This window comes from Symphalangus syndactylus, chromosome 5 (assembly GCF_028878055.3).
Source record: "Symphalangus syndactylus isolate Jambi chromosome 5, NHGRI_mSymSyn1-v2.1_pri, whole genome shotgun sequence".
Taxonomy (NCBI): domain Eukaryota; kingdom Metazoa; phylum Chordata; class Mammalia; order Primates; family Hylobatidae; genus Symphalangus; species Symphalangus syndactylus.
In genome coordinates, this window is record NC_072427.2 from 71,851,900 (window position 1) to 71,923,988 (window position 72,089).

General features: G+C 39.6%; 1 long non-coding RNA gene across 1 annotated transcript; it reads right to left on the minus strand.

Annotated features, from left to right (window-relative positions):
- Positions 1–13,530: 13,530 nt before the first annotated feature.
- On the minus strand, positions 13,531–42,931 carry LOC134736710 (uncharacterized). Its single transcript, XR_010120969.1, has 3 exons — positions 42,833–42,931; positions 41,626–41,730; positions 13,531–13,649 (listed from the first exon to the last, which is right to left on the minus strand). It is a non-coding gene; the product is annotated as an uncharacterized lncRNA (long non-coding RNA).
- Between the last annotated feature and the right edge of the window lie 29,158 nt (positions 42,932–72,089).

The window sequence follows — 72,089 nt, forward strand, 5'->3', positions numbered from 1 at the left end:
TTCATGAAATAAAGACTGTGCTGGTGCCTGGAGGATGAACACACAGCCCTGTGATTTTTCAATCTGCACATCAGTCTTCTCGGGGAGGCTGATTGCTCCTTGATTCTCTTCCCATCTCCATGGTCCAAGCAGCAGTCAGAGTGCCATGGGCATCCCGTCCACTGCAGGGCTCGGTGAGTAAGGAGAAAGCAGGGAGGTTGGCTGTGCTCTCACCTGTCACCCACCTCAAGGATGAAAGTGCCTCCCAACCTGGTGGCTGCCTGGCACTCAGTGCTCAGTTGAGTCCAGAACGTGAACACCCATCATCGTGAGGAAAATACTTTAGTCAGGCAAGAAGGTGTGATGCTGAGGATGTGAAGAGAAGCCTCTTTCGGATCCCCAGTGTGGGCTGTTCTCTAATAACCTTCATGAGGGGCAGTTGTGTAAAATGTGGCTGTTTAAAATGCTATCCAGGAACACGGATAATGACCTGACCAGAGTCATGTTTATAGTTGCACTCTTAATTCTTAGGGTGAATTATTAATAGTAGGGTATATTACATTTGCTTTAGAAATCTCTTTGGGAAGACACATGAATGCTTTTGTAAAAATTTCAGCTTTTGAAGAATCAAAAGAAGTAATTTCAAAAAATTAAAGTGCACCTATAAGAAAGGAACATCAATGTACTATTCCATAATAGGCCCAGAGTTAATGCAGAACATTCCACAAAACACTCGTTCTTGGGGATTTATTTTCAACATTAGAAAGAAATACTCACTCTTGACATGACAGGATTCTTGTGAAGAGGTTTACTCTTTTTTAAAAATATGTACTTGACGTTCTCGTACCAATATGTACTTTGTAAACTCAAAGTATAATCTAAATTACAAAGATAGCTTGCAGCTTTTAAATAAAATAAATTTGCTCCTTTTTTTACCTTGCTTTTCAATGTTAATGAGTCATAGAAATACAATGTCCTATTGCATCCATTTGAGTTGAAGTCTTGTAATACAAGCTATATCTTTTTTCTTTTTCTTCCTTCTAATTCTAAAGGGTTTGGTTTTTTAGGTTTAAAAATGAGTTTATTACTTACAGAACCATAAATTACTTAAGGGAAGGCAACCAAATCATATGGAATCACTCTCAGAAATTTTATTACTCCATATGTTGTAGTCAGTAAAACAAAGTTCTTAAATAAAATCCAGTGACAAATATCTTAAGATGTTTAAAATCTTTTACTTTGTACATTTAAAGTATTTGTAGTTTGTATTAAGGAGTCTTATTTATATTTTTGAAATTCTTTTGCTATTCTTTGTAACTATTAATCATAATAGGCTGTTTGAAATGTTCACAAGAAACATTTAAAATTGTAATAGGAAAATTCTACACGGCTTTCTTGTTAAACTTTTTAAAAAGAAAAAACAATACTACACAATATATTAAAGTCAATTTTAAATAGGCCTCCCTTTAAATGCATATCTATTGTACACACAGGGAAACACAATGTTTTACAGTGTCCATTACAACTGTCCATTACAACTTACCAATAATAAACAAAATTTTTTTCTGTTAATTAGAAGTAGCACAAAGCTTTTTACAAATTAATATATATAATATCAGAGGAGTTCTTTTTCAATTTAATGAATTACTGCAATAATTTTTTTATTCCAAAAAAAGTGCTAGAATAAATGCTTACTGGCTTACTTTGATAGGTGCCAAGAAATTCTCCAGCTCAAATGATCTCCTTCATTCATGCCCCCAATTTTTTTTTTTTTTTTTTTTTTTGAGACGGAGTCTCGCTCTGTCGCCCAGGCTGGAGTGCAGTGGCGCAATCTCGGCTCACTGCAAGCTCCGCCTCCCGGGTTCACGCCATTCTCCCGCCTCAGCCTCTCCGAGTAGCTGGGACTACAGGTGCCCGCCACCACGCCCGGCTAATTTTTTTGTATTTTTAGTAGAGACGGGGTTTCACCGTGGTCTCGATCTCCTGACCTTGTGATCCGCCCGCCTCGGCCTCCCAAAGTGCTGGGATTACAAGCGTGCGCCACCGCGCCCGGCCTCATGCCCCCAATTTTACCATGAGCACTAATTTCCTTTATGCTAAGATTTGTTTCTCCTGATGGGCTTTGTTTTGTTGTTGTTATTGTTTAAATGCCTTGTATTTCTGGGGACATAATTATTAATTCTCCATGTGCTTTAGTGTACTTGATATTATCCAGTTGCTTTGCTCCCTGGAAAAGAAGTGTTTAGGGGGACAGAGATTCTGAAAGGGGTCAGATCCAAGAAGCATGCTTGCTATAGAGCCAGCCCAGAACAACGAGTAACCGTCACTGACCATATTGTGCCAACATCCTGTGTTTCTGGGTGGCAAATGTGTGTCAGGGGTATGTGTGAGTGTTTTGACACGCCAGCCATTTTAACCTGCAGGCTAAAAATAGGGCAGTAATTCAAAGTGTTCTATTTGTGCCTTAAAATGCCATTCTTATGCGGTCTTGTGAGGGGGACATAGATCTTTTTAAAGTAGGTAGGTCAGGCATCAACGGTTTGAGTAAGCTTTTCTTTGGGAGTACTCAGGATTAACACTGGATTGAACTAAGCCTTCAGTTAATGTATGTGACTGGTATAATTACTTCAAGAAGTATATTCATCCTTAATTTAGCAGATACTTTTAGAGCCCATGTGACATAGCAGGCATGTTTGTCTAGACTCCCAGGCTACAAAAATAAACAGCACACAGTGCCTGCCCTCAAGAAATTCAGGGTCTCCTGACTATCAGAGGGTTAACTTTCCCTCAGAACATCTGACACATTATAAAGTACTTTAAAATATTATTACATTCATTATTTTATCATTAAAAGTAATATCAAATTTACTGAGCCCTTAACTATATGCCAGACATATGCCAAGCAACTTATATTCATTATCTCAGTTGACACATACAATGTGTGACGGTTTAGAGCATGGCTCCTGTAGTTAGATGAACTGGATTTGAATTTAAATCTACCTCAGTCACTAGCTGTGACGACTTCAACATCTCAGTTAATACATCTGTAAAAAATGCAGTTGATACTAACACCAACCCCACTGGAAAGCTGTAAAGTTTAAATGAGTAATTGTATAAAGTACTTAACATAGTTTTTGGTGGAGTAAGTGTTTAATAAATTTCTTTTGCTGTGCAGAAGCTCTTTAGTTTAATGAGATCCCATTTGTCGATTTTGGCTTTTGTTGCCATTGCTTTTGGTGTTTTAGACATGAAGTCCTTGCCCACGCCTATGTCCTGAATGGTATTGCCTAGGTTTTCTTGTAGGATTTTAATGGTTTTAGGTCTAACATATAAGTCTTTAATCCATCTTGAATTAATTTTTGTATAAGGTGTAAGGAAGGGATCCAGTTGCAGCTTTCTACATATGGCTAGCCAGTTTTCCCAGCACCATTTATTAAATAGGGAATCCTTTCCCCATTTCTTGTTTTTGTCAGGTTTGTCAAAGATCAGATAGTTGTAGCTATGCGGCATCATTTCTGAGGGCTCTGTTCTGTTCCATTGATCTATGTCTCTGTTGTGGTAGCAGTACCATGCTGTTTTGGCTACTGTAGCCTTGTAGTATAGTTTAAAGTCAGGTAGCGTCATGCCTCCAGCTTTATTCTTTTGGCTTAGGATTGACTTGGCGATGCGGGCTCTTTTTTGGTTCCATATGAACTTTAAAGTAGTTTTTTCCAATTCTGTGAAGAGCTTCTGCACAGCAAAAGAAACTATCATCAGAGTGCACAGACAACCTACAGAATGGGAGAAAATTTTTGCAACCTACTCATCTGACAAAGGGCTAATATCCAGAATCTACAATGAACTCAAACAAATTTACAAGAGAAAAACAAACAACCCCATCAAAAAGTGGGCAGAGGACATGAACAGACACTTCTCAAAAGAAGACATTTATGCAGCCAAAAAACACATGAAGAAATGCTCATCATCACTGGCCATCAGAGAAATGCAAATCAAAACCACAGTGAGATACCATCTCACACCAGTTAGAATGGCCATCATTAAAAAATCAGGAAACAACAGGTGCTGGAGAGGATGTGGAGAAATAGGAACACTTTTACACTGTTGGTGGGACTGTAAACTAGTTCAACCATTGTGGAAGTCAGTGTGGCGATTCCTCAGGGATCTCGAACTAGAAATACCATTTGACCCAGCCATCCTATTACTGGGTATATACCCAAAGGACTATAAATCATGCTGCTATAAAGACACATGCACACGTATGTTTATTGCGGCACTATTCACAATAGCAAAGAGTTGGAACCAACCCAAATGTCCAACAACGATAGACTGGATTAAGAAAATGTGGCACATATACACCATGGAATACTATGCAGCCATAAAAAATGATGAGTTCGCGTCCTTTGTAGGGACATGGATGAAACTGGAAAACATCATTCTCAGTAAACTATCGCAAGGACAAAAAACCAAACACCACATGTTCTCACTCATAGGTGGGAATTGAACAATGAGAACTCATGGACACAGGAAGGGGAACATCACACTCCGGGGACTGTTGTGGGATGGGGGGAGGGGGGAGGGACAGCATTAGGAGATACACCTAATGCTAAATGACGAGTTAATGGGTGCAGGAAATCAACATGGCACATGGATACATATGTAACAAACCTGCACAATGTGCACATGTACCCTAAAACCCTAAAGTATGATAAAAAAATAAAAAAATAAAATAAAATAAAATAAAATATGAAAAAAAAAATAAAATAAAAATAAATTTCAGTTATTCTAACTATATCAGCACTCTGAGAAGGGACATTCCTGCATATAGGACTTTCTGTCTTTTGATACAAATCTTGTGCTTTCCCAAAGATAGAAGAAAACAATAGGAGACGGGAGTAAAAAGTCCAGTTGGTAACTCTTCTGTAGGAGGAATTTGGTCTTCTTTATCACTAAAAGTTTGTTTCAAGTTAGTATGAAGGCAAATCCTGTCCTTAAATGCGCATCTATGAACACATAGAAGTTTGATTTACCCTCACTGGAGGCTGGGTTAGTCCCCATTAATCTTAAGGGGCTGATTTGGTCTGTTTTATAAGAACAGCCCAGAATAAGTCAAAACAAATGGCTATTTCTACTCCTCTATTAATACCTGTTATGGGCTGAACAGTGTCCCTCCATAATCCATACGTTGAAGCCCTAGCCCCAGTAACTTCAGAAGGTGGCTGTATTTGGAGACAGGGTCTTTAAAGAGGTAATTACATTAAAATGAGACCATTAGGGTGGGCCCTAATCCACTGTGACTGGTGTCCTTATAAGAAGAGATTAGAACTGGGCGCGGTGGCTCACACCTGTAATCCCAGCACTTTGGGAGGCCAAGGCGGGTGGATCACCTGAGGTCAGGAGTTCAAGACCAGCCGGACCAACATGGTGAAACCCCATCTCTACTAAAAATAAAAAAAACTAGCTGGGCATGGTGGCAGTCACCTGTAATCCCAGTTAGTTGGGAGGCTGAGGCAGGAGAATTGCTTGAACCCGGGAGGCGGATGTGCAGTGAGCTGAGATCATGCCATTGCACTCCAGCCTAGGCAACAAGAGTGAAACTCCATCTCAAAAAAAAAAAGAGACTAGGACACTCAGAGAGGCACCAGCGATGTGTGTGCACAGAGAAAAGACCATGTGAAGAGACAGCAAGAGGGTGGCCATCTGCAAGCCAAGGGGAGAGAGCTCAGAGTAAACCAACCCTACCGGTATCTTGGTTTTGAACTTACAGCCTCTAGAATTGGGAGAAAATAAGTTTGTGTTGTTTAAGCCACCCAGTCTGTGGTATTTTGTTATGGCAGCTCTGCGTGGCAACCTGATACAATGTCTTACACCGAATAAGCCACTTATGGTCTATTCTCCCTCCATCCTAACCTCAAAAGCACCTGAAACACCACCTTCCTTTCAATTGCAAATTGGTATCTGGATAAAGGGAACAGGAATGGTTATATATGATCAGCCTCCAGCTTAGCACGGTGTAATTTTAGGGTCATAATTTCATCAGCAAAATATGTGGGAATAATCTTTTATTCTGGTAAGAATTGTCAGTTTTTTGAGTGTCGTTTTTGACTAAGCAGGTATGTTTGTGGCTTAAATCGATTTATTACACATTTTTTGCCCTTAGTTTTATACTGCAGGAGACATAAATTCATGGGTCCTTTTTTCATGTTTTAGCCATATTTCAAATGGCTGAAATTTCTTCCAATTAAGAAGTTGAAATAGTGAATGAGAGATGTCAGCATAAGTAATAGATTCTGATCAGTCACTCACATGCCAGAATAAAATAATTTGCTCACTTTAGTACTAAAGAGAAAATCCTAAGCTAATAAGAAAACCTGAATGGACTGGAACAGGGCACGGGGGGTGGCAGATGGAGACAGAATTAGCAAAGAGGGGAATTATATATAGGAAAGAACTTAGAATAACTGAGAGAATACAGACAGAAATTGGATAAATATTTGAGGAAAGAGAGGAAACACTAAAAATGGTTGTGAATTTAAGAAGACGCTCTTTATAGTATTCAGTCTCTAAGCTTATAGATACTCGAGACATGGGGAATTTGAAAAAGAGTGTGGCCCTCTCTTATTTTCCATTATGAGTAAAAATTTCAAATCGTATCGGTCAGTATAAAATGAAAAATTTTAATTGACTAGAAGCCACAATAAAAACAAGGTTCCACTATTTATTTCTTGAGATATGACGTGAGGAGTGTTATGTAAAATATGGGAGGTGGGGCCCATTCAGAGGTGCTGTCTGTCCTTGCTTGCAACCTCTGATGCTTCAGAGTCACTGGAGAGGAGAGACGGTTAATTGAGACCTGACCTAGTTTTTGCCGGTGTTATCATCAACAAGGAAGACATTTTCTGTTATCAGAAAATTAATTTGGCAAATGTAGTCCAAAAAACACTGAACTAGCTACTCACCTTGGAAAATCATTAAAGTTTGCCACATTACCAGTTTCTGATCTGTGAAATGAAAAGTTTGGCTTTCCTCTTTAAATGCTGATAGAAGAAACATTGTGGACTGTTGGTTTATGACAATTTTTACTGATCTGTGGCCAAATTAAATTTAAAAGAATATAATGTAATGCATTTTTGATAAACCTAAATTTATACAATTTTTAACTTCTAAGATTATGCCTGTTCTGTTTTATTGCTATGAGAATGTCCTTTCTCTTATGAAATGATAATAAAGGCAGATGGTTTATTTATTAATATCCTTATTTGAAATTAATTATCCTTAATTTCCTTATTTATTAATGTCCTTATTTATTTATTAATATCCTTATTTTAAAAATTAAGTGCATTGGTTAATAATTAGTAGTTATTAATATATTTATTTGACAACCTTCTGACAGTCCCCTCATGGTTTTTAAAAATCTAAAATTCTGATGCCTCTCAGTTACATAATTTCTAATATTTCATCTACTTCTAAAGTTTAACTGTTTTGTGATTTAGAGTAGTGTTATAGAGAAGATGTTGGGGAGTTCCCTCTAAACCATTTAGTCGAAGGTTTTTATGTCTTGGGACATGACTTTCCACGTCTGCTCAGTTTCAGCAGGACAGACCCAGACGGGGAAGGCATGGATCTTGAACATGATGCAGCCCCTGGGGTGAGGCAGGAAAGGGAGGAAGTCCTTCTATCATGGGACCAGCTCTGTGGACAGTCTGGCAGTGGCCCTAGGAAGTGGTCAGAAAGCATTGGCGTGGGAGGTAAGTCCTCATAAGCATCAGGAATAGGCGATGCTTAGAAGTTCACATGGGTAATCAGCAACAAAAAATATGCATCAGGAGGAAATGGGGTCTTGTCCACTGAGAAGGGTGACATGAGCAATGCCAGACTTCCCTCTTCAATGGGTGTAGTACAGGTGGCTTACCAACAGAGGCTGCAGTCCAGGAGAGCAGGTTAAACGTTTGTCTGTCCACATGAAGTCATGAGGTGAGACTCAGGAACTGAGTAGAAGCTTCAGATCAAAACTGGAGTTCAAGGCTAGTCTCAGACTTCCAGCAAAGGTGACTAATACTGATTCTAGATTGTTGAGTTAGGCTACTTAAACATCTCTATTCACAGATCTAGGCAAATGATCGTTTTATTTAATATCCTTATTTGATAAAATTTAGAGTATGAATTTTAATTATTAGTATTCATACTTGACAACCCTCTGAGAATCTCCTTAATGTTTTTTAGATATCTAAAATTCTGAAGTAGCCCATGTCCGTTGACGAATGAATAAACAAAATGTGGGGTGTACATACAATGCAATATTATTCACCCTTAAAAAAGAAGGAAATTCTGACATGTTCTCCATGGATAAACCTTGAGAACGTTATGCTAAATAAAAGAAGCAATCACCAAAAAGGACAACTACTGTATAGTTTCACTTACATGGGGTACCTAGAGTAGTCGAACTCATAGAAACAGGAAGTAGAATGGTGATTGTCAGGGGTTTGGGGGAGGGAAAACTAGGAAGTTATTATTTAGTGGGTAGAGAGTTTTAATTTTGCAAGATGAAAAAGAGTTGTGGAGATTGATTGCACAACAGCGTGACTGTACTTAACACTACTGAACTATACAGTTAAAAATGGTTACAACGGTAAATTTTATGGTTAACACAATTCTTTGAAAGTATATACAAAAGTATATCAGCAAAAGCAGCCAGATACAAAAGCCAGTTACAAAAAAGCAACCAGATATTATATGAGTCCAGAAAAACAAATCCGCAAAGTCAGAAATTCAATTAGGGGTTGCCGGAACTAGAGAATGGGAATGTGGAGTGTCTGCTAATTGGCATGAGGGATTTGGTGGGGGAGAAGGAGAAATATTCCAAAGCAGGACTGTGGTGATGGTTACACAAGTCCATGATTTTACTGAGAGTCATTAAATCGTATACTAAAAACAGATGAATTTCATAGCATTTAAATTAAACCTAAGTAACTGCTGAAAAATAGTTATTTGGAAGGAAAAAATTCTTAAAATTCTAATGCCACAATGTAATATAATTTCTAAGTTTCACCTACCACTGAAATTCAATTGTTTTGTGATTTGAAGTAGTATTATACAGACTATGTTGAACTGGACAAGGTTGAGCCATCTAATTGGATGTAGGTAGCTTCAGATTTTGAGAGTCTAGATAACAGAAATCACGGCGTGTCCAGGAATCAAGCACAGGCATGTTGGTTTAACATTCTCATAGAATAATACACTAGAGAAGCAGGAAACACAAGTTGGGCTTCTCGAAGAACCATTCTAAAAACACTAGTACATAAGTAAACGTACAATTTTCACAGTTCTAAGATCAAGTGCACCTGAATATATATGTGATAGGTCCTCATCCTGAATGTATCTGTCATGCATTGCTGTCATGACCATCTTAGGCACAAAAAAAAGTCTCTAGCTTCATAACAAGAATTATTTTATAAGAATGGCAAGATGGAAAGAAAAACAATTTTATATCAAGTATAGAATGTTGCTGCCAGTTAAGACATAGAGGGTCATAAAAGATTGCCAAACATACTCTAATAAAAACAAAGACAAAAAACCTAGACCAGATAAGCTACAACATCACAATTTTTTCAAATCAATCAGCTAAGGAAGCAAGGAAACTTGTGTGGCCTAAACTATAGAAAGTGAAAAGCTCTTCATAAACAAGAAAAGGCTAATGGGTATTCTTGTCCTTAGTGCAATGGAGGAAGGAGAAAGAATATGACATAGATGAAGGCGGAGAAATCAGCTAAAATTTTAATAAATATTTAGCAGCTAATTCTGAACTGAAATTAACAGATTATAATTCCAAGGAGCCCAAGCCACAGAATAAATCTATATTCGCTCCCCATTTCTTTATTATGCATCTTTACCTGATACTTGGGACAGAACAGACAGCCGAGAAAAATCAATCCAAGATATTCTATGTGGGACAAGAGAGTTGCATAAGGCCCCTCTGACAAGCATTTACAGCAGGATGAGATCTCCCAAGATACAAAAGCCTGGGCAAGTATGAATATCAGAGCAAACTTTCCAACTGTGTAGAGAGCTGGCATCCAGGTTCTAAGCTAGACAGAGACCTCCTACAGTTTGGAAAGCTGGTTGTTTGGATGTAAAGCATGAGGATAATTCTGGGACTTCATGAGAGCTCACATCCACAGTTTACAGGGATAAAGTCTTGATCCTACTCTAAAAGCATTTGAAATCAGTGATGAACTGACCCAAACCAAAACTGCAAGAAAATTTAGGCTCAGATTAGCAGTATATCAGATTGACTGAACTCCTCAATTAGCAGCCTGATTCAAGAAGGATAATGATTTCTATGGAGGTAAATATTATTTACTACAGTCGCTACCATTCTTCTATACAAAATGTCTAACATAAAAAATTATGGGACACACAAAGAAGCAAGAAATATGGCCTGCGGGCAAAAGAGTGAATAAATGCAGAATATTAGGTGATAATATTGTCAGATCAGGATTTTTAAAAGACTATCATAGAAATATCAAAGAATATAGTAAAAAGGGACTAAGATAAATGGGAAGAGATGGGTAATTTCAGCAGACACGGAAACTATAAAAAATAATTAAGTAGAAATAAAAATACAATATCAAAAGAAGAATTCATCAGGTAGACTTTACAACAGACTGTACTCAGTAGAGAGAATAATGAATAAATCTAAAAACAAATCTATAGAAAGTATCTGAACTGAAACAAAAAGTGAAAAAACTAGTGGAGAAAAAACAGAACACCTGAGATCTTTGGGACAACATCAAACAACCTAACATATGTATAATTGGAGTTTGAAAAAGGGATGACAGAGAGAAAGGAGAAGAAGTATTGGAAAGGTAATGACTGAGAATTTTCCAAAATGTATTAAAGATATCCCAAATAGCCAAGAAGTTCAGTGAACTACAAATGGTCCTATAACAGCTAGATATCCCTATAGAACAAAATGAACTTTGACCCTTTTCTCACTCTTTCTGCAAAACTAATTCAAGATATGTCATAGAACTAAATGTAAAATCCAGAACCATAAAGTTCTTTAAAAATATAGTGATATATCTCCTCTGCCATGAGGTAGACAAATGTTTATTGGACAAGATAAAAAATGTGCTAGCCATTAAAAAAGAAAATTTAAATTGGAACTCATCAACATTAAATTTTTTTCATCAAAAGACATCAGGAAAAATGGAAATAGGTGCACCACAAACTGGAAAAACATATTTAAGTGTATTTCTGACAAAGAACTTTTATCTAGTGTATGTGATAACCTATAGGTCACATTTGACAAGCTTCCAAATTCATCCAGCTGGGGGAGGGCTTGTGATTCATGGCAGCATCCTGTCCCTAAGTAAGGAATCTTATCATGAGTTGCTGACATACTGATTTATGTATAAACTACTGGCATTGAAAAGGATGTTGGCTAGTTCCTGAATCATGAAATTTTACTGGTTTGTTTCTGAATCATGGCGTTTTACCAGTTGTCTTGCAGGCAGACATTTTAGCCTGTATGTTGCAATCTGTAGCCAATGACTGTAACCTCTATATTGTACCCTTCAGTGAAAAAGAACAACTCAGGTATGAGGAGTCCCCCCTCCTTTCTCCTAAACTTTCTTATGAAAGTCATCCAACTTGTACCAGACCCTAGAACACTCCCAACTTCGGTGTGTCTTCCTGGGTCGAGCCTTACATTTGGTTTCCAATAAACCTTTATCAAATTATTTCTGCCTCAACAACCTTGATTTCAGTGGACATACACAACTACAAACCAACAACAACCATAAGAAAAATGAACAGTTTTAACAAATGAAAGATTTAAGTGGACAGTTCACAATAGAAATTATATGAATGCCCTATGGTTAAATGAAAAGTTTTCTATTAACAGAGAAATGACAATTAAAACAAAGCCATTTCGTAACCACTAGAATGGCTAAAAGAAAAGCTGACATCACCAAATATAGACAAGGATGTGGAGCAAGAAGAAGAGAAGAAGAAACATTAAGTGAAAATAATAACCTCACCTCAGTGTCTTCACCAGTAAAAAATATTTACATGCAAGGTGAAGAATGAGATGAGAAAATACATAGAAAGTGTTTTGGCACCTAGTGCATGCCCAGGACAGGTTTGCTTTTAGTAGCACCACCTTATGCATAAGTGGGAAGGGAAGAACTGGCATTGATGCCAAATGAGTATGCACAACTTGCTCCTCTCCTATTGCAGAGCTTGCTCAAATGTCACCTTTTCCATGATGCCTTCTCTGATCATCCTACTTAAAACTGCAATGTCTGGCCAGGTGCGATGGCTCACGCCTGTAATCCTAGCACTTTGGGAGGCCAAGGCGGGTGGATCACCTGAGGTCAGGAGTTCGAGACCAGCCTGGCCAACATGGCGAAACCCCATCTCTACTAAAAATACAAAAATTAGCCGGGTGTGGTGGCACATGCCTGTAATCCCAGTTATTCAGGAGGCTGAGGCAGGAGAATCACTTGTACCTGGAAGGTGGAGGTTTCGGTGAGCTGAGACCATACCACTGCACTCCAACCTGGGTGACAGACCTAGACTCTGTCTCAAAACAAACAAACAAAAAAACTGCAATGTCCTCCCCATCTCAACATTCTCCTAGTTCCATCCTTGCTTTATTTTTCTGCAGAGCATTTTATCATCTGTGCTACACAGTATTTCCCTTATTGTTCATTTATGGCATCTTCTCTTCCAAATATTTTTATAATATAAGTTCTATCAGTGTAGAGAGTGGGTTAAATGGTGCCCTCCCAAAAAAAGATATGTTCACCGAGAACCTGAGAATGTGAACTGATTTGGAAAAGGGGTCTTTGCAGATATAATTATCTTAAGAAGAAGTCATCCTGGATTACAGTGAGCCCTAAACCCAATGACAAATGTTCTTAGAAGAGAAGAGAGGAGAAGACACGCAGAGGAGAGGGGTGATGTAAAGATGGAGGTGGAGATTGGAGTCACACATCTACAAGCTGAGGAGCACCAAAGGTTGCTGGCAGCCTCCAGAAACCAGGAGAGAGAGAGGCACAGAATGAATTGTCCCTCAGCCTCCAGAGGAACCACCCTTGCTGACACCTTAATTTTGGACTTTTTGCCCTCTGAAACTGTGAGGGAATAAATTTCTGTTGTTTTAAGCCACCTAGTTTTTATCAATTTGTTGTGAAGAATGTAACTGGAAACTATTATGGAGAGTAAGAATTTTTGTGTATTTTTGTTCTTTCATGTAACCTCAGTGCCTAGACAGGAGCTGGGTTTGTGACAGGTTTTCAGTAACTATTTGTTGAATGAAAACCTGGCACCCAAAATGTCCCAGTATGGCCACGGAAGCACCTTGTCCACCCTAGCAGGTGTCAGCAAAATTTTTCTATTGAGGGCCAGATAGTAACTGTGTTCAACTTTGTGGGCCATATGGCTTCTGTCTCAACCATTCAACTCTGCCATTGTAGTGCCAAAGCAGCCATAAACAACACGTAAATGAATGAGCATTACCATGTTCCATAAAATTTATTCCAAAAACCAGTGGTGTGCCAGGTCTACTGACTTCTGGACACTGGCGGGCAACCTCTCAATCTCAAGAGCAGTTTCTTTCCTGCCAAGAACTGTCCGGCAGCCATCTCAGCTGGGCACATTAGCATGATCTGTTGGACAAAAGCAAGCTGCTTTTAGAAAATCCTGATGCATTTAAGGTGGAACATGGGAATTTATTGAAGGAGAAAGGGTTTCTCAATTTTTAATTTTATGTTAGATACGTTTTGCTCTGGTGTGTGCAAGACTTACGCAAGGTATTTTTGACATTAATGGATGGTACAGGGTGGGGTGCGGGCAAACTCCTTGGTCAAGCTATTATCACCCAGTGATAGGAGGGTAGTGACTGCCTCTGACTTCAGGGTGATGGACCAACTGGCTTATGGGACTCGATGCTTGGGATTGGAGGCTCTAACTCAGATTGACTTATTGGTTCCCCTAAAGCCAGAAACCTCAAATGCTTTTTTCTTTCCTTTCTACCTTGATATGAAAGCTCAGACAATTCAACAGATGAATAGAAGGAAAGTGGAAAGATGCATTTTTAAAGGATGCAGGTTTAGGAATGAGAATATTTACATGTTCTGTTTATCCACACCACTCTAGCTCAGTAGACTAGAGTTCTTTGAGAGAAGGGTGCTTTGGTTTATTCACATTGCAGGTTTCGTATATTAATGGACACATAATAAACAATGAATGACTGAATGAATAAATAATTGAATAAGTTATTTAGATAAATGCATATTTACATACACACCCATTATTTAGATAGATAGATGCGTATTTTCATATACACACACACGTTCCCAAATATACAGAAAATATTTTTTATACAATATAGAATTTCTTTACCATAGCATGTCTCATCCTCAAAATATTCTATAATTATTTATAGTTTTCATCTTTGCAAAGAATCAGATTGTTGCTAAATTGTACACGGTAATATGTACAAAAATCACACTCATGTTCTTCTGAGCCAGGAAGCATCTCTATGGGTGCATACATAATATGAGGGTCTACATTCCATCCGCCAAGCCAAAGGCTTTTAGAGACATGATATTGATACACCAAAGTCCCCCTCAGATAACGTGTGAACTCTTTGGGCCCGTCGCAAAAGCTGGGTCAGAATCAGCAAGAGAATCTAAGCAATAATGCTTGTCTGTATGAGCTCCAAGCTGTGCAGCTCAGGAGTAAGCCTGTGGGTGGATTTTCCTTCAATATAAAGGTTTTGGCTGGCCATAGAGGGGATATCTTGGGAGCCAGAGACCAGTGTCCCTTGGTGACCAGAATCTCTCCCAGCACCAGCAAGGGAGCTCTCAGGGATGGTCTCCCCCAAAGCTGTAATGTGACCTGCTGCAGCATAGAGTCCAAATTTGGACACGTGATGCCAGTAGTGTTACACAAGGCCAGAGGCACACAGGAGCAAGAGTGAGAGGGTCCAGTAGAATCTGCGAACATACTGGTGGGGCTTGTTATAATGCCTGAGCTATTGAAATTCAGGGCAGTTAGAGGGCTGGAGACGAACCTTTTATGCTGCTCTGTGATCTTGAAGAACTAGCATACACGCTAGTGTAGCCCTTTAGGGAACTAACATGTAAATATTTCTCAAGAGAAGAAAGAGCACTTTTTCAAAGTTAGTTATATGGGATAGAATGCTCAGGCAGATTTCCTTGCATGCCTAAAGTAATCCCGTTCCTTCCACCCTGTTTCCCAGCATGGGCTACAGCATCCTTTTTGTGCACGGACTGAGCAAGCTCTGCACTTGGCTGAATCAAAGTGGGGCCCCACCCTGATTGTGTCCACTGTGTTGCTGCTGCTGCTTTTCTCTTGGAAAACTGAAACAGAATGAAATTTGGCTGTCCAGAGAGTCCCTATACAGATATGATTAGACTTACAAAAGTAAATCTTTTTTTTTTTTTAGACAGAGTCTTGCACTGGAGTGCAGTGGCATGATCTCAGCTCACTGCAACCCCTGCCTCCTGGGTTCAAGAGATTCTCCTGCCTCAGCCTCCCGAGCAGCTGGGATTACAGGCGCCTGCCGTCACGCCCAGCTAATTTTTCGTATTTTTAGTACACACGGGGTTTCACCTTGTTGGCCAGGCTGGTCTCGAACTCCTGACCGTGTGATTCACCTGCCTCGGCCTCCCAAACTGCTGGGATTACAGGCGTAAGCCACAGTGCCCAGCCAAAAGTAAATCTCTTAATGTTCTCACCACAAAAAATACAAGTATGTGAGGTAATGGATATGTTAATTAGCTTGGTTTAATCATTTTACTATATATATATATACCAAAACATTACATGGTATCCCATAAATATATACAATTATTATTTGTCAGTTAAAATTAATTATATAAATAAATAATAGTAAATAATAATACATTTTAAACATAATGAATTAATAAATCTTAATCCAAGAACTTAAAAATAAATCCCCATTTATTTCTTTGCTTACATGTCTCTACAAACTAGGTAATATGGAACTGGTAATATTTATTAATCAAGAAAATGTAGTTTAGTAGTGCTCTGAATGGAAGATATAATTTATTTAAGATCTTTAATTTTTTCAGATGATTTGATATGAAATCCAACAACCTGCTTCTAAAGTGAATTTATGAAGAAAAGGCCGGTGGGAAGGTTTTTGAGTCTGTGAATTCAAATGGAAACGGTATTAATGATGAGTGGGGCTATAAAATCATCTATAAACAAAACAAACCTATAAACCTAATTTCATTGTTCAGTCAAGCAATAGGCACAGGTGTTCCCACAGAAGGAAGAGAAAGAAATACAGTACATTTTCTTTAGACTATTTCAAGATGTTAAGTTGGGCTCTGTTGCCTAGGTGCTAAATGAGGAAAGACTTTTTCACATCCTGATGTTTTTTTATGTGGTAGAAGCTGTTTCTAAAATATAACAATGTTGATCTTTAACCACTTCGTTTAGATATGACTGACATATAAAAACCTGTACATATTCACTGTATGCATCTCAGTGAGTTTGGGGGTACATGTACACCTGTGAAACCATCGCCACTATCAAGGCCGTAATCATATCCACCACTTCCCAAAGTCTCCTCCTGCCCCTTTTCTTGTTGGGTTTTGTGTGTGTGCATACAGTAAGAACTCTTAACATAAGATCTACCAGCTTAGCAAATTTTAAGGATACAGTACAGTATTACTAGTTTTAGGCACTATGCATTAGAGTAGATCTCTCTCTCTCTCTCTCTCTCTCTCTCCTTCCTTTGAGATGGAGTCCCACTCTGTCACTCAGGCTGGAGTACAGCGGTGCAATCTCAGCTCACTGCAACCTCCGCCTCCTGGGTTCAAACGATTCTCCCGCCTCAGCCACCCAAAGTGCTGGGATTAGAGGTGTGAGCCACCACGCCCGGCCCTTTGCCCCTTTATTGAAAAATAGTTAACTGTTTATGCCTGGATTTATTTTTGGGTCGTCTAGTCTGACCCATTGGTCTATGTGTTGGCTTTTATGCCGGTACAATACTGTCTTGATTACTGTAGGTTTATAGTATAATTTAAAGTCAGGAAATATGACACCCACAGATGATTCAGCTGTGCACATCCCTCAGTGTTCTGGGTGGGGTGAGACAGAAGTGGACCTCCTGGGCAGAATCCCACAAGTTTGGGGAAGTCGAGTACTCACTTTCCCACTTGAGAGAAATCACAAGCTGAGGGGGTCTCTCAGCACCAAGCCGTGCCACCCTGAGGGAGGGTGACACAAGTGAAGTGAAACTGCTCTTCTTTTAAATACATCCACTCTTGGATTTTTTTGCTCCACTGGGGAGTCTCAGCTGGACTCCAGGGCTCCTACAGCAGTATTCTCGTCTATGGGTGGTTGCCAAAATTGGTATTTCTATTGGGAGGATGAGGGCGGGAGCCTCTTATTCTGCCATCTTGCTGACGTCCCTCCCAGCCCTGTATGTGTAGTGGAGTATAAACATTCTCTGGGGCGCTCTACCATCACACTGTGTCTAGAGTTTCTGCCTCACCACTTCTCCAGCTCCAGGGACCTTCACCTGACTCCTGCTTGTATCTCAACACCATTTTTAACTGCCTCAACTCCAATGAATTGCCAGCCTGTATCCTACTCCAGTATTTATTCCTACTAAATCAGCTGTCTGTCCCCATTAAGACTGAGGTGGCCAATTATATCAGCCCAGTTTCTCTTGCTTCCCTTCTGAGCGGATACCCAGTGGTTGGTCATTTTAGAAGTGTACCTATTATCTCACCCACTATCCCCTACCTCCCTCTCTTGATTTTCTTTGTTAATTTGCTAATCCCCAACCCTGAACACACTCTTCTAATCTTTGTTCTTTTTCCTATTAAAAGGCCACAAGTTTTGCTGGCTAATGTCTTAAAAATAGACTACTCCTCAACAAATTTGTTCTCCTTATCCTCAGCTGTGTTGTAAAACTTGTTCCTCTCTAGCTGATGACTCATGTGTCCCTGTCTTCTGGTGTTCATTTTATAGCTTTTCCTGATCCCCATGGCCTTACTCCATGGAAAACTTTGACGACCCCTAGAGTTTATTTGTAAGCATCAAACAAAATAAAGCATCCGAGGTGCCTAAAGTCGTGATGAGAGTTCATAGGTGCCATGTCTACTCTGCTAAGATAGAGGCCATGTGGAATGAATGCCCTCAACTCGCTCTCTCTTTTGCAAGTTCTATTTTCATCTGCATCCTCCTTCTTCCCTATGTCACAGAGAAAAAGTTGTGTCTATTGTGAACTATCTAAAATGATATTTGATAATGTTTGAAAAGGCAGCTTTTATCATTTATACAAATAAATGAAAAAATTAAATCACAAGTGAATATTTTGGGTAATAGAACTTTATCAGTAATTCCAGTCATAAGTGTCCCATTAGCTCATCCCAATCATTTCAATCTCTCAGTATCTCTCTCACCAGCTGCCACTGAATGGAGATTTTGATTCAAAAACTTTAGGCAAGAAAAAGTTCTTAAAAACTGAACTTTTTAAAAATAATTTCAGCTTTTATTTTTGATTCAGGGGGTACATGTGCAGGTTTGTTTGGTATATTGTGTGATGCTGAGGTTTGGGGTAAGAACGATCCCATCACCCAAGTAGTGAGCATAGAACCCATAGTCCCCAGTGTCTACTCTTCCCATCTTTGTGTCCATGTGTTCCCAGTGTTTAGCTCCCACTTGCAAGTGAGAACATGCAGCATTTGCGTTTCTGTTCCTGCATTAATTCACTGAGGATAATGGCCTCAAGCTGCACCCATGTTGCTGCAAAAGACATTATTTTGTTCTTCTTCGTGACTCTGTAGTATTCCACGGTTATATGTACCACATTTTATTTAATCCATCTCGATGGCAATTTAAGTTGATTCCCTGTCTTTGCTATTGCAGTGAACATATGAGTGCATGTAAGACTGAACATTTCTATGCCAAACTGTTGTAGCCTGTCAGGGTTTACAGAATCTCACAGGAACTTTTGTCTGTCTATACTACACTGGGTGTATATTAGTGGCAAGTAACAGAAACTGATTCGTGATAACTTCAAAGAGAAGAGGAATATATTGCAAAGGTGAGAGAGGCTCACAAAACTGAAGGGAACATTGAGGAAGCTGGCTTGTGGCAAATAAGAACTGGGTGATGTTATGGGCTGACTAATGTCCCCCAATATCTGTAGGTTGAAGCCCTAATCCCCAATACCTCAGAATGTAACTATATTTGGAGATAGTCCTTTAAAGATGTTTTAAGTTAAAACAAGGCTGCTAGGACCAAATCCAATCTGGCCGCTATCCTTATAAGGAAAGGAAATTTGCACACACAAAGAGACAACACTTGCAGGTGAGTAGGTGGGCTCAGGGGAAACACCATGTGAGGACATAGTAAGAAGACAGCCACCTGATAGCCAAGCAGGGAGGCCTCAGAGGAAACCAGCCCTGCCCACACCTTGATCTGGACTTCTAGTCTCCAGAACTGTGAAAAAAAATCCATTTCTGTTGTTTAAGCCACCAGCCTAGGGTGTTATGTTATAGTTCTGTTATGGCAGCCTTAGCAATCTACAGGATGAGCTGACTACTACAGGAGGCTGGACAGTAAGCTCTAAACCACCGCTAAAACAAATTGGTCAACTCCCATTGCTTCTGTCTGTCCTCGCCATGGAAGTCCTGGAAGAGAGAATTCCATTAACTGAGCTTGAATTTGGGTCGCCTACCCTTGTCCCCACCAGGTTAGAGTCCATGATGAAGGAGCAGAGAAGCTTGAGGGACTCCCCAGGGAAAATCAGGTATGGCTAAGAAGGAAAAACCTATTCCAGTACCGCAAAAACAATGGGATATTCTCTATATTCTGCTTCTGATAAACTATTTTAAAGTAAATGTACCTGCTTTTAAAACTTGACAATTTTACTTTTTCAGAAAATAAAAATTCACTTTGGCATTCATGCCTTCCATTTCTTAATATGCTACATAGTACTAGGTAGGGAGCTTTGAAATTAACCTTTGCTTCTGAGTTTCATTCAGTTTCCATCATACCAGTCTACCTTAGCATCGTGACCACAGACCACTGTGGACATGTTCTCTCACCATGCAGGGCCAGTCTTTCTGTAAAACAAATTTTAGCATCCAGAAATGTAACTTCCTTTTAGTCTTTTTTTTTTTTTTTCTTAAATGTTCTTTTCACTATTCAGCTATGAGAGCTTTTATAGAGAACTTTAAGAGAGCTCTGCCCTATGTTAAGCTTTTGCCTGAAAAGCAACCATATCTTAATCTAAGCAAGCCTGGGGACTGGGCCTTTGGAAATAAAGCAGCAGCTATGTCAAGGATAATGGGTTGAGGTTCAAATCCTACACCTGATGCCAAGAATTCAAATAAATCTCCTTGGTTTTGACCATGCATCTAGAAGGGTGTTGTTCTTTTTGAGAGTTTGTAGTAAGTCAAGATTTTATTATTAAAAGAAGATCCTTACACCTGTGTGATAAAAGAGATTTGTAGTCTTAAAGGCCAGTGGAGAGCACTTGAAAGAATTTTGTTAATATGCAAATAAAAAGTAATACTATTTTAAAAAATGAATGTCATCTTTAAAAAAAGTTGGTGCCCTAGAATAATATTTAAGAATCTAAGACTTTAAATATACACTTACTCCTTCAAAGCCAGATGTCTTTATAAATTTGACTATGCTGAGTAATGTTTGGATGAGTTTAATAAACATGCATTGCTATGTATAGTGAAATAAAAATGCTTTGGTTTTTGTGGACTCTGAAGTCAAACCTCTTGAGCTCTTCTCCTAGGCTTACCACTTACTAGGTATGTGACTTTAAGCAAGTTACTTAAACATTCTGGGTTTCATTTCTTCATCTGTAAGTCGGATGGTGTAAAGGTCAAATGAAACAAACATGTAAACTTCAGGAATGCGGTAAAGCAGTGTCAGCTATTAGTGTCATTACTATGACCTAAGTACCAAGATACAGAGGCCGTGAGACCTGAGCCCTGCACTAGCGGGACTGGCAGCACAAGACAGTCTTGGGCACCCTGCAGTCAACACGGGCTATGCAGGCAGGGCACTAAGCTGGGCATTCAGACATGCTTCTTTTTGGGTCCTGCACTAAGCCTCAAAGGATGAATAAATCCCAAATTAGCCATAATGGTCACAACCCAAGAGCTGGCTATACTGAGATATGTCAGTGATTTCTTTCACTTGCGTGTTGAAGGCTTAATTGCCAATTGAATACAATCTGCTTCAGAAAAGTAGCAGAAATGTCAACCGTTTGAGTGAAGATGAAGTTTTGGCAGTGGCCCTGCTTCAGTCCCTCCTCTGTTCCAAACTATAAACCCACTCAACCATTCCTAGGATACATGGCTCTACCAAGGCCTCTCTAATTATGTGGAGTGGTTTTGCTTGGCAATACTAGAAGAATTCTTACAGAATACCTTAGCATAATCCTTTGTCTTGGAGAAAATCCAAATTTTGGTTAAGTTCCAGCCTTTTCAAATGAGCTTCTTTGCACAAACAAGATCCCACTGTCTGATGTATTGTCAAGAGAAAGATGACTGGGTCCCCAACAGGTTCCACTGGCAAGAGCTTTATTCACAAGAAGCACAAGCCCACTGTGTCCCATCAGGTTTCATAACACTGCTAATTAGGGCTTCCATTCATGGGGATGCTGTGCTCAATGGTTTCCACATTTTAACTCCATCTTTATAATCCCATTTTACACATGAGGAATCAGAGGCTCAGCAAGAGTAAGCCATTTGCACAAGCTGGCATAACCAGTAAGAGAAGCCAGAATTTAAGCTCACATTTGATTTAAAAGTGAAAGAATACATAAACTTCTGTTCTTATATTTTCCAACCTAAATTAGACCAAGAATAAGCAAGGATAACTATTCATAATTATGACCACACTGCAAAAAATGTTAATTCCTAATAACAAGAAACCATATGATGTACTAACTCAGGCATGGTGATGGCTACGCATCTTCAGCTGGTGTCACAGCCCACACTACCTGGCACTTGTTTGGATTAAAACCATTACTGAAGTGACATAATTTGATTGATTTTTCCTGCAGAGTTTTAAGCATACCTAGAAAGACAACATAAAATATATTTTCTTTTATATCTAGTCCATGGGCTCTCTAAGAGTTGTTTAGGAGTGTCCCTGGACTACAGGTTAAGAATCCATGGCCTCCATCAGAGGTAGAGACTAGCAGTAAGGACGATATTCCCTGACACCTGGGATGCCCAGTTATCCATTCACTGGGAAAAAGTTGATGAGTTCCTGAGGGTGTTGACCACACTGCAATTTAAGGACAAAAAAAAATTACACTTCAGACTAGGGGGTGACAAACTATAGCCTTTGGGTCAAATCTAGTCCTCTACCTATTTTTGTAAGTGAAGTTTTGTGGGAACACAGACATGCCTATTTGTTTGTGTATTTTCCATGGCTGCTTTCATGCTACAATGACAGAGTTAAGCAACAGAGATGGCGTGGCCTGCAGAGCCAGATATCTTCACTATCTGGCCCTTTAAGTGTGCCTACCGCTGGCCTAGGTTATCTACTACCTCTGCAGGAAGTACGTTCCTCTTTGCTATTCTCTGCATTCCTGATCCAGAGAAAGTAGCAGACCTCCTGCTGCACTGAATATAAACTTTGTGAGAGTAAAATCTTAGTGCTGCTGGTGTCCTGTGGTGCCTTTTGGATTCACATCACACAATGGCTCATCTTCAGGACTGACCTTGATGATGTGTAGGAGGTAGTTAAACATAATGGCTGAGACTTGAAGGTTTCTTCAATTTCTTACTTGGCTGCTTTCCAGCTTTGTGACCTTTGAAAACATACTTAACCTTTCTGTGCTTCTGTTTCTTCATCTTTAAAATGGGGATGAGAACAAGACTACCCACCTGATAGAGTCATTGATAGAATTAAATGAGTGAATTCATCGAAATGTTTAGTCCAGAGCTTGATTCATAACAAGCATTCCCTAAGAACTAGCTTTTAAAAGTGTAGTCACAGTCAAACTAGGGGCCAAGTCAAAAGAGGTTTCAAAATTTAAAGAGAAATGAATTTTCCGTTTCCACTCCTCTCAGCTTCTGGCTGAACAGTACTTTTTTAAAAAATTATGTTTGTTTCCTCATCTGAAATTTGAAGATGTCCTCTTGATCTTCTGCACAGTAATGTCAAAAGAATAATTTAATATTTTTTAAATATGAAGGTACAATTGCCAGAACTTGTTTTTCTATCATTTTTCAAGTTCTATGACTATGTGATGTAAGAAATGGGAATTAAGATTCTAACTTGAGGCCGGGCACAGTAGCTCACGCCTGTAATCCCAGCACTTTGGGAGGCCGAGGCGGGTGGATCACAAGGTCAGGAGATGGAGACCATCCTGGCTAACACAGTGAAACCCCGTCTCTACTAAAAATACAAAAAAATTAGCCGGGTGTGGTGGAGGGCGCCTGTAGTCCCAGCTACTCCGGAGGCTGAGGCAGTAAAATGGCGTGAACCCAGGAGGCAGAGCTTGCAGTGAGCTGAGATGGCGCCACTGCCCTCCAGCCTGGACGACAGAGTCAGACTGTGTCTCATTAAAAAAAAAAAAAAAAAATCTTTTTTAACTTGAAAGAAAGGTTTTTGTTAGAATCTTGACTTGCTGTGATTATAATGGTTTTGGATCTACCAAAATAATTTATGACTGGGATGGTTAAATTTAGGTGTCAATTTCACTGAATTAAAGGCTTTACCAGGTAGTGGGGTATGTCTGTGAAGGCGTTTCAGAAGACACTGGCATTTGAATCGGTGAACTGAGGAAGGAAGATCTGCCTTCACTATGGATGGATACCATTTAGTCAACTGAGGACCAGGATAGAACAAAAAGGCAGAGGAAAGGCCAATTTGTTCACTTTCTCTTCTAGAGCCAGGACAGCCTTTTTCTCCTGTCTGTGGACATCAGATCTCCAGGCCTTTGACTTCTGGGACTTGCCCCAACAGTCCAGTGGGTTTCCAGGCTTTCAACTTTGAACCGAGAGTTACACCATGGGCTTCCCTGTGTGTAACACCATGGGGTTCTAAGGCCTGTGGACTTTGACTGAGACGTGCTATGGGCCTTCCTGGGTCTCCAGCTTGCAGCAGCCTATCATGGACTTGACCGCCTCCATAATCACATAAGCCAATTCCCCTAATAAATCCTCTCTCATCTATCTATCTATCTATCATCTAATCTATCTATCTATCTATCTATCTATCATCTATCTATGTATCTATCTACAGGCGTAATTCAGAGGTATTGGTGGTTCAGTTCCAGGCTACTGCAATAAAACAAGTATCATCATAAAACAAGCCACATGATTTTTTTGGTTTGTCAGTGCATATAAAAGTTATGTTTACACTATACTGTAGTCTATTAATTGTGCAATGGCACTATGTCTAAAAAATAATTTACAGACCTTTTAAATTAAAATGAAAAAAATTAACAATACTTTATTGCTGAAAAATGCTAATGATCATCTGAGCCTTCAGCAAGTTGTAATCTTTTTGCTGGTAGAGAGGGTCTTGCCTCGCTGTTGATGGCTGCAGACTAATCAGAGACGGTTGCTGAAAGTTGAGGCAGCTGTGGCAATTTCTTAAAATAAGACAAAAGTTTGCTGCATTGATGGATTCTCCCATTCATAAAATATTTTTCTGTAGCATGTGATGCAGTTTGATAGCATTTTACCCACAGTAGAACTTCTTTCAAAATTGAAGTCAATCCTCGCAAACCCCACCACTACTAAGTTTATGGAATTTCTACATCCTTTGTTGGCATTTTAACAATGTTCACAGCATCTTCACCAGAAGTAGATTTCATCTCAAGAAACCACTCTCTTTGCTCATCCATAATAAGCAAGTCCTCATCCATTCAAGTTTAAGTTTTATCATGAGATTGCAGCAATTCAGTAACATCTTCAGGCTCCACTTCTAATTCTAGTTCTCTTTCTATTTCCACCACATCTCAGTTGATACTTTCTCCACTGAAGTCTTGAACCCCTCAAAGTCATCCAGGAGGATTAGAATCAACTTCTTCCAAACTGCTGTTCATGTTGGTATTTGGACCTCCTCCCATGAACCATGAATGTTCTTAATGGTATCTAGAATGGTGAATCCTTTCTAGAAGGTTTTCAATTTACTTTTCCAGATCTGTCAGAATAACCACTATCTAGAGCAGCTATAGCCTTACAAAATTTCTTTCTTTTTTTTTTTTTTTTGAGACAGAGTCTCGCTGTCACCCAGGCTGGAGTGCAGTGGCGCAATCTCGGCTCACTGCAGGCTCCGCCCCCCAGGGTTCACGCCATTCTCCTCCCTCAGCCTCCCGAGTAGCTGGGACTACAGGCGCCCGCCACCTCGCCTGGCTAATTTTTTGTATTTTTAGTAGAGACGGGGTTTCACTGTGTTAGCCAGGATGGTCTCGATCTCCTGACCTCGTGATCCGCCCGCCTCGGCCTCCCAAAGTGCTGGGATTACAGGTGTGAGCCACTGCGCCCAGCCCAAAATTTATTTCTTAAATAAGACTTGAAAGTCTAAATGACTCCTTGATCCATGGGCTACAGAATGGATGCTGTGTTTGCAGGGATGAAAATAATAATCTTATTGTACATTTCCATCAGAGCTGTTGGATGACCAGGTACATTGTCAATGGGCAGTAAAATATATATATATATATATATATATATATATATTTTTTTTTTTTTTTTTTTTTTTTTTTTTTTTTTGAGACAGAGTCTGGCTCTGTCACCCAGGCTGAAGTGCAGTGGCGCAATCTCGGCTCACTGCAAGCTCCGCCTCCCGGGTTCATGCCATTCTCCTGCCTCAGCCTCTCCGAGTAGCTGGGACTACAGGCGCCCGCCACCACGCCCAGCTAATTTTTTGTATTTTTAGTAGAGACGGGGTTTCACCGTGGTCTCGATCTCCTGACCTCGTGATCCGCCCGCCTCGGCCTCCCAAAGTGCTGGGATTACAAGCGTGAGCCACCGCGCCCAGCACAATTATGATTTTTAAAATACAATTGAAATAAACAGGAATAAATACAACTGACTACTGGCAATTAAACAACTCAATCAGTGGAAACAGAGGTGCACAGGCTTACAAAAGAGCAGTGCAGTCCTGAAGTGTGGATGCGGGCATAACTCAGTGAATTTCACAGAAGGATTGGAGACTCTCTAGTAATCTGATGACTTTTTAATAGGACATTATTTAAAAGAGAAAATACATCAACTCTAGGTAAATTAGTAAAAACTATGGCTTCTACTATTCAGACTCATTAGATGACAATTTTTGGTTATTTTCTGCTGGGCATCAAGAATCCCGCATCTGGGAATACAGAATAAGGCTGCCCAATGTGTCAGGCTGGTCTTTCCAGTATCACCAGAATATGACCCTATGTTCCACTGAACATTCGTTCACCTAGATGTCCTTCCTACCACTTCATCTCATAACCCCTGCTGTACCCAGTACTCCAAGATTCACTGATGTGCCTCAGGTGTTTGGATATCAGCCACGTGCAGGATTTAATCCTGATAAAAGGGCTGAGATCCTCAGTCACCCAGACAGCTATTTTCCTCTTCACACATACGGTTTCAGCACGAAATATACAGTAAATCAACTAAAGTTGATTTTCTCCCCCAATATTGCAATCAAATGGAAGATGTATTACACTGCTCCTTGGAAGACTCAAGTGTGCCTAAGCATTCGTGAGACCTTTAGAATGGCCTTATATGTTCCTAATATGTCTGTTACTGATGTTTTAAACAGAAAATATGAAGGAAAAGAAAACTGCTGAAACAGGATTGAAGTTCCTGATCTTGTTGTTTTCTGTTGGTATAACTAAAATGTAAGGAGTATACGTTTCATGATTCTGTATAAATGAAACCCTATCCCACTCTTTAATTTGCTAAAACATGGTAAAGGAAGGGGCTGACATTGTTTTGTTGAAACTTATTTAATTCATAAAGTAGAGACTTCTTATGATAATAATGCTTGTTGGTACAGTACTTAATCATCCTTCTTGTGTGGACAACCAGGATTTATCAAGAAAATTCTATAAGACTTGGATATATATTTTTTCAATAAGAAAAAAATATTTATTTTAGAAAGAAATAAATGGGTGAACATTAATGAAATATCATATATTAGATCTATAATGATACATGACAGAAGCTCACCGCAGCTGCAAATTAATCTACTTTTTAATGATATCCTAAGTTCCTTCAATACAATTATTGTATCAAATTTCCTATGAATGCTCAACAAAACGTGCAGTTTGAACATTGTAAAAACTACAAACCGTTGAATCAGGAAAAAACACACTTATTTATGCAGCTTATTTTGGACAAACTTTTAAAATAACTTTCATAACTACAGATGGCCTTAGACGCCAGCTGCCATGTGTTTCTGGAAGGAATTAAAATTCCAACACCACTTGTTGCCCGGGTGTGACACATGGTGATGGTTCCTCAGCTGGAGTGGTGTTATCACTGTATTGGACCTCACATTTAGAGCTCTGGACATCCTTTATGATATCTCACGTGAAATTTTGGCATTATTTTTGTGTCTTCTGTTGATGAAATTACATTCTCACTATACATGTTGTGTTAAGTCTGGCAGTTTTGTTCACCAAATCCAAGAAGCAGTGTTTTACATAAAATATAAACTAGAATCTTTTTAGTCTCATGGGGGTCACGTGTAGGTATTCTTTAAAATCAAAGCACTATAATTTTTATTCGAAGACTTTTTTCCTTCATACCATTCTTGCACACCAAAAACTAGCTTAACCGGCGATCTATTCTGAGTCAATGAGGCAATTTTGACAGGATATTGTTTACATTCTCCATTTAAATCGAATCGGTAGTGGTAGCTACCTCACAGAGTTCTTGTGAGAATTCCTGTGAAGTGCTTAGCACGGTGCCCTGGCCGGCAGCTGAGCACTGCGTCAGCCGTTACTGCACTCAGAGTCTGACCGCTGCCTTCACTGCTTCACTCCACCTTCTCCCCAGGAGCTGCCATTTTCCGCGCCCTGCCACAGGCGCAACTTCTGCTGCTCTTCCTGCCTCCACCACCAGGGCACCCTGGGGCATTCATGGATCCCTGGTTCAAATTACTCTTCCATTCATAGAGCCCTGCACCGGCTCCACCTCATCCGGAGTGGAAGCCCTGACTGTCTGCCTTGCCATGGCCATTCCCTCTCTGTCCCCATTTCCTGCTGCTCCCTCTGTGGTTCCTGAGCTCCAGCCACACTGGGCGACTTGAGGCCCCTGGGACACACACCACAGGCACGAACCTGCATCTGGGCTTCTACACTCGCTGTTCCCACTGCCCAGGGTGCTTCTCCCCTAGTATCTGCATGCCTTACCTCCACACCTCCTCCAAGACATCTGTCACCTTCTCCCTGAGGCCTTCTCTGACCACCCCACATGAAATCGCAACAGTCCTGCTGCCCCAGCACTTTCTGTCCCTTTGCGCTGATCTATATTCTACACAACTTTCATCATCCTCTAATATACTTAGTGTTGTGTAAACTGTGTGTCTCACTCTTCTAGAAGGTAGTCTCCACAAGAGCTGATATCTTTATGTCCCCAGCACATAGGACAGTATGAAGCACATGGTAGGCCTACAATAAATATTTGCTGAGTAAATTAAAACTGCATGTACACGCACACTACTAATGCTGCTTTTTAGCATGTGAGCTGTCTGAGTAACAAATTTTATTATCAATCTCTTTTACTCAGGAACCCAAGAACACTTGTCATCCAGGAACACATGTCGTGGAAGAAACAGATGAATGCAAGATGCCTTGAGTGTTCACTGTTAGTTATGAAGAAGTAATAATAGATGATGTTTTGACTGATGGGAGTAAGTTGAAGGCTGTTGACAGCAATGAAGAAATTATTTTTTTGGAAATTGAGAAAGCCATGGGAGATGGGAAGACATGGGTTCATTAGGCCTGGGGTGACAACTGAGTCACTACTCAAGAGGTCCTACAGCTCCACAAGCTCCTCTTTGTCTCTACAAGTAAGATCCAAGAATCCTAAAACACACTAGTTATTTTAAGGAATGGGCTCAGAGAAGAGATAACCATATTTGTTAGTCAGAATGTAGTGGGTGTGGCCATGGGTACTTGTACAAAAATCATCTCAGTGGTTCACTGGCAGCCTAGCGAGATGTGCTACTGGGTCCACTTTTACAGAGAAATAAACTTGGGCACAGACATAAATCCAAGCCACGCAGCTGGAAAGTGTCATAGTCATAATGGGCTCCAATCCCATTCTGTTTCCACTTCTTCAAAGCAGCTTTCCATCCATCCTACCCTCAAAACAAGAATAGCGTAAGTTACATCCACAATATTCCGTTTACAAGGCAGAGAAGTATGAGACTGTCTTTTAAAAAAATTTCATTCGATAAATTTCCTACCTTCTGGTACTTACAGGGTTGATTCTCAACTCTGAGAAGAGTCAACTATTTAGAGGATTCATTTCCTGCCTCTTCAGCTTTGGTTTTATTTTAAAACTTGTTGGCAAATTAATAGGAAGGAGGTTTTTGGGATCACCTATGTGATCCAGAGCTGAACAGGAGGGGAGTTCAGCTTAGGTTGATTGATCATTACTTCCTGGGGATAAGGGAGGAGCAGGGGAAAGGCTAACATGGTGAAAATATGGTACTGCATCCTGAAATTGAGTTTACCTGGGCTATATTTTAGTCATGAAAAATTGAGGTTTTATGAATGATTTTTTTAAACAGTCATGTTTTTCTCTTTCATTTTTTTCTCAACGAAAAATAGAAAATAAATATCTGACCTCAAGTATAGATAACCTCCAACAAATAAAAATTGAGAATGAAAATCAGACAAGCAAATCAGGGTGTGCACACTCAAAGGGAATTGCAAACTAGAGTACATGATGCAATTTTACCTAAACACTGGAATTTCTTACAAATCACTTGAACAATGACAAACTGATGGCATCCACGACTTTTGAACAGATTGTGCAAACTCTGAAGGAAATGCTTGAAATAAAAAATAAATCTAAATTTTAGTTGCATAACTTCCATCAATTGCTATTGCTTTATGGTCTTGTATATGATACTTTTTTTGAGATTCAAGCCTATAGTTCTTTGGTCAAAGATAGAGCTTTAAAATAGTAGAGCCAAAAGCACTACTACATAATTTTTATATTAACACGTGGTAAGCCAAGTTTATTTACTGAGTGTTATTGATTCTAAATAGGCTTTCTATTATGTAACAGTTTTCACAGACATAATTTTCACTTTTTGTGATAGGCAGCAAACTTTTCCAGTTAAATAATAAATCTAATTAGTTCAGTTTGTTTGTTTGTTTGTTTGTTTGAGACAGAGTCTTGCTCTGCTGCCCAGGCTGGAGTGCAGTGGCACAATCTCGACTCACTGCAACTTCCACCTCCCAAGTTCAAGCAATTCTCCTGCCTCAGCCTTCCGAGTAGCTGGGATCACAGGCACGTGCCACCACGCCCAGCTAATTTCTGTATTTTTAGTAGAGACAGGGTTTTGCCATGTTGGCCAGGCTGGTTTCGAACTCCTGACCTCAAGTGATCTGCCCACCTCGGCCTCCCAAAGTGCTGGGATTATAGGCGTGAGCCACTGCGCCCGGCCTAGTTCAGTTTCTTTAGAAATGTTTTACTTCTCTTAGAGTACTATTTGCCAAGATATTATAGTTGAATGGACTGTCCACGGAAAAAAACACAACAACAATTATTCCACAGTTGGTAGCATCATATTTAGACATAGCATATGCTATATGGCTACTGAGCTATATGATTATAGCTCAAAGGACTGTAGTCACTTATGTTGACGGCTAGGCTGTTGCTCATATTTTTGGGGAAAATAAATAGGTTTACCAAAATCCTCTGCCTCTTAACACTATAGAAACACCAGTGATTCTGAGATACTATTTTGTTTGTTTGTTATAATTCATAATTTACTTAGTTTCTCCTAGACTTTGTTTACTAAACTATAAAGTAAGTAAAATAATCATTTTAACTTAAAAGTGGAAAATTAAATGATATAATATCTGGGAAAGTATTCTATAAGCTGCAAAGTGCAAGACAAATGTATGATATCATTACCACTATTTTAGATCACCTGGATTTATTTTATTCCTGCATTTTATTTTTCTCTTAAGCAAATGCAATGGCTTGGAGGAAAGGAAATAATTTTCTTGCCTACCTACTTTACTCCTGCTTAATGAAATGTTGTTAGATGCAAATTAAGAGCCTCTTAAATGCTTAAATACATGTTATGTTTATCAAACATTTAAGCTTTCCAATATTAGAATAAAATTATCAATAGATTACAGATTTTTTCTCTGACAGCTGTCTCTTTCTTATTTATGCAGAATTATTTTTCTCTATACTTATATTTGTCTTTTAAAGTGAAAAAATTTTTATTGCTTGAATATGCTATACGTGCTTTTACAGTAAAAGTTTTTAATTCATCTGATGAGCAAAAATGATTTTTTAAAATGGTGAGAGCATTCACACTGGGTCTTCAAAAGTGGACTAGAACTCACCAGTCTTTTCCAGTTCAGTGAAGTATTTGTTTTTTATATCAGTGGAACTCTAAGTTTCTTTCTGTGGGTTCACAAAAAACTACAAAGAGAACCTTTGTATGACATACCTAAAGAAGTCAGATTCAAGATATGCTTACATTTATTCTGACAATTGACATGGGAACAAATCTCTTAAATTATTCAACTTTCCAGTAGAAATAATCCCCACTTGGCTTTTCTGAAGACCTTGAGCTCCAGTATAATTCAAACACGTGTTTAATTAAAGAAGAAAAACACAAAGTAGGTTTTATCTTTGCATGAGTGTGTGATAGAGAAAAATATATGTTTTATAAAACTAAATTTATAAATCATCAAAGTGATAACCTTTACTTGCCCTTGAAGAATGTTTTTAATAAAATTTAGCTTTGTTTCATAAATAATGTCGTGCTTGCCTGTGGTTGGGTTAAGTATGCAGAAATTTTTTCCTGGAGAATGAGAGGATATTACCTGCAGACCTTTGCTATTACCAAGAGCAAAAAAATGTCTACGTATTATCCAGATGGAGGACTGTGCTTGGTAATAGAATCAGTAAATTACAATAAACGCCAACAAGCCTATTCTAGTCCAGGGCTATTTGTTGTAACAAAGTCTGTACTGTGACTCTGAGCACAATATGTATTAAAGGACTTCTCTGCTCACAGTGCTTATATATTTTTTCTTCTTCTTGATGTTTGCGCCTGGTTTGGAGAGCTCAGAGTAAACTTATTTTCTGTTCCTAATCAAAAAGAAAAAGAAGAGAAAAACAATTCTGTAGCTGGTGATCATGACTGTCCACCTGGCAGTGGAATCGTGAGTGAATATTAAATCCCAGAAGGTGGGCTGAGGACCAGCAGGAGAGGACCAGTTTCTTGGAGAGCAATCAGGCACCTTAACACATGGGTAACCTGACGGAGGAGCTCATATAAAATTTGGTCTCACTTTTCCCAGAGTGCTTTTACCTCAGATGTTTACTTCAAGGTCCCCAAATCCAGAGAAATAAGGAAAAGATCCAGTTTTAGAATTTTCTCTTCCGTAATAAAAGGAAGAGAAGGTCCCAGGGATGCTATTTCTGCTTGAAATCAAGGAAACAATGAGCATGGGAATTGTCATCACCATATTCACTGGACACCCCTTAAATCTGTTAGAGCTCAGAGAGCTTTACCTAAGCAAGCAGGTTCTGGCTGAGGATGCTTTTTGTAATCACTTCCAGGGAGTAACAGTGTACTTTTTGAGCCCTAGAAATCAGGATCTTTCATGGGCATGAAAGGAGCACGGGAGTATTGTTTTCAGCACATGAGGATTTTGTGTGTGTGGTGGGGAGGGGTGGTGGTAGTTACAATATTCTTTCACTTCTCAGGACAGCTCTTGGGTTGCGCTGCCCCTCAGTTACAGCTGACATATGCTTGGTGGATATAAAAGGCCCTAGAGGCCGGGCACGGCAGCGCACACCTGTAATCCCAGCACTTTGGGAGGCCGATGCGGGCGGATCACGAGGTCAGGAGTTCAAGACCAGCCTGGCCACATAGTGAAACCCTGTCTCAACTAAATATACAAAAATTAGCCGGGCGTGGAGGCGCACGCCCCTAGTCCCGGCTACTCTGGAGGCTGAGGTAAGAGAATCGCTTGAACCCAGGAAACAGAGGTTGCCGTGAGTGGAGATTATACCACTGTACTCCAGCCTGGCGACAGAGCAAGACTCCATCTTAGGAAGAAAAAAGAAAAGAAAAAGAAAAAGTCCTAGAACTGTCTTTGCCAATTAGAGATGTCCGCAAAGAAGTAGCAGCTCTGTGTGTTCTCTGTCCAGCTGCCTCTTACAGTATGTTTCTCAAAACAGCTTCCCAGGCTGGTGTATGGGCCTTTTAAGCTAACGCAATTTGTCTTCTTTGGCCTTTTGGTAGGAACTTCTTCTGCTCCGAAATTAAATTGATCTTCTTAAATAGGACAGAATGGGGAGCAAGGATGGCTTTTGCTTATCAAGGGATTAGACAAGCACAGATCCTGCTTTTATTACTTGGACATTACCTTGGCTTTTCTACATTCAGTCAGCTCCACAGTTTTGTTCCTTGAGCAACAAAGATGAAGAGAACCTATTAAATTGCCAAATATGTCCACTCTAAATGTAGCAGAAACAGCTACATTATGTAGCAGAAACAGCTACATTATGTAGCAGAAACAGCTACATAACGTAGCTGTGCTAATTTGGCTTTTTATTGTGTAGGAAGTAAGCTGATCCCCTTGTTTCCTATAGCAGCCCAAATTTTCTGTATTGATGTATGCACATGGAGACCTCCTTTGAACTTGGTTTTGAACTTTGGGACTGTTGGCCTTTTTATATGGAATTGTGCATCACTTAATATTTTTATTTTTAGGTGTTTTGTCATGATTTTCATGCTATGAACTACATCAGACAAGGTGTATCCTCGTGGCAGAAGAAGGAAAAAAGACAAAATGAATCCAGTTGAAGTACCATTTTAGAGATATGATTTATTTTTCATTTTTTGTGCATGAATTTTGTATAGCCTTCTTCTTAGTAACACCAGCTTTACTGATGCCCTGATCCAAAGATGTTTATGTGAATCTCTCATATCGAAACCACAGAATTCCCACCATGATGTGTAAATAGAAGGCACTAGATAAGCAGGTTGTCAGCAATACCACCAGGCCAGAAACTCTGCTCCTCATTAGAATTTTCTACCAGAAGAACTTGAAAGTATCTCAATAAGCCATAAAAGGTTGAAGTTTATTTAATCATGCTAGCTCTGTAAATATTTCTAAATCTTGCATTACCTTAAGGGCTATATTTATACTAATATGTATCAGATCAATGCCAAATTTATCTCCAGCAGTAAAACGTTAAAATAACTCTTAAAAAACTATTTTTACAAACAAAAAAGGTGACCATAAAGATTGGCACATTCATATCCTTTCTAAAGTGAAAGTAAAGGACAAATTCAGTTTTTTATTTTAGTCATGGAACACCTGGGGCAAAAAGAGTTAAGCAAACTATGCCACACTTAGGGGTATTTGGACAATTGTGGCTTAACATCTCTAGTTTTTAGTTAAATTTAGTTAAAATGGTAAATTTTATATCTATCTTACCAAAATAAAAATACATAAATCAGAAAAAAATTTTAATTAGAAAATAAATTTCTTATTTTTTAAGTCATATTGCACCATGTGAGTGCCCCGAACAACCTTGAAACACTGACAAGAGACACAGCAGGGACAAAAAATGCAGTCAAAGGGCTCTCCAGCTCCATCCACAGCATAACACAGCTCTTGCCAAGATTGACGAGATCTTGACAAGAAAAGTCTACTCTTCTTCAGTAAGTGGAATGTTTAACGTTGATCAAGCAGTCTTGTGATTCTAATAAACCCTTTCCTTCTCGACACTCATTTAGTTGTGGCACCTCTTCCTGGAGCTGACTATTAGGACTTTCAAGTTTAGGGAGGATGTGTCATTCATCTAAATGGATTCTGTCTTTTATCAGTCAAGAGAAGCATTTACCAGAGTGTCTTTCCTGGAAATACAAGGTCTGAGGGATGTTCATAGCTGCCCATTAAGTGAGGTCAGTGAGGAGTCCAGTGGTCAAATAAACTTAGGAAATGCTGAGTTACACAAAATAGGTTCCTTTGTTACAAGAGTCATTAATAGATATTAACTCATGACTTTTCAGTAAAGGAATATTCAGAATTTTCTTGGGAGTCTGAGGCAGGAGGATCACCTGAGGCCAGGAGTTTAAGACCAGCCTGGGCAATATAGCGAGACTCTGATGCTACAAAAAAAAACTTTAAAAATTAGCTAGGTGTGATGGTGTGCACCTGTAGTCCTAGCTTCTTGGGAGGCTGAAGTAGGATGATTACTTGACTCCAGAAGTTCAAGCCTGCAGAGAGGTATGATTCCACCACTGCACTCCAGCCTGGGTGACAGAACAAGACCCTGTCTCTAAAAACAAAAACAAAAGAATTTTCCAAGAAAATTTTCCTGGTAAAGCTTTCCCAGGATAAAGCATTCCATGAATATACTTTTGGGAAAACATTGGTCTAGAAAAAACATGAGGGGGGCAATGCTTTGAAGTGTTATAACCAAAATAGCATTACTGCAATTTCTGACTACAATTTGTACTAAAAAGGGAGAGAGGGTGTGAGATTCAACTGCAATTAGTAGTGGTAACTTTTGCTCTTATGAATAACTCCTAGACAATCAACGGGTTTTGCTCTTTCACTCACTACTCACTTAAGAATTGGTAACACATGCAGGATTATTGAAGACTGGGACAAGTGGAGTTCTGTGTGTTGTATCTCGGTATTTCTGTTAGGCGTGTTGGTAATGGTGGCAATGGCCATGATGGAAGTGGTAGTGGGTGAGTAGGGGTGGAAATAAAGGTTGAACTTCTGAACTTAACAGTCATGTGGAAGTCAATATAAATGGCAAAACAAAGGTTTACATGATTGGAATAAGGGAAAATAATGGTATGTTTATTTCTACTTGTCAGGGTATTAACACTCATACTGAAATGGTTTCCATGTTTAGAAGTTTCAAAAGGACAAGATAAATATATGTGTGGGTGTTCATTTCTCTACATCTTAAAGTACCTACAATGTTTCTTTTTTTGATTTTTTATTTTTCATTTATATAGGTACATAGTAGGTACATATGGAGTATATGAGATACTTTGATATAGGCATATAATGCATAATAATTACATCATGGTAAGTGGGGTATCCATCCTCTCAGGCATTTATCCTTTGTGTTATAAACAATTCAATTATATTATTTTAGTTATTTTAAAATGTACAATTAAATTATTATTGACAATAGTCACCCTGTTGTGCTAACAAATACTAAGGTCTTATTCATTCTTTCTATTTTTTTGTACCCATTAACCATCCCACTTTCCCCCTACCCTACCCACTACCCTTGTCAGCCTCTGGTAACCATCTTTCTACTCGCTATCTCCATGAGTTCAAATGTTTTAATTTTGAGCTTCCACAAACAAGTGAGAACATGCAAAGTTTGTCTTTCTGTGCCATGATTATTTCACTTAACATAATGACCTCCAGTTCCATCCATGTTGTTGCAGATGACTCGTCAGAAGTTTGGTTATCCCACATCATGCTAGTGCAACACCCCATTTTATCAGCAAGGATGAAAAACTAGAATTGCCATTAAACTTGTCTTCAAAAATAAGCTAAAGGTTTTTTAACTCAAAATTTAATAAACTATTTTGAATATGGTGATAAAGCTGGGTTTGCCTTTTTATGTATAAGTGTTTATGTCACATCTCAATAATTACTCTAGAATTCCTAATAACAGTACAAGCTAAATAAGTTTGAAAATCATATAATCTATTGCTATAATTTGGTATAAACTAAAAATGGTGAAATTGAATCAAGGAGTGAATGCTTTGAAAGCTGTACCATTTTTGCACCAGGAAATTCCCTAAGAAAATAAAAAGTAATCAAGGAGGTTGGGCGCAGTGGCTCACGCCTGTAATCCCAGCACTTTGGGAGGCCAAGGCGGGCGGATCACAAGGTCAGGAGATCGAGACCATCCTGGCTAACATGGTGAAACCCCGTCTCTACTAAAAATACAAAAAATTAGCTGGGCATGGTGGCGGCCCCTGTAGTCCCAGCTACTTGGGAGGCTGAGGCAGGAGAATGGCATGAACCTGGGAGGCGGAGCTTGCAATGAGCCCAGATCACGCCACTGCACTCCAGCCTGGGCAACAGAGCAAGACTCTGTCTCAAAAAAAATAAATAAATAAATAAAATAAGTAATCAAGGAATTAGGGAATATGAGTACTAGTTATTGATATATTAGTTTTTAGAAACATATGATGCTTATTATTTTACTCCACTATTTTTAAGTTTTTATGGGCACATTTATTTTTTAAAATCATTGCTATATCTCATATGTACTACTTTGGGATCAGAACACAAAAAGCCGGAAAAATTCCTTTAAATGCCTTTTTGGCTTCCTGGGCCATGTAGCATCATTGAAATCCTATTTCAGGTCTCATGTGAATGTCTATTTTTTTTTTTTTAGACAATCCTTTCTAAAGAAACCACCCTTAATGACCTAGCTACAAATGCCATTTCACTTTAATGAGAGATTTCCTTCAGCTGTGGTTTTAACATTATGACAATTTTGACTCCAAATGAAAATGACAGCAGAGATTCTGTCATATTTCATTAGCCAAATCCTGAGCAAGAGAATGATACTGGGAACTTTCCTTTTAAGTCACATATTATTTTTAATTAGTATGTATGAATTGAATAAAGAAAAATATTTTTATATTTGTACATAACCAATAAATTTAAAAAATTCTAGTTCCATTTTGGTAAAATCAAATGCAACACATTGTTGACACTAATGACAATGTTTTACACTTGTAGAGTACCTTGTAGATTTCTGAGTGGCAGTTACTACTTCAGTATAAACTCACAATTAGTCTGCTAAATAAAAAGGGACAAAGAAGCAATGAAAGCCTTAAAGGTTCAATGACTTGTCCAGGGTCGCACGGCAAATTACTTTCAGAGGTGGGGTTACTGCCCCACTTTACCATCTGCTCCTCCACATGCAGAGTGCCTGTATCTCTGTGGTACAGACTGTGTAACTCAATCTAGTAGATTAAAATAGTAATGACAGCTACCATGTGAATAAAACTTTTCAGTTTATAGAGTTCTTCCATATAAATTATTTAATTCATCTTTCTAACGTTTTGAGGTTAGTATTATTGTGACCATTCCCATTTAAATAAAACACTGAGATTTGACAACATCAAATGACTTTGGCCTTGGCTGTAGAAGACTCGGGTCTTTGAATCTTAGTTTCTTGTCTCTAAGCTGCTCAAGTAACTCTCAAATGCAGAAATCTATATTTATATGATGATGTCTTTTTGTCTCTTTGGGAAAAAGCATCTTCCTAACTACAGTCATGCCCCAATAACAACCTCTCCATCAACAACAGACCACATATACAGCAGTGGTCCCATAGGATTATAATGGAGCTGAAAAATTACTATTGCCTAGTGATATCATAGCTATCCTAGTGTGGGCATAGTGCAAGGTATTACTCACGTGTTTGTGGTGATGCTGGTGTAAACAAACCTACTGCATTGCCAGTCATATAGATGTCTAGCACATACAATTATGTATAGTACATAAGACTTGATAATAAATGTCTGTTACATAGTTATGTATTTACCATTTTATAATTGTTATCAATATTTTAGTGCACACCATCTACTTATAAAAAAAAATGTAAAACAGCTTCAGGCAGGTCCTGCAGGAGGTATTTCAGAAGGCATTTTTGTCATAGAAGATGACAGCTCCATGTGTGTTATTGCCCCTAAACCTTCCAGTGGGATAAAGTATGGAGGTGGAAGCCAATGATGACATTGATGATCCTGATTCTGTGTCAGCCTAGGCTAATGTGTATTTTTGTCTTCGTTTTTATAAAAAAGTTGAAAGAGTCATACAAAATTTTAAAAATAGAAAAAACTTTTAGAATAGGGATATAAAGAAAGAAAAATATTTTTGTATAGCTATACAGTGTGCTTGTGTTTTAAGCTAAGTTCCATTGCTAGAGTCAAAAAGTTTTAAAAATTCCAAGTTTGGCTGGGCGCGGTGGCTCACGCCTGTAATCCCAGCACTTTGGGAGGCTGAGGCAGGCTGATCACGAGGTCAGGAGATCGAGACCATCCTGGCTAACATGGTGAAATCCCATCTCTACTAAAAATACGAAAAATCAGCCGGGCGAGGTGGCGGGCGCCTGTAGTCCCAGCTACTCAGGAGGCTGAGGCAGGAGAATGGCGTGAACTCAGGAGGCGAAGCTTGCAGTGAGCCGAGATTGCGCCACTGCACTCCAGCCTGGGTGACAGCAAGACTCCATCTCAAAAAAAAAAAAAATTCCAAGTTTACAAAGTCAAAAAGTTACAGTAAACTAACGTTAATTTATTATTGAAGAAGGAATTTTTTTATATAAATTTAGTGTAGCCAAAGTGTACAGTGTTTATAAAGTCTACAGTAGTGTACAACAGCATTCTAGGCCTTCACATTCATTCACCACTCACTCACTCACTCACTCACCAGAGCAACTGCCAGTCCTGCAAGCTCCATTCATGGTAAGTGCCCTATATAGGCATATCATATTTTATTTTTTATACTGAATTTTTACTGTAACTTTTCTATGCTTAGGTATGTTTAGATTCAGAAATATTTACCAGTGTGTTACAATTGCCTATAGTATTGAGTACAGTAACATGCTGTACAAGTTTGTAGCCTAGGAGTGATAGGTTCTACCATATATCCTAGGTGTGGAGTAGCCTATACCATCTAGGTTCGTGTAAGTACACTCTATGATGTTTGCACAAAAATGAAATTGCCTAAGCTGCATTTCTTGGTACTTATCATTAATCGATGCATTACTGTGTATCTTTCTTATGGAGACAATAAAGTTAGTGCACATTTCCTAAGCCAGCATCCCTCAGTAACAGAGAGAGGTGACCTAGAAAACAGCAGAGATCATCACATTTAGATGACTCTGAGATTTAGTACTTTTCCTTAAGATATATCTGCTGTTAAAAGTACAGCAATGAGCCAAAGGCAGAAAGAGAGACATTTTCAACATGATTTTCACTTAATTAATGGTATTATTTATTTAATAATAACAATAAATAAATTCTGTTTATTTCTCCATAGGCAGCTGTTTAAAATTTGTATCTCTTTTTTTTTTTGAGATGGAGTCTTGCTGTGTTGCCCAGGCTGGAGTGCAGTGGCATGATCTCAGGTCACTGCAACCTCCGCCTCCCAGGTTCAAGTGATCCTCCTGCCTCAGCCCCCCTAGTAGCTGGGATTACAGACACTAGCCACCATGCCCAGCTAAATTCTGTATTTTTAGTAGAGACAGGGTTTCGCCATGTTGGCCAGCCTGGTCTTGAACTCCTGACCTCAGGTGATCCACCTGCCTCGGCCTCCCAAAGTGCTGGGATTACAAGCGTGAGCCACCAAGCCCAGTCTAAATTTGTATCTTTAAAAACCATTCTCCTTTATATAACTTATATCGGAAAAGTTGTGAAACACTTGTAGAGAATTGATGTAATACAAATGATTCTTTTCTACAGCAATGTAAATTGTTTTCAGAAGAATGCAATTGATTATTGCCCTGTAAATATTGACTAGTTTTATTTCTATTTGGAAATTCATCTCAGCATTCCTCTGAATTCTCCTTTTTCATAATTACAATATTGTACTGTTTCTCTCATTAATGGGTTAAATGAAATTTTTAATATATGTTTAGTTTATATTTTCATGACAGTCACGATTTTGCCTTTTAAAAAATCCTTTAATCCTGGAATGTAAAATTTATTCCAAAACCCAGGTTTGCTCCTTAGATATGATGAGATTAGACTAGACTAGAGCATTCTTGTATAGTAAGTACTACCAGTATTCTTATATTATGAATATAAGAAACTAGGCTGGGCGTGGGGGCTCATGCCTGTAATCCCAGCACTTTAGGAGGCCAAGGCGGGCAGATCACGAGGTCAGGAGATCGAGACTCATCCTGGCTAACACGGTGAAACCCCATCTCTATTAAAAAAAAAAATCAAAAAATTAGCTGGGTGTGGTGGCAGGCACCTGTAGTCTCAGCTACTCGGGAGGCTGAGGCAGGAGAATGGCATGAACCCGGGAGGTGGAGCTTGCAGTGAGCCGAGATCACGCCACTGCACTCCAGCCTGGGCAACAGAGCGAGACTCCATCTCAAAAAAAAAAAAAAAGAAACTAAGAATTAATATAAGTGCCATGGTGTGATTTTTGTGTCTTCCCCCAGAATACATATTCTAACTGCCAAGATGATGATATTAGGAGTGGGGCCTGTGGGAGGTGATTAGGTCACAAGGGCAGAGCCCTCATGAATAGGGTTAGTGTCCTTATAAAAGAGGCCTTATCCCTTCCACCACATGAGGTCACAGCAAGAAGACACTATCTATAAGCCAGAAGGCAAGCCCTCACCAGACACTGACCTGCCTTGATCTTGGACTTCCCAGCTTCCAGAACTGTAAGATATAAACTTCTCTTCTTTACAAGCTACTCTGTTTGTGGTGCCTTGTTATAGCAGCTGAAACAGACTAAGACAATAAGAATATAAAGTAAGTAAGATTGAGAGATGAGCAAGTTGCCAAAGCCCAGCATCAAATCATAAACACAAGCACCACATTCTACTGCCTCTACTCCCCGTGCCTACCTCAGAGCTGGGATACTGCCAAGAATTCTTTATTAATGATCTGGGCTACAACAGAAATGTGTGGCTTTGTCCAGCCCAAAAACTCTAAAGACATGGTCCTACCAGAACATGCCATTCCCACAGGAACATCTGAGATCATTGAGAATAAATTTTATTTGGAGCCTTGAAACTATAAGCCCGGCCAGCTTTGGGCCTTTTTGTAGCAACAGACCACACTGATCCTGATATGACACAAACACATTAAGCTTCTCCCATGACCCTTTCACAGAACCTTGAAGCGAATCCATTAAGATTCTGTGCAGCACAGTTACAGTGTGAGAGACTGGTAAGAAATAGCTCTCCACAATGCAATCCTCAATTTACATTAATTACTGCTGATTTTGCTTGGAGACAGAAGTGTGAAAAATTACAGTTTCTGAAAGTAAGCAAGATTAGCATGAACTTTGTGTGGATGAGCATAAGTCTCGAAAGGATCAGAATATTAGAATATTTAGATTTGGTCTTGGGTAAAATATTTGTTGATGTGTACTACTGAAACTAAAGATAAAAACAACTTCTCATATATGCCATACCTCCCCTTCCTTAATACTACCTTCAGTGATATTATATTGTTAGAATAAACTTCACAAACAATACTCATTAAAATATATGCAATATTATTTTGATAATAGCACATATTGAATGTGTTTTACTCTGATTCTTTAGAAAATTAAATTTTAAGAAAATTAAGGGACAATAAGAAATGTAATAATTTTTAGTAGCAATTATTTTTGAAATACATTCAAATATATCCCATGCTGGCCCTGGTTGTCACTACTGTTAAGTTTCTGATCTCTCTGCTTCTCTCTTTCTTCACAACCCCTAGGCCATCTTTAACCACACTTGGCCACCTCATTAATGTGTGTGGTATCACCCTAGACTTTTTCACATCCTGAAAAATAATTTCAAGCAATTATTTTTGAAATACAGTTGTTTTTGAAATACACCAGCTGTACCAACTTTCATTTCACTTTTATCATATCAGGACTGCAGTTCAAACCTTTCCTACTTTCTAACTGAAGCTCCACAGAATCCATAGTGCCAGCCCAATAAGTCAAGGAAAAGCTTTCAGAGAGCCATTGCATCATGTTGTCATGCCAGCACTCCGATTAGAACTCTGAGGATGACAAGTTCTACATCCTCATCTTAGAGTAAAATGTGACTGTGCCCTGAAGACCCACTCATCTCCAGCGTATTTCCAGCCTTCCTTTCTCTCATTGTACTCCCTGTCCATTATATGCCACTCAGCTTTCAATGTGCCCAGCACACACTCTTCCCTTTCCTGATTCCTGTGCCTCCATAAACCCAGGGCCTTCATGTCTCCTCCCCAGCATGGTTATACCATCGACCTCTTCATCACTGAGACTTCTTCTAATACCCAAAGCTTGAAATGTGCCCCTTTTACCTGAACCTCTTTCCTTTACCATTTTTCCTATTCTTCCACCCTCTCACTCTTGCTGACCTTGATCTTTGGAGGGATTATGATCAAGAACTGAAGCTGCTCAACTCTTCTCTGTACTCACCACCCTCTTCTCAGACCTTAACCCTGCATTCCACTCCTTGACTTTAAATGGCAGGGTTTCTTCACTCCCACTCCCTCGTTCATGCTGGCCCTGGCTGTCACTACTGTTAGGGTTTCTGGTCTCTCTGCTTGTCACTTTCTTCACAATCCCTAAGCCATCTTTAACCACACTCGACCATCTCATTAATGTGTGTAGTGTCACCCTAGACTTTTTCACATCCTGATTCTTCTTGTAACTGTTCAACCAGGCCCCAACCCTAGGTAACCCCACTGCCTGCTTTCAGCTTTTGCTAGGACTTCACATAGGCTCCAAGGTTTGAAGAATATGACAAATGAGATAAATGGCAACACTTAGAAAACTCTAAGGAAGGCCGGGCGCGGTGGCTCACGCTTGTAATCCCAGCACTTTGGGAGGCCGAGGCGGGCGGATCACGAGGTCAGGAGATCGAGACCATGGTGAAACCCCGTCTCTACTAAAAATACAAAAAATTAGCCGGGCGTGTTGGCGGGCGCCTGTAGTCCCAGCTACTCGGAGAGGCTGAGGCAGGAGCGAGACTCTGTCTCAAAAAAAAAAAAAAAGAAAAGAAAACTCTAAGGAAAACATGATGAAAAAATTAAAATTTTTCTTCTGTGAATAAATTCTTTCCTCATTGTGCCCCTTTGCTACCTTTCTCTATGCCCCATACACACTCAGCAGCAGATGAGGTCATTCAGAACTTTTATTAAGAATACAGAGTTTGGCTGGGCATGGTGGCTCACGCCTGTAATCCCAGCACTTTGGGAGGCTGAGGCCGGTGGATCACCTGAGGCCAGGCGTTCAAGACCAGCCTGGACAACATGGTGAAGCTCTGTCTCTACTAAAAATACAAAAATTAGCCAGGTGTGGTAGCGGGGGCCTGTAGTCCCAGCTACTCCAGAGGCTGAGGCAGAAGAATCACTTGAACCTGGAAGGCGGAGGTTGCTGTGAGCCAAGATGGAGCCACTACACTCCAGCCTGAGAGATGGCGCGAGACTCCGTCTCAAAAAAAAAAAAGAAAAAAAAAAGGCGGAATACAGAGTTCATCTAAAGTGAATTCCTAAGAGTCTTCTCTTGGGCTTCAGCCCTCTTGTTTTTCTCAAAAATGAAGAGTTTGACACTGTTGAATCTCTTGCCATTCCCATTCCCATTCCTCCTATTCTCCTACTTTTTTACTCCTACAGACCCTGACCCCCACTTTTTTGAAAGTCTCTTATTCTGTGCTGATGTGGTCATGTAGTTTGTTCTTTCTCTCCTCCTCTAAATTTAGGAGGTCAGAGATATTCACTGATTACCCATTGTCTACACATATATTGTCCAAACTTTGTAGCATTCAGGACTTTTCATAATCCAGTTACTTTTCACCATTATATTCTGCTACTCTTATGCTGTGCAGCCTCCAGATAAAATAATTACTTGTCCATGAATGGGAAATACAATGGTACCAAAATACATTTTATGGTGTTAAGAAATAACTAATATTTTTATGTTCTGCAGAGTCATGTCTTCCTGAGCAAAAACTACCGGCAACTTGGGTTAACAACAAGTTGATCAACAGCCATGCCTTGGAAGGTGGAGACGGTGAATTACTCCTGAGAGATTTACAGGTTTATTTGCCTCTGGGTTTCTTTATTTACAGTTCAAAGGGTAATAAATTACTGAGCCTAACATTTATATTTTAGAGAGCTATAACATCTAGGACCTTTTGCTTTTTTTCCAACAGAGGATTTGTTTGCATTAAAAACATAAGGTTTCCCTCCTTCTCCCTAAAAAGGAGGGAGCACCTGAACCAACATTTGAATAGGTTATAAGGAAGCAGCAGTTCCTATATAAGCACTTGAGTTCATAATTTGGGAATTCTTCCATATTGCATTCTCCTTCTACACCTCTGTACATCCAGGGTGACATCTGCTCCCATAGAATCACCCAAAGGGGAAACGGGGGACAGAGAAACCAACACCAAGATATCCTATAAATAAACAATCAGCCTGTCTCTGACCCAAAAACCTTGTATTTGTTCTCAGGAGAAAATAAGTAACCATACATATTAGAAACTTATCAAACGGAATTGTTCCAAAGAAATTCATTTAAATGCTTTGTGTAAGGTGAGAATGAGAATTCTTTCACTTCATGTAGAATGTGTTTTTATTCAGGACTCTTTCAGTTCATTTAGAATATGTTTATGCTTAGCTTTTTATATAAAACTGAGTTATCTATAAAATGGTGGTGAAAGTACTTTCCCACTTTCTCAAGATTTGGGAGTTATTTGTATATAAACGGATTGTTAATTATTGAAATGACATAGCAAGTGACTCTCTATCCCCCTCCTCGCCAGATCATCTATTCAACTTACAATTTCTGTTGAAGTTCTTAACCTAAGAAGGTTGTTAAGAAACCCATAGCATGGAATCTCCTGACTTGGAAGGGAATATCTTTCCCATCGTTCTATTTTTTGCCATGATGGCTGCAGGAAACTGTGCAGAGAAGGCAGTTCTGCACAGAAGCACTGTGGATACAAGCAACGCTGTTAGGACCCTCTTGCTTTTATGTTTATATTCTCTTAGAGAAATTAGGATGTTTGGGGATTTTTGTGTTCATTCTCCTTGAGAAACTGGAATGCCATTAATTTGTGCCTTTATAAATATTTCTGGAAGAAGCCAGACCGCTTTGGCAATCATCAGAACTGCCAGTTATTTCCCCTGTTGGGGAGTTCATTTTCCCACCCCCTTAGGCCTTTAAGCTTTGCTGGCTGCATTTGAAATCCAGTCCTTTTAAGTCCTTATCTTGAGTGATGACTTAAAACAACTCCTAAATCAGGATGTTGGTTGAGGAAGGAATAATTCAGATAAAAAAATCTGGGAAATAAGGCATCTTGATTAGCAATCAGCTTTACAAACATCATCTTACTTTAGGATCCCAGGCATGAAACTTCATGTCTACTTCAAGTTCATTTATTTCTTCAACCTCCTATCTTCAACCAATCAGGAGTGAGCTGTTCTCTGCCACACAGACTGAATTTTTGTATCTAAGACTTTTGAGATGATCAAACTATTTCCAATCTAAAAGTGCTCTGTGTAGACCAGAAAGAGAAACATGAACAATTTTAGATTAATAGCAATATAAGGAAAAAATAAATAAGGAAGTACAACACTCCATGAGTTGCCTCTGGAGCCCGCCTGCTGTGGGGGAGCTACCTGCCCTCAAACCCCTGTCCTCAAGTGATGACTCCCCATCCTTTCTTCAGTCACCTTGGGCAGGTCTCTCTACCAACCTCCTGTTTTCACCCCTCAAACAGGGCCCAGCCCTGTGGAAAACCAATTCACAAAGCACTTTCACTTCTCACGTGAACTGAACCACTCAGAGTGGTTGGTAGGATATGTATCATCACTCTTAACTTTCAGAAAAGGAAGTAGACTGGAGAAAGTCACACAGCAGTACAGTGGGGAGCTGGTATGTTGATTCTAATGCCAGAGCTCTTTCTCCTCTACCACACTGTCCTGTTGGCCAGTTTTCTGTTTTCTTTCCTCAGGAACTCTGCTATTTACCAGGATATGAACTTAATTTGTATTACCTCTGAAAGTCAAAGATTGCTCATTTATAAAATCAAAATAATATAAATACCAAACAGCAAAAAAGAACACAAAACTGGCCTGGTCAATTAAGAAAAAAATAAATACATTGAAATATGTCAGGAGTTGCATTAAATACAAATAGACTAAATGCTTCAATTTAAAAATTAAGATTATTAGTCTGAATTGAAAAGAAGAAACCATCTATGGCCATACCACCCTGAACACAACTGATCTTGTCTGAAAGGAAAAAAAATAAATATTATGTTCCTTATAAGAGATACACCTTATATAAAATACCTTTATTGAAGGTATATCTGCCAACATCTCTTCATAAGCCTCTGTGTCCAAATATTCCCTTCTTATAAAGGCAGCAGGCTTATTGAATTAAGACCCACTCTAATGACCTCATTTTATTTTGATTACCTCTGTGAAAACCCTTTATCCAAGTAAGGTCACTCTGTGAGGTACTGAGAATTAAGATTTAAACACGTGAATTTGGGGAGACACATCACACTTACTCATTTTTAAATGGAGACATAATTTTATGTAGTAAATTGCATAGATCTTAAATGTACAGTTTAATGAATTTTGAGAAATGTATTAAAACCATGGAACCTACGTCCCCATCAACATAAAGAACATTTTCATCACCTCAGAAATTTTCCTTGTGTCTCCTTTCAGTGAATTCTTGCTTCCAGTTTGTAAAAACAGCTTCTTATTTAGGCTGGTATAAAAGTGATTACTTTTAGTGGCAAAAACTGCAGTTATGTTTGCGCCAACCTAATAGTAAAATGAATCTAAATCAGAACTTGGAAATGTGAGTAATCCATGTCCTTCCACTGTGATTGCTGGCCTTGGGTACTCAATAACCTCTTGAACACTCAGTTTTCATATATGTAAAAGTTGTTCACTCGGTGCTCTTTTATCACAGTTCTAAGAACCTGTGCTTGTGATTATGGCTCTAACAATATCAACTCTTAAACCCAAATGTCAACTAAAGAAGCCCAGAGAAGAAAAAACAGATCCCTTTTCTCTTCAGAGGCAATATTTCCATGTTAATGGTTCCTTCTGGAGACAAGTCCCCCTGGCGCTGTTGTGAAATCTGTTAGTGATTTTTTTAGATGGAAATTTTAGGTCAGGTAGGAAGCTGACAGGTTGGTGGGAAGGAGCAGTGGTTTTAACATTTGTCAAATCATCACGTACAGACAGCCTGTGTCAAGCACAGTACCCATGTTAGTTTCTTAAGCCCTTACATGAAACTAGAGAGGTAGTGCTTAACCTTCATTTCACAGATTAGGGCCCTGAGGCTCACAGAGGTGATGCAGCTGACCCAAGTCACACAGCTGGTGCATAGAAGAGCCAGGCTCTATGTAGCAGTTGGTTTACCCTCTAATCAGTGACACACATTAAACAGCATGGTCAAAATACCCTTCATCAGCAGGACTCCAGGCTCCCCACATCGCTTCAGGCAGAGCAGCTTGGCTTTTACGTGTTTAATGTATCAGGCTTCTGAGTATGACTTCTTTGAAGAATGGGTTCCACAGCTGAAATCTTTTTAAGATCACTGGCCTGCACCATCCAAGGTCACCTCCGCACTTCCAAGCCCTCCCTGACAAGCTCCGTCCCACAAGCTCTATCCTGTGGTTCCTTCCTCCCCTAATCATGAGGCCTAATTAGCCCTCTTTACCCTGAACCCTCCTCACAAGGATTTGCCCCCATATAAGATGCCAAAAAATGAGAAAGCCTGAAATGGACTTTCTGTCCTCAACATTTAAGATTAACTTCTCCTGGCTTCTCAAAGGGTTGTCAAAAATTAAAGCTAGAAAAAAAAAATTCACCGCATTCTAGCATGCAGAGAGTTCTACTATATAAAATTCCAAACTAAAAAAGTGACTAAATAGAGATCAATTCTACCATTTTGAAAAGAATCCTCCAGAGGTTTTATTTAGGTAGTCAGGGACCCTCATGCACTTGAAATAGGTTCAAAGTTTTCCATTCACATGCAGTTTTTCAGAAACATATCTAGTAGTGTATAAAATGAGTGTTTATACCATTTTCCTCTTTTTTAGACAGTCCTAGAGAAAAGGCATCAGATTTTTTTTGCATACAATTCATTCTGGTAAGTGCTTATTGCCATTCTGACACACTGACTTCCATTTATCCAAGAGCAGGATTTACAATGGGATTTTTAGCTGATTGTGCTGGGGGAAGATCAAGACTATCCCAGAGAGCTGGCTCCTGAGGGTGGACCTGAGGGTGAAGTGGCAAAAGGAAAAACGGGGAGCTGCTTCTCCTTGGTGTTGTGATGTGAACTGGATATTTGTAGCTCTATGTGGAAATCAGAAAGTACATCCTCAATGAAACACAAAGCAACATATTAGTTGAAAAATAGAAAACTGAAGAAGAAAAAAAAAGACAAAGGAAGTTCATAAAAGGGTGTTTTCATTATCTAAATCTAATATCAACTACCATGATCATTGCATGGTTCATATGTGCATGTCGAAAATGTTTGATATTTCTATGTTTTCGAGACAGCCAAGTAAAAAGGTCTCCCCAGAGAACCTTCTACCAGCCTGCGCACTGGGAGGATGGGGCAGGGCCTCGAGAAGTTCACACCATTTGCGGTGGGGAGGAGCCTGGACTCTCCTGTTCCTGGGTGGTGACCTGGGATTCAATCTGTGAGATGGGGACCTGTTAACAGGAACCCCTCTTGCTTTGCGGAGAGCCTTTTTCCTTTTTGCCCAATAATTTCCATTTTTCTCAACCTTCTAGGTGTCCACAAGCCTAATCTTTCCTGGTCGTGTGACAAGAACCTGTTTTTTAGCTGAACTGAAGAGAAAGTCCTACAATACTTTCATTAGGAGTATTTACAAATACTTATAAATAGCCTGTGCCTAGATAGTCATCAAAAATTGAAAGTGAAATATAAAGTCAATTGAAATCAAAATGAAAGCTCAATGTTATAACTGAAATAAACAATGCTCTTTTTTTATGATATTGGCACAGTTAGATTTATTCTGATGTTAAATTTTACATAGGCACAGAGGAAACATATATTCCCAGAGAAATGTACGTGATGTCATCTCTAGCAAGGGTTTCAGATAGAGAGCTGCTATGGTGAAACCCTTGCGTGTTCCCTGCCTCACAAAGAACATTTGTGAGTGGAAAACACAAACTGTTTTTCCTTTGCTTTCACACCACAACAATCTATACAGAAGACTTTTGTGACCAAATACTGGAGGAGGGGTTCCCCACCAAGAAGCAAGCAATCAATTCTTCAGCAGACACCAGTTGGGTATTCTTCAATTCAATTCCAACACTATCTACCTGGAGATAGTGTCAGACACTACAGGTTGAGGGCTCAGTCCCACAAGGCTGCCCCTGACTTCCAATGCCTATCCCAGGTCCCAGGTTGTTTTATCCATGCCTGACTGACTGGCTATAAATCGGAGATCCCACAGCCCCCTCCTTGGATTTGATTAATTCACTAGAGCAGCTCACAGAAGTCAGGGTCCATGTTTACTGGTCTATTATAAAGGGTATTATAAAAAATATTATAAAGGATACAGATGAAGAGATGCATAGGGCAAGGTATGGGCAGGGGTGCAGTGGTTCCATGCCCTCCCAGTGCGCACCACCCTCCAGGAACCTCCACGTGTTCAGCTATTTGGAAGCTCTTCAAACCCTGTCCTTTTGGGTTTTTGTGGAGACTTCATTATATAAGCATCAGTGATTAAACTACTGGCCCTTGGTGATCAACTCAACCTTCAGCGCCTTTCCTCTCCCCTCCCAGGAGGCTGACAGTTGGGGCTGAAAGTCCCAACTGTCTAACCCTACCTTGATCTTTCCAGTGCCCAGCCCCCATACTGGGGGCATGTAACATTGCTCCAAAAATGCAATTCTCTCAAGTCCAGCCACTGAAACTGCCTGTTATAACCTGGAACCAGTTTGATCTATAGCTGCTGAAATGACCCCCTACAATTCTAAGGCAAATGTTACCCACCACCATCACTCACCAGTTAATACTTGCCAGCTCCCCAGAACCTTACTATGCCAATGAACATTCTCAAAGAGTAACACACAACATTTTTCCTTTTTGTAAAACCTCCATCCTCCTCTTTGTTCTTCGGACATACTGAAGACCACCCAGTCTGCATGTATACCCCAAATCACAATTCTTCCTTCCCAAATAAAACATTAAATTTGAATTCTCTATTCATCCCTACATTTTTATTTTGACTTGAACATATGTCAAGAAACAGGATGAAGAGCAAATATCATTTTTTTCAATATTACAACATTAGAGGAAGAACCAAAATAAGATGATCACCACTGATGTATGGCAGAAATTACAAATACAGTCAATGTTCTGAAAAAAGACACGTAAAATATATACAGCAAACAGAGCCCGAAGCAAGTGGTAATACCATCCATAATGCTCATGGTCAATATCAGACAGCAAGCATCACTGTAACAGTACTGACTCCATGTTAAAAGTTTGTTTGCTTGAGTATAATTATTGTTTTCCTTGAGTTTGTAGATTATTCATTAAAAACAGCCTCAGGAAAACAGGACCTTCAACAGAGATAAAAGAAAATACGCTGACCAGTGACTCTGGGAATGGGCTGACCAGCCTGATAAGAACAGCTTGACAGCACCTGCAGAAGGCCACAAGACATTGACCAAGAAAGTAATAATTTAACTGCCTACCTGAGAGTATGCACATTTCACAAGAATGCTTTGATCATCATTTGCACCCCACTAATTTGCCTTAAAAACCCCCTGATCTGGAGACACAACTCAGAGAGGTGGTCTTTGAACACAAGTTCACTCTTTACCCCCAGGTTGTTGGCTTTGCGAATAAAGCTAACTTTCATTTTCACCGGAAGCTTGTCCCTTAAATTTTGGCTTTGAAGCAATGAGGGGCCTGGACCTGAGTTCAGTTACATTATGAGCCCAGAATGGAAGCTCCTGTACGTCATTAGCTTCCGCCTTTAAACACAGGCCTTGGGTTTTACTGGCAAATGACTATATTCAAGCCTAATGCTGAAAACATTTTAAGGCAGCTTCTAACGTCAAAGCAATCTACACCTTTATATGTGAACAGGTAAATAATATGTAAGTTCCCTCCATCTCTGAAATTCTGCCTACAAAAGCTTGAATAATATTTATGCAGCTCACCTTACGCGAGCTGAGAAGTAACCAACAAATTGATAAAAGCTTACCGTAGTGAAAAACAAATTAAGGGAGGTTGCTCTCACAGAGTAAGACAGGAATTTTACGAAAAAATGGAAAAGGGTTAAGAGATAATAAATACAAAAACGTAGGTGCCTCAGAACACTGTTTTAAAAAAAACTTTGTATTCATTTAAAAAAATGACTTTTGGTGTACAATTCTGTGAGTTTTAACAAATGTACAGATTTGTGAAACTATCACAACAATCAGGATACAGAACAATTTCATCACTGGACAAAAGACTTCTTTATGCTGCTGTTTTGTAGTCAAATCCTGCCCACCCTTTACCCCTCTAGCAACCACTGATGTATTCTCTGTTTTTATAGTTTTTTGTGGGTTTTTGTTGCTGTTGTTCTTATTTTATTTTATTTTTCCCCTCCACCCCAAGGGCACTTACTGTAATATGTCTAAGTTTACCTTAGACAGGTGCGTCTCCTTGAAAGCTACATGGTGTTTGAATTAGGCCCTTCTTGCACTGCTATAAAAAAATACTTGAGACTGGGTAATTTATAAGAAAAAAGGTTTAATTGGCTCATGGTTCTGCAGCCTGTACAGGAAGCATAACACTGGTATCTGCTTCTAGGGAAGCCTCAGGGAGTTTAAAATCGTGGCAGAAAGTGAAGCAGGAGCTTTCACATCACATGGCGAAAGCCAGAGCAAGAGAGAGAGAAGGTGCCACACACTTTTAAACAACCAAATCACGCAAGAATTCACTTACTATCATGAGGACAGCACCAAAGGGATGGTGCTAAACTTCTCATGAGAAATCCAACCCCATGATCCAAACACCTCCCACCAGGCCCTACCTCCAACATTGGGGATTACATTGCAACATGAAGTTTGGGCTGAAGCACACATCCAAACTATATCAATCAGTGTTACTGTGCATAGGTGGGTTTTTAATCTTTTTTTTTTTTTGAGACGGAGTCTCGCTGTTCTGCCCAGGCAGCAGTGCAGTGGCGCTATCTCGGTTCACTGCAAGCTCCGCCTCCTGGGTTCACGCCATTCTCCTGCCTCAGCCTCCCAAGTAGCTGGGACTACAGGCGCCCGCCACCACGCCCAGCTAATTTTTTGTATTTTTAGTAGAGACGGGGTTTCACCGTGTTAGCCAGGATGGTCTCGATCTCCTGACCTCGTGATCTGCCCGCCTCGGCCTCCCAAAGTGCTGGGATTACAGGCATGAGCCACCGCGCCCGGCCGTTTTTTTTTTTTTTTTTTAAGAGACAGAGTCTTGCTCTTTTGCCCAGGTTAGAGTGCAGTGGCACAATCATAGCTCACTATAACCTCAAACTCCCTGGGCTCAAGAGATCTCACCACATCGGCCTCCCAAAGTGTTGGGATTACAGGCCTGAGTAATCCTCGTCAATTTTTAGGGTTTTTTTAAGTACAATTTAGTGTTTTTTAGTATATTCACAAAATTGTGCAACCATCCCCATGATCTTATACTAGAACATTTTCATCATCCCAAAAAGAAGCTCTGTACCAGCCGGGTGCAGTGGCTCACGCCAGTAATCCCAGCACTTTAGGAGGCTGAGGTGGGCAGATCACCTGAGATCAGGAGTTTGAGACCAGCCTGGCCAACATGGTGAAACCCTGCCTCTACTAAAAATACAAAAATTAGCCAGGCATGGTGGCAGGTGCTTGTAATCCCAGCTACTCAGGAGGCTGGGGCAGGAGAATCACTTGAACCCGAGAGGCAGAGGTTGCTGTGAGCAGAGATCGCGCCATTGTACTCCAGCCTGGGTGACAGAGGGAGATTCCATCTCAAAAAAAAAAAAAAAAGAGGAAGAAGAAGCTCTGTACCCATTAACAGTCACTCCCATTCTCCCCTACCTCCACCCCCTGGCTTCCACTAATCTACTTTCTGTCTCTATGCTTTGGTCTTTTCTGAAAATGTCATATAAATGGAATCATACCATATGTGTCTGGCTTCTTATGCTCAGCACATTTTCTAGGCTCATCCATGTTATATTGTGTATCAGTATTTCATTCCCTATTATGGCAAAACAATAGTCCATTCCATGGATATACCACATTTTTATCCATTCATTTGTTAAAGGACATTGGATTGTTTCCACTTTTTGGCTTCTATGGACAATGCTGCTATCAACATTCATGGAAAAAGGCTTTGTGGGACAATATATTTCCATTTCTCTCAGGTAAATATCCAGGAATAGAATTGCTGGGTCATATGGTAACTTTATGAGTTTTTGAGAAGCTACCAAACTGTTTCCCAAAGTGACTGCACCATCTTACATTTTCCCTATTATTGAATGAGGGTTCCAATTTCTCACATCCTCTCCAATATTTGTTTATTGTCCATCTTTTTTTTATTACAGCTCGGGCTACTGTCCTAATGCCTATGAGGTAGTCGATCATTGTAGTTTCTCTTGGCACTTCTCTAGTGAGTAACGACATTGAGCATCTTTTCATGTAATTATTGACAAGCCATATTTCTTTTCTGAATGAAGTATCTGTTCACATCCTTTGCTCCTTTTTAAAGTGGCTTATTTGTCTTTCGTGTGTTGTGGTACATGAGTTCTTTATTCTGGATGTAAGTCCCTTATCAGATATATGATTTACAAATATTTTCTCCCACAACAAATATTCTGTGGGTTGCCCTTTTACTTTCTTGATGGTGTCCTTTGAGGCACAACAGTTTAAATTTTGGTGAAGTCCAGTTTTTCAAATTTTTCTTTTATAAATTGTACTTTGGATGTTGTATTTAAGAATTATTGGCCTAACACCAGATAGGGAAGATTTTTCTGTATGTTTTCTTCTAAACCTTTTATAGTTTTAAATTTTATGTTTAGGCCGGGCGCGGTGGCTCATGCCTGTAAGCCCAGCACTTTGTGAGGCCGAGGTGGGCGGATCACGAGGTCAGGAGATGGAGACCATCCTGGCTAACACGGTGAAACCCCGTCTCTACTAAAAATACAAAAAAATTAGGTGGGCATGGTAGCCGGCGCCTGTAGTCTCAGCTACTTCAGACGCTGAGGCAGGAGAATGGAGTGAACCTGGGAGGTGGAGCTTGCAGTGAGCCAAGATCGCACCACTGCACTCCAGCCTGGGCGAGAATGAGACTCCATCTCAAAAAAAAAAAAAAAAAATTATATTTAGATCGATGGTCCATTTTTAGTTAACTTTTGTCTAAGGAATGAGGTTTAAGTTGAATTTTTTAGTTTTCCACATGTTGACGTCCGATTGTTTCAACACAATTTGTTGAAAAGATTATCCTTACCCAATTGAATTGCCATTGCATCTTTGTCACAAATCAATTGTCTGTATTTGTGTGAGCCAGTTTCTGGACTCTATTATGTTCATTCATCTAAATGTTGCATTTATGACACGACTACACTGTCTTGATTACTGTAACTTTATGTTAAATGTCAAAGTTAGGTAGTTAAGCCTTCCAAAATGTCTTGGCCATTCTGTATACTTCTATATTTTAAAGTCAATTTGCCAATTTCTACAAAAGCCCTCCTGAAATTTATGATTAGGATTTCATTTAGTTTATACATTAATTTGGGCATAATGACATCTTAACAACTTGAGTTTTTTAACTCAAGAACATGGTTTATCTCTCCATTTTTTTGGCTCTTCTTTAATTCCTTTATAGTTTCAACATAGAGGTGTTATAAATACTTTGTTAAAATGTCTCCTAAATTATCTTCATGCTTTTGTGGTGCTACTGTAAATTGTATCTTTTATAGTTTGTTTTTTCTAATGGTCTATGGCTAGTATATAGGAAAACAATTAATCTTTGCATATTGGCCTTTTATCTAGCGACTTTGCTAAATTGACTTACTAGTTATAGTAGATTTTATTATTTTTTTTGGTGAGCACTTGGAATTTTCTACATATGTAATCATATCATCTATAAAGATCATTTTACTTCTTATTCAATCTGTATACATATATATATATATTTTTTTTTTTGAGACAGAGTCTTGCTCTGTTGCCCAGGCTGGAGTGCAGTGGCATGATCCTTGGCTCACTGCAACCTCCGCCTCCTGAGTTCAAGCGATTCTCCTGCCTCAACCTACCAAGTAGCTGGGATTACAGGCACCTGCCACCACACCCGGCTAATTTTTGTATTTTTAGTACAGACGGGGTTTCACCTTGTTGGCCAGCCTGCGAACTCCTAACCTCAGGTGATCCACCCACCTAGGCCTACCAAAGTGCTGGGATTATAGGCGTAAGCCACTGCACCTGGCTCTTTGCCTTATTGTACAGACTAGGACCTCTAGTGCAATGTTGAATTAAAGTAACAAGAATAGACATGCTCGTCTTGTTCCCAGTATTAGTCTTTCACCATTGTCTTAGTCTGTTTGTGCTATTATAACAAAATGCCAGCAACTGGGTGGCTTATAAACAACAGAAATGTATTTCTCACAGTTCTGAAGGTTGAGAAGTGCTGGATCATGGCAAATCTGGTTTCTGGTGAAGGCGTGCATGCTTTGTGGCTGGTAGATGGCACTTTCAGTTTGCCGTGTCCTCACTTGGCGGAAGCAGCAAATGCACTCCCTTGGACCTCTTTTGTAAGGGCACTAAACCTATCATGAGAGCTCTGCTTACGTGATCTAATCACCTCCTTAATGACCCATCTCCTAATACCACCATCTTATGGGTTAGGATTCCAACATACGAATGAACACAAACATTCAGACCATAGCAAGTATTAAGTGGTGTGTGTGTGTGTGTGTATCTTAGAAATGGGGTCTTGATCTGTTGCTCAGGCTGGAGTGCAGTGGCACAATTATGGCTCACTGCAGCCTTGAGCTCCTGAGTTCAAGTGATCTTCCCACCTCAGCATCCAAGCAGCTAGAACTACAAGCACACACTACCACGCCCAGATAATATTTTTATTTTTTGGAGAGATGAGGTCTCATTTTGTTACTCAGGTTGGTCCTGACCTTCTGACTTCAAGTAATCCTCCTACCTCAGCCTCCCAAACCACTAGGATTATAGGCGTGAGCCACCACGCCTGACCAAGTATAATTTTAGCTGTATGTTTTCTGTTGATGTTTAGAGCATTATTTTTTATGCTTTCCATCAAATCAGGTAATGGTTTGGCAAAAATATGTGCATAAATATTCAAATGATTTAGACTTGGGACTAAATTCCCATCTTGCCTGAGTTGAGTTGCCCTTAACTGGGAACTGGCTCCAAATATGCAGAGGAATCCCCATAATGTGGGAAGCAGCTGCCTGCTGGGGTTCAGAAGCAATTGCCTCAAAGAGCTGATGAATACAAGGTATTTCAAAGGGCCAAATGCAAAGAGGGTTGAAACTAAAATTACTAGTACCTACTCTCTGCCAGACCCTGTGTGAGGCCTCTTATGTGAGTAATCTCCATTTCTTTTCTTCATCTATATAGAGCCAGAACTTTTGAATAATTTTATTCTTCCATCTTCAGCAGGGGAGAGTACAATGCACCAAGGCAACCAACGCTTTTCTAATCACACCATGTGGGATAGTCTCCCAGGCTGCCTTATGGGGTTGCTGCAATGACCCAAATCTGATACTGTAGACTAATCAGCCAAACGAGGGGGAACAACTGATTTCCTCTCTGATTTGTGAATTGAAGAAAGTTTCTTTTATCACCATCATGTAATATGAATTTATATCCTCCAGAAAGTTTTTATATATGGCTTGTGCATAAAGTCGATTCAGAAGACCACCTCCAAACCCCCAAAACTAGATGTTGTATCACCACTATATTTCCCAGGGATGCACTTGGAAAACTTGGCACTTTATATAATTTTTTTACCAAATTCTAGAGGGAAGAAAAAAGGCCCGGGGGGGAGGGTCTTTCTGACAATCTAATCATTTTCAGATGCGGAACTGAGGCTCAGGGAGTTTAAGCAGCCTGCCCAGGCGTGCACAGCCGTTGGTGACAAACCCTGGTGTGGAATTCAGTGTTTTAAAAACTCATACGACTGTCATTTTCACCAGGACCAGCATAAGTACTAAATCCACTTACATCACAATTAACTAGCCTATTGAGGTTTTTCATTGACCAAGCTCTAATTTTTCTGTTCCAAATATGTGAACACCTAATCTAGTTGCTTATAATTGTTGTTGAATTGCATTTTTAGGCATTTTCGTCTTCCCTTAAAAGGATAAAAGATGAAGAAAGTACCCTGACAAATTTTGTGGAGAACATTTAAAGGTATTTCTATAGAATAAAAGATGTTTTTTGCAAGTTATTGCGACATCTTGAACATATAAAGGAGTGCACAAAATGTAATTCAATTTTTTTTTCTATGTGTCTGTTTATTCAGAGTGGATGATACAGCCATTGAAAAACAGGTGCTCCTAAAAGATTCTCTAATTCAGACTTTTTACAATTTAACTCTCAAAAGGTCAATTTTTTATAAGAGATTGCAATGTCTAGTCTTTATGCATAATTTAGTTTGGCAGAAAAAAGGAGGAAAACACCCTTTTTCATTTGAGAATTGACATTGTTTGGGGATCAAAAAGTAAAGAAAACATTTTAAAAGATTCCCACAAAGGAATAGAAATTAAGAAGCCCACCCAGTAGTGTAGACTCATATTGTGGTTAATAGGGAGTTTACTGCCACCAAGTGGTTTGCTAAATCTGTTTAATTTTCTAACTGGTGTTTCTCAAATCCCTTTTCAAAGTGTCTTGTTAGATACAGCAAGTCAGCTAGCCAGTGGTACCACTTCGCAAACTTTGTTACACAATAAGATAATGTTGGAACCCCTTTAAAATGATTGATGCCTGGCTCTCATGCCCACTCTTGTTCATTGGTATGCAGTGTAACTGGGCCATTTAGATACTGATTTTTCTTTTTAGAGACGGGAGGCTCACTAGGTTGCCCAGGCTGGACTCAAATTTCTGGGCTCCAGCCATCCTCCTCCCTCAGCCTCCCAATTAGTAACATTTTTAAAAGCTCTCCAGGTGATTCTAATCTGTAACAAAGTTTGAGAACCTCTATCATCGAGAATTATGGATTACCACCCAACAGTTATTGAACAGACAAGAAAATATAGGATGGCAAAACGTCATGATGATGCTGATCCAGGAGCCACTGTTACCCTAAGGTGCTTATTGCATTTAACCCAGAGCCCCTAATAGTTCTATCAATGTCAACTGAACACCTTAACCAGAAGTTTTCAGACTATTTAGTGTGTTTGGGTACTTGAGGAGTCGGTATGTGCCGTGATTAAGAGCACAGAATTGGAGCCAGATACGTGAAGGACCCAACCACTGCCCTACCCTAAGCAAAGTTCCTAGCTAACTGGGTGACTGTGGGCAAATTCTGTGGCATTCCTACACCCTGTTTTGTGTTTTTTTATTGTTAAAAAGGAAAGCTGAGCTAACTCCTGTGTCTTAGTCTGCTAGGGCTGCCATAACAAAATACCACTGACTGGGTAGGTGACGGAAACCACAGAAATGGATCTTCTCACAGTTCCAGAGGCTGGAAGTCTAAGATCAAGGTGTCAGCAGGTCTGGTTTCTCCTGAGGCCTTTTTCCTTGGCACGTAGATGGCTGCTTTCTCACTGTGTCCTCTCATGGTCTTTCCTGTGTGCGTGCATGTCCCTGGTATCTATGTGCCTCTAAATTTCCTCTTATTATAAGGACATCAGTCAGATTGGATTAGGGCCTATCCTGATGGCCTCATTTTAACTTAATTACTTTTTAAAAGCCCTGTTGTCAAATACAGTCACATTCTGAGTTATTAGGGAGTTAGGGCTTCAACATATGAATATGGGGGTGGGGGACAAAATTCAGCCCATAATAGCCTGTTTCTAGTATTTAAGGAAAATTAAAATGCAAATAAATCACTTAGCAAAGTACCTGGCAGAGAATTAGTACTCAGTAAATGAGGAAACTTTCTAGGATGATGGAAATGTCCTATATCTTCACTGTAGTGGTACTTACACACATCAAAACTCATTGAATTATGCACTTAAAATATGTATTTGATAGTGTGTATATTATAACTCATGCTGATTTTAAAATATTAAATTATTACTGACCAATTTCTCCATGTCAAAGACTTCCTACAAAAACGTTTTAAACTTTAAAGGTATAAGAAACCAGTCGGCCTGAATCAGTGACTAATCACCCCCAAAAGATCCCCAAGAAAAAGTAGGATTATCCTAGAATGCAGAGCTAAGAAATCTCATGCCTGAAATCTAGGCATCTTTTAATAGTCCCATGCAAAACAAAATTACCCAACAAGATGAATTTCCTGGGAATATGTCATCCCCTCAAGGGATTTCAAGAGGTGTAGTTTTTCGTAAGAAGCAGAACTCCTAGCATACGACTTTGTTATTAATGGAGGACCCCAAGTATTCAAATTCACTGATTGTCTTAAGTGCCAGTTATTCTACAGACTTAGTACAGAGTCTTACAAACTTCCATTTGAAATGAAAATTTAAAATATTGAAAAAAATTATATTCCTCAGCAGACTCTGAAGAGCATCCAAGTCAAATTATGGTGGGGATCACATGTCCTGAGGGATTCAAATTTCAGCCTTGGCTTCCTAAGTCTACATTTGTCCTTGAGATAATTCCCAAGGTGATGTTGATAAAGACTTAGGAAACTTCGGAAGTGGAGCTCTGCTAACTATAACACCAGGAGGAAAATTACCAGGAGCGTTTTAGAGCTTTCTTTTAAAAAATTCCTATTAAAAGATTTCTTCCAGACATAATTTTGTGTGAAAACACAAATATATATGCACACATAAATGCACATATCTATACATAATAGCACTCTACAATGCTTTGCATACCACCTAAAGGTCTTTCTTATCAAATGAATTAGATGTTGTTTGAGTAAATGAATGAATCAACAAGAAAGCGGCATTAAGAGAAGTGCAGAGATCTATTGGACAGCAGGTTGATGATAGGTAATAGTTATGTATTATATACCTGAAAAAAAAGAGAAGTACAAAGTCGGTGTGATGCCTCAAGCCTGTAATCCCGGCACTTTGGGAGGCCAAGGCAGGAGGATTGCTTGAGCCCAGAAGTGCGAGACCAGCCTAAGCAACACAGCAAGGCCTTGTCTCTACGAAAAAACAGAAAAATTAGCTGGGTGTGGTGGTGTGTTCCTGTAGTCCCAGCTACTCAGGATGCTGAGATGGGAGGATCACTTAAGCCCAGGAGATCGAGGCTGCAATGAACTATGATGGTGCCACTGCACTCCAGCCTAGACAACACAGCGAGATCCTGTCTCAAAAGAGAAGGAAGCACAGCTGCAATTTTTTTACAAACATGCAACTTTAAGACCAGGAATTGGCCGGGCACAGTGGCTCACGCCTGTAATCCCAGCACTTTGGGAGGCAGAGGCAGGCGGATCACGAGGTCAGGAGATTGAGACCATCCTGGCTAACACGGTGAAACCCCATCTCTACTAAAAATACAAAAAATTAGCCAGGCGTGGTGGCGGGCGCCTGTAGTCCCAGCTGCTGGGGAGGCTGAGGCAGGAGAATGGCGTGAACCGGGGAGGTGGAGCTTGCAGGGAGCTCAGATGGCACCACTGCACTCCAGCCTGGGTGACAGAGCGAGACTCCGTCTCAAAAAAACAAACAAACAAACAAACCGTAATTGGCCGAATCACAATAAGCAGGGAGTCACATGTTTGGCTACTTCCCTAGGGAAATCCCTAAGACCTGTACTTCACACAGTGCCTGGCACAGAATAGACAATTATAAATATTTGCTAAACTGAGTCATTACAAGTAAGGTCTGTGTAGGAAATACAGTTTTGTTCAAGGTCTGTGAGAGCAAACTGCCTTCTATGTGAAATCCTTGTAACAAGCTGCTTCAGGCACTTCAGAACAAAAGCTAAGGCAAATTAAATTTCACTGAGTTTAACTGAGCAAAGAACAATTCACGAATTAGGCAGCCCCCAAACCAGAGTAGGCACAGAGAGAGTCCAGCGCAGCCACGTGGTGGAAGATTTACAGGCAGAAAAAGGAAAGCGACCTACAGAAAACGGAAGTGAGGTACAGAAGCGATCCGGTCGTTTACGGCTCTGCATTTGCCTTATGCAATCTTGTGGCAGGGCAGTTTTCCCTGACAGACACACAAACAGGCCTGCATGACAGTCACACAGACAGGCCTGCATAGCACTCCAGTTACACAGACAAATTTTCACAGAGCTGCCTTAACATTGAGCAAATAGTTAAACCTAGCAAAATCGGCGCCCAGACAGCAAAGCTAGAAATGAAACATATGGTTAGTAGGAGCCTTGTGTGGGCTTCTCCCTAACTTGGAGCAAACCAAAATAATAGAGACAGTCTTTCATTCCTAGTGCCAGGACCCGTCTGGGGTCAACGAAATCTGAGACTGTCAAGGTAACAGAGGCAGCTGTTTGAATAGATTCATTGGACAGTCTAAGGCAGCTCTCCAGACCAAGCTGTAAAGAAGATAAGATAGAAATAATCACTCTGGTACCACAGCAGACAGGCCTTGAAGGTACTGAGGCCCTTTTAATCAGACTTAGTTTGCCTCTGACCTTTTAGTTGAAACAAAATTAGTTACCAGTAGACTTAGGCGAATGCTACACTGCACACAGGCACATAACCCCAACCTATATAAGCACTAAGAAAATTCTAACACTTCGAGTTGGTCTGGTGGAATTATCTCTGGCCTTCTCCCTGTATCCTGTTATAGCAATAAATTCCCTTCTTTCCTAGTTTGTCTGCTTCTCCTTATTGGACCTTGAGAAAATGCAGCCGGACCCGGCTTGGTCCCGGGAGCAACCTCAGTTTGAACAGTTGGCCATCTTTAATTGGCAAAAGAGTAGGCTACTATCTCTTTACACAACCAGTCAGGTTACAGTTCACTAGGTACTGAGAAACCTTTAGGTTGGGCTTGAAATATATAAGGAGGCAGTTTTAGGCTAAACCTAATTTAACAAAAGTTACTAGAAAAGAAGAATATGTTCTGATGTCCCACTACACACTAGGGTGACCACTGTCAACAATAGGTATTGCATATCTCAAGACAGCTAGAAGAGAGGATTTGAATGTTCCCACCACAAAGAAATGATAAATTATTGAGGTGATGGATATGGCAATTACCCTGATTTGATCATTACACAATGTATACATGTATTGAAACATCACCCTGTACTCCATAACTATGTACAATGATTATATGTCAATTAAAAATGAAAACAATTTTTTTTGCACCTTACTTCATTTTTTTATTATACTTTAAGTTTTAGGGTACATGTGCACAACGTGCAGGTTAGTTACATATGTATACACGTGCCATGTTGGTGTGCTACACCCATTAACTCGTCCTTTAGCATTAGGTATATCTCCTAATGTTGTCCCTCCCCCCTCCCCCCACCCCACACAGGCCCTGGAGTGTGATGTTCCCCTTCCTGTATCCACGTGTTCTCATTGTTCAATTCCCACCTATGAGTGAGAACATGCGGTGTTTGGTTTTTTGTCCTTGTGATAGTTTGCTGAGAATGATGGTTTCTAGCTTCATCCATGTCCCTACAAAGGACATGAACTCATTCATTTTTTATGGCTGCATAGTATTCCATGGTGTATATGTGCCATATTTTCTTAATCCAGTCTATCAGTTAGACATTTGGCTTGGTTCCAAGTCTTTGCTATTGTGAATAGTGCCACAATAAACATACATTTGCATGTGTCTTTATAGCAGCATGATTTATAATCCTTTGGGTATATACACAGTAATGGGATTGCTGGGTCAAATGGTATTTCTACTTCTAGATCCCTGAGGAATCGCCACACTGACTTCCACAATGGTTGAACTAGTTCACAGTCCCACCAACAGTGTAAAAGTGTTCCTATTTCTTCACATCCTCTCCAGCGCCTGTTGTTTCTTGACTTTTTAATGATGGCCATCCTAACTGGTGTGAGATGGTATCTCATTGTGGTTTTGATTTGCATTTCTCTGATGGCCAGTGATGATGAGCTATCATGTGTCTTTTGGCTGCATAAATGTCTTCTTTTGAGAAGTGTCTGTTCATATCATCATGTGTCTTTTGGCTGCATAAATGTCTTCTTTTAAGAAGTGTCTGTTCATATCCTTTGCCCACTTTTTGATGGGGTTGTTTTTTTCTTGTAAATTTGTTTGAGTTCATTGTAGATTCTGGATATTAGCCCTTTGTCAGATGAGTAGATTGCAAAAATTTTCTCCCATTCTGTAGGTTGCCTGTTCACTCTGATGGTGGTTTCTTTTGCTGTGCAGAAGCTCTTTAGTTTAATTACATCCCATTTGTCAATTTTGGCTTTTGTTGCCATTGCTTTTGGTGTTTTAGACATGAAGTCCTTGCCCATGCCTATGTCCTGAATGGTATTACCTAGGTTTTCTTCTAGGGTTTTTATGGCTTTAGGTCTAACATGTAAGTCGTTAATCCATCTTGAATTAATTTTTGTATAAGGTGTAAGGCAGTGATCCAGTTTCAGCTTTCTACATATGGCTAGCCAGTTTTCCCAGCACCATTTATTAAACAGGGAATCCTTTCCCCATTTCTTGTTTTTCTCAGGTTTGTCAAAGATCAGATGGTTGTAGATATGCAGCATTATTTCTGAGGGCTCTGTTCTGTTCCATTGGTCTATATCTCTGTTTTGCTACCAGTACCATGCTGTTTTGGTTACTGTAGCCTTGTAGTATAGTTTGAAGTCAGGTAGTGTGATGCCTCCAGCTTTGTTCTTTTGGCTTAGGATTGACTTGGCAATGCGGGCTCTTTTTTGGTTCCATATGAACTTTAAAGTAGTTTTTTCCAATTCTGTGAAGAAAGTCATTGGTAGCTTGATGGGGATGGCATTGAATCTATAAAATGCCTTGGGCAGTATGGCCATTTTCATGATATTGATTCTTCCTATCCATGAGCATGGAATGTTCTTCCATTTGTCTGTATCCTCTTTTATTTCATTGAGCAGTGGTTTGTAGTTCTCCTTGAAGAGGTCCTTCATGTCCCTTGTAAGTTGCATTCCTAGGTATTTTATTCTCTTTGAAGCAATTGTGAATGGGAGTTCACTCATGATTTGACTCTCTGTCTGTTAATGCTTGTGATTTTTGCACATTGATTTTGTATCCTGAGACTTTGCTGAAGTTGCTTATCAGCTTAAGGAGATTTGGGGCTGAGACGATGGGGTTTTCTAGATATACAATCATGTCATCTGCAAACAGGGACAATTTGACTTCCTCTTTTCCTAACTGAATACCCTTTATTTCCTTCTCCTGCCTGATTGCCCTGGCCAGAACTTCCAACACTATGTTGAATAGGAGTGGTGAGAGAGGGCATCCCTGTCTTGTGCCAGTTTTCAAAGGGAATGCTTCCAGTTTTGGCCCATTCAGTATGCTACTGGCTGTGGGTTTGTCATAGATAGCTCTTATTATTTTGAGATACGTCCCATCAATACCTAATTTATTGAGAGTTTTTAGCATGAAGCATTGTTGAATTTTGTCAAAGGCCTTTTCTGCATCTATTGAGATAATCATGTGGTTTTTGTCTTTGGTTCTGTTTATATGCTGGATTACGTTTATTGATTTGCATATGTTGAACCAGCCTTGCAACCCAGGGATGAAGCCTACTTGATCACGGTGGATAAGCCTCTTGATGTGCTGCTGGATTCAGTTTGCCAGTATTTTATTGAGGATTTTTGCTTCGATGTTCATCAGGGATATTGGTCTAAAATTCTCTTTTTTTGTTGTGCCTCTGCCAGGCTTTGGTATCAGGATGATGCTGGCCTCATAAAATGAGTTAGGGAGGATTCCCTCTTTTTCTATTGATTGGAATAGTTTCAGAAGGAATGGTACCAGCTCCTCCTTGTACCTCTGGTAGAATTCGGCTGTGAATCCATCTGGTCCTGGACTTTCTTTGGTTGGTAAGCTATTAATTATTGCCTCAATTTCAGAGCCTGTTATTGGTCTATTCAGAGATTCACCTTCTTCCTGGTTTAGTCTTCAGAGGGTGTACGTGTCGAGGAATTTATCCATTTCTTCTAGACTTTCTAGTTTATTTGCGTAGAGGTGTTTATAGTATTCTCTGATGGTAGTTTGTATTTCTGTGGGATCGCTGGTGATATCCCCTTTATCATTTTTTATTGCGTCTATTTGATTCTCCACTCTTTTCTTCTTTATTAGTCTTGCTAACGGTCTATCAATTTTGTTGATCTTTTCAAAAAACCAGCTCCTGGATTCACTGATTTTTTTAAAGGGTTTTTTTGTGTCTCTATTTCCTTCAGTTCTGCTCTGATCTTAGTTGTTTCTTGTCTTCGGCTAGCTTTTGAATGTGTTTGCTCTTGCTTCTCTAGTTCTTTTAATTGTGATGTTAGGGTGTCAATTTTAGATCTTTCCTGCTTTCTCTTGTGGGCATTTAGTGCTATAAATTTCCCTCTACACACTGCTTTGAATGTTTCCCAGAGATTCTGGTATGTTGTGTCTTTGTTCTCGTTGGTTTCAAAAAACATCTTTATTTCTGCCTTCATTTTGTTATGTACCCAGTAGTCATTCAGGAGCAGGTTGTTCAGTTTCCATGTAGTTGAGCGGTTTTGAGTGAGTTTCTTAATCCTGAGTTCTAGTTTGATTGTACTGTGGTCTGAGAGACAGTTTTTTATAATTTCTGTTCTTTTACATTTTCTGAGGAGTGCTTTACTTCCAACTATGTGGTCAATTTTGGAATAAGTGCGGTGTGGTGCTGAGAAGAATGTATATTCTGTTGACTTGGGGTGGAGAGTTCTGTACATGTCTATTAGGTCCGCTTGGTGCAGAGCTGAGTTCAATTCCTGGATATCCTTGTTAACTTTCTGTCTCGTTGATCTGTCTAATGTTAACAGTAGGGTGTTAAAGTCTTCCATTATTATTGTGTGGGAGTCTAAGTCTCTTTGTAGGTCACTAAGGACTTGCTTTATGAATCTGGGTGCTCCTGTATTGGGTGCATATATAGTTAGGATAGTTAGCTCTTCTTGTTGAATTGATCCCTTTACATTATGTAATGGCCTTCTTTGTCTCTTTTGATCTTTGTTGGTTTAAAGTCTGTTTTATCAGAAACTAGGATTGCAACCCCTGCCTGTTTTTGTTTTCCATTTTCTTGGTAGATCTTCCTCCATCCCTTTATTTTGAGCCTATGTGTGTCTCTGCACGTGAGATGGGTTTCCTGAACACGAAAATAATTTTTTCAAAAATGTAAGAGCATACTTTTTATAGAGTGATGCTCAGTAGATGATTGCTGACTGTAAATAGCAAGCCCAGGTTAGGTGCTGTCAATAGTTCAGAGGGCTCCACCCCTCACCTCACTACATTCCAAGGACAGTGCCCAGCACTGAGCAGGGCTTCGAGCAGCATTTGTGAAGTTCAGTCAGTAGCACAGTGGATTGATACCTGAACATTTGGCTGTAAAGACATTAACGCCTGGATAGTGACCTGATGGCTCCCTGTGGCACCAATAAAAGAATCTTCACCAAGAAAGTAGTACTTTGAGGGCCTGGGGTCTTTCTGAGCCAGCAGTCAAAGACAAAACCAGCTTTTTCAGGTACAAACACAGCATTAGAATAGCTGATCTTCCCTTTCTGCTGAAGTTGCACATGCCTCACAGTTTCATAAATTGTACATGAAATTCCTCCATCTTTCTTACATGGTCAGGCCTGTCACTGGCAGGTGCCTCAGCCACCCTTGGAGCACAGCCTGCAGCAGTGTGACCAGTACCTTAAAGTCCCAATCTTCCTCCATAGCATTGTGAAACTAGTTCCTGAGGCTCCCAGGCCACTGGTATTGCCCTGGAAGATGCTCTGCTGAAGACCAAGTGAAGGTCTTGTGAACAACTTGTAAAATACTAAACAAATTCCCAAGCAGCATGGCAGGAATGCAGTAGAAAAAAAAATACAGAATTACCTGCAGCCCCACGTAAATCTTAACATCCCTTTCTACCAAGGATTCAGAGGCAGAGAATCTGTCAGCACCTTGAGAAAGTCTGGTTTAATCAACTTTCAGTGCAAATCCATAGTAAGTCTGTGCTAAAACAAGTGAGATTTTAAAATATTCTCAAAGTACTTAAAGAAAATATTAATAAAGGTAAACCCCTTTCCTCAGAGGCTGTGAGTCCCAGGTGAAAAACAAAGACATGTCATCTTACCGAAATATTTTATTAAATTTGATTCAGGGTTTGCAAGTGCATTTTCAAGTGTGGCCTCATTGTTGGCTAAGCAGGCAATTATTTCCTTCAATTTCACACAAATTTGTTAATTTAACTGTTAATCTTGTAAGTTAATATTGCATAGATTTTTACACTATGGGCTTTAATTCATAGTTCATGTTGGACATTGTGTTAGTCTGCTTGGGATCCCATAACAAAATACCACAAACTGCGTGGCTTAAACAACATTTATTTCCTCAGTGTTCTGGAGGCCAGATGTCCAAGGTCAAGTTGCCAGCAGGGTTGGTTGCTGGTGTGCCCTCTCTTCCTGCCTTGCAGAAGGCTACGTTCTCTCTGTGTCCTCACATGACCTCTTCTCTGTGCGGGAGAGAGAGAAAGATCTCTGGTGTCTCTTCCTCTTCTTATTAGGCTGCAGTCCCACTGGTTTAGGGCCCCACTCTAATGGTCTCATCTAACCTCAATTACTCCCTCAAAGGCCCTATCTTTAAATACAGTTGCCCTGGGGATCAGGGAATCCACATGCTAATTTTAGGGGGACTCAAAACAGACATCTAATATCTATGTCAATTTTCTTCTTGACAAAAATTACAAGCCTAGATTTCTCACATAAAATTCACTATTCCAGTGTTGTATATAGATGGGTTTTAGGCCAGGACAATCTATCAGCCATTCATATATTGTCATTTACCTTCGGGCAAAATCTATCCAGAAAAAACATAAGGTTGTTTTCGGGTGTTGTTGCCTTTTACTCATCAGTCTTTGCTGGGGAATTGGTTATGGATGAGGACGCGTGACCTCAAAATAAGATCAATTATTGATAAGCAGAAAGAGCATGTACCTTACCACAGCTCAGAAGATCAGAGAGGATGTGCTTCTGAAAGACAACATTTCTAGTGGCAAGAAATAGAGATTATCTTGAACTCCTCTCCCTCTTTTTAACTTGTTTCTGCATGATTTAATACTACTTTTCAATGCTCTAGTGCCACGCTCTCCTGCTATTGAGATTTTTTTAAAGTTAGTTGTCCTCTCTAAATTGATACATAGTTTTACAGATACATAGATATACTCTAAACAAACAATAGATTCTTTATGATGCTTATGCCACATAGAATGTCTTTAGAATCAAATTTACCACCTTTGCAAATGCTCTACAGCTTAAATCTAATGATTTCTATCTAATGAATCAATTGGCCTATATCTAATGAGTAATTCTATACTGCAGGTCAGTTACATACGGGTACAATTTGCACTTAATTAATCATGGAGAATTCATCAGAAAGTAAATAGATATTTTAGTGAGTTTTTCCATGGCTACGATAATTTAATGCATGTTTAAATAAATACTTAAATTAAAATAATGTTGATTATGCTCTATGGTATATACTATCAGACTTCACCCACCTACTTGTCTTGTGTGTTGAAGCAGACACAGGTTTTCTGAAGAAAATCTGGCTCTATCCACCTATATTCCTTATTCACTCAGCCCTGGGTCCTTTATTTTCATGAAAGGATCCTCCCATTGCCTTGTCTGGCCAGTTGTCCTGCACATTAAACTACGAACTTCCAACCAAGCATAGACCCCCTATCCATTCTAACCAGAGAATTTAACCCTAGAACTCTCTGCTGCCCCATTCTCACATGCTACTCTTTTAAGAGAGAAAGAATGTGAAGGATAGGTTGTCTACCATTCCTACCTGTGTTCTAAATTTTACTCTTTTTTTTCAAGATAGATCATTAGAGAACTGGACACATGGACCTCTCTGCTTTGGCTATAATAGAACGGCTTTTACTGGGCTCTGCCTTTATTGATTTTTTAGGTTTTCAGACTTATCTCCTAGCTAAGACTGAGTTTCTTTAAGAAATGTGTGGCCAGGAGCGGTGGCTCAGGCCTGTAATCCCAGCACTCTGGGAGGCTGAAGCGGGTGGATCACTAGGTCAGGAGATCGAGACTATCCAGGCTAACATTGTGAAACCCTGTCTCTACTAAAAATACAAAAAATTAGCCGGGTATAGTGGCGCATGCCTGTAGTCCCAGCTACTCGGGAGGCTGAGGCAGGAGAATGGCGTGAACCTGGGAGGCAGAGCTTGCAGTGAGCTGAGATTGCACCACTGCACTCCAGCCCGGGCAACAGAGCGAGACTCTGTCTCAAAAAAAAAAAAAGAAAGAAAGAAATGTGTTGTGTCCTCTTTGTATACTCAGTCCTCTTACCAGGACTTAGCACAGTACATTCTACAAACCAGGCACTCAATGCAATATTCCTTGGCTTAATTTACTTTGAGTTTCAGTTGCCCAGTGGTGTTATATAAAGAGCAGTTGACCACGAACTAGGGGACCTGAGTTCTAGACCTCACCCTCCAGTGACCAGCAGCACTAGTTTAGGCAAGGACTTGCTTGTCCTCTCCTTGGCCTGTTTTCAATTTTGAAAAATAATACTAAATGATCGTTAATGTTTCTTTTTGTTTACTATTTTTTAGTATCCCCAACATCAACTAACCACCAACCACTACTATAAATCAATAATTTAAAGTTCCTAAGTGAGGCACACAGAGACAAATAAAATGTTTGTACTCCTCTGTGTGGACTAAACAAATTGATCTCATGGAGGTGTTGAAGAGAATGGTGACTACCTGAGGCTGGGAAGGGATGAGGACAAGGTGGTTAATGGATACAAACATACAGCTAGGTAAAAGGAAAAAGTTCTAGTGTTTGCTAACATAATAGGGTGACTATAGTTACAAATAATTTATCGTGTATTTGAAATAGCTAGAAGAAAACATTTGGGATGTTCCCAACACAAAGAAATGATAAATGTCTGGGGTGATAGATATCCCAATTACCCAGTTTTGATCATTATACATTGTATGTTTGCATCAAAATATTATATGCATCTCATGTATATGTATAACTACTATGTATCCATAAATTCAAATTTCTTTTGAAATTAGTATTTGTATTAGAAATTAGCATTAATACACGAATTTTTTTTGAAAAAGCAGTTTATCTTTTTAATAATACTCCGAAGTTTTAACTTTTATTTGAAAGAGGACAAAGCTGAATTTTAGCCTTGAAATAATCAACAATTCAAAATTAATGAGCTTCAAGTTTATGAGAAGTCACTATTTTAAAAAAGGATTGAGATGTTTAACGACCTTGAAATTGAGTTTAGTCCATCTCTGCTGTGTTTTTACATTCATTCTTACTCTTGACATTTTTCAATTGGAGGCAGAAGTTAAAAATGGTCCAAAAAATAGATTTTTTTACCTCATTTATCTTTGAGAAATAGCAGGTGCCATATTTTGAATCAATAATAAGATAGGTTTCAGCTAAATAAATCACAAGGGTAAACTGACAAGCAGTTTTGCATTTCACATAGCTGACATTATGAACAGTTTCTAAGAAAAACAGCACATTAGTAAGACTAAACCTTTTCCTAAATCCAAAGGTCACACATCCTTTGCCAATCTTTCATACCTTCAATTTGACTCTAAAATGCCATGAGATCTGTGAGTGTCGTTGAAAGATTACAAAGTTCTCACTTCACTTCCTTGGGCTATTTATTTCAGGGCAAACTACACAGAGCAGCCTTCCCCCTCCCTGACTTCGTGATCACATCCTTTTCAGGGACATGGATGAAACTGGAAGCCATCATTCTCACCAACTGACACAGGAACAGAAAACCAAACACGCATGTTCCCACTCATAAGTGGGAGTTGAACAATGAGAACACATGGACACA